The sequence below is a fragment of the Phacochoerus africanus genome, chromosome 1, assembly GCF_016906955.1.
Source record: "Phacochoerus africanus isolate WHEZ1 chromosome 1, ROS_Pafr_v1, whole genome shotgun sequence".
NCBI lineage: Eukaryota > Metazoa > Chordata > Mammalia > Artiodactyla > Suidae > Phacochoerus > Phacochoerus africanus.
This window is the reverse complement of record NC_062544.1, coordinates 80248554-80320484: the sequence shown is the minus strand read 5'-3', so window position 1 is coordinate 80320484 and position 71931 is coordinate 80248554. Positions and strand designations below refer to the sequence as shown.

Below are 71931 nucleotides of genomic sequence, written 5' to 3'. Positions count from 1 at the left end.
TCCAAAACGAGTTAGTGTCCTTGCAGGCAGAGAACACGCAGCTGGAAGGGGAGATTCAGGAGCTTCAGCTCCAACTCACAATGCTGCCTCAATTACATGAAGATCACATCAAGCTGCTCCTGAGAAGATCCATTGAGGAGGAAGCTTGTGGCCTAGCCTTCCAGAAGAAATGCCCACAGGTGCTTAGATGCCTGGGCTCTCTGTGTCAGCAGGGCAGAGTCTACAAAAAGATAGTGGAAGACATGGTCAGAGAGTTGGCCAGGACCAATGTTTCTTACCAGAACGAGATACTCTTCTATAAGATCGGAGCCTGAGAAAGATGCATGGTGGCTCTGTGAGCCTAGACACAGATCCTGAAGTTCAGAATGGAAAACGTTGCCATGAGACAAAGCCTGGCCCACCTCCACCTGGAGATCCTGCCTTCCCAAGCAGGGCTGTTGTGCCTGCTGTTCCACACAGTGACCACAGGCGCCCGAGTCTCAGGGTAGCCCCTCACTCATCCAGTTCCCCAGGAAGCAGTAAGTTCAAAGCGGGAAGTATTGTGTTTCCCAAGTCCCATGCAGGTTGGATTCCCTGATCAGACCAGCTGGGTCTAAACACCCACAGCCACCCCCAAGACATACACCTGTGACCACTCCTAGACAAGGAGATTGGATTTCTCCCTATCCAGTCCAACTGCTCTATTTAACTGAGGCTCTCACACTGGAATTAGAGGGCCTTGTGAGTATTGGCTCAAGTAGGGATTCGTTTAGTATCATTCTCAGGAATACCTGCATTTCAGGTTCCTGTGCCCTCACAATGAAAGTGTATAAGGATTGTATTTTGATTGCAATAAAATGTCCACATTTCATTAAACCATGGTTGCCATCTCACATTACTCCTTTCAAATCATAAAATTTGCTCTATACGAGAGGGATTGTTAGAAATTAATAAAAGTATCTTCATCTATCACCACATGCATTGTCACTCTATTCTTGTTTTGTTTTGTTTCATTGTTTGTTTGTTTCTGTTTTTCTATTTACAGATGAAAAAAAGTCCAAACAAAACCTCCAAAGCCAACACCTTCTGATGCCTTCCACTCCCTTTCTCTTGGCACCAGGGAGGCCTTCTCCCATCTGGCTCTGATCATCCAGGGGCTACTGTGGAGAACTCAAACCCTGGCTTATTCCCTCCTCGGGGCACCTACACTGGCTATTCTGCCACCTTGCCTTTCCCCATGGTGGGTGCTGTATGGTCCAGTCTCAGTTCAAAGGCCAGGTCCTCCAGAAAGCCTTCTCTGGCCACCATGGTGAAAAGGGTGGCCCTCCTCAGAGGCCCTCCTTATCACACAGTGCCTTCAGTGCATGACTGCTTGCCAACATAACCCCCATTGAACTTTTCTGACAACTCTAGTATGTGTTGATACAGGTAACCTCCAACTGGATGGCAGCCAGCAGCTATTTGGGGCTGGGACCTTGTCGGGCTTGGGGGACACTTTATCTAAGCATGCAGGACAGTGGGTATGTGGGTAATCAGCAAGGGTGTAATGGAGGGAGGAAGTCAGTTTTGAAAAATGCTTGGGCCTAGGGACTTCCATCTCTACCTCAGGGCCTAGAGGATGACACCAGGGCACATTGTGCCCAAGGTTGATTGAACAAAACCAGGCCCACCTCAGAGGCCCTCCATAAAGGAGAGATGGACTCTCCAGGGGTGGGTCCCTGAGTCTATTGGGCCATCCCATTCCTTCCCTAGCCCTCACCACAGCCAGAATCCACCTTACTCTAACACCTCTGACTTCTGAGAAGAAATCTCATGACCTGGAATGGAGTGGAATCCTTGGAGGGAAAGGTAGAAGCCTCATGGTTATTCCTCAATGATTAAATGTGCATTTTTCTGGTGAGATGAGGTAAGGCTGTGTCAGATGGGTGATCATATTTGTGTGTGTGTGTGTGTGTGTGTGTGTGTGTGTGTGTGTGTGTGTTTGGGTGTGTGCACACTTATGGATTGGTGTGTCACATCACAGAGGAATATGGATACACACATCCGTGTACATACACTTAAAAGATAATCAATAAAATACATCATATATATGTTACAATGTAATATATATACCTTATCCCAAGAGAAGTTTAGCATCTTTTCAAAGCAAACGACTCTGCAGATTACATAGGAGAGTGACTGGACTAAGCATTATTCTCTTTTTCTGATGTAACTCTGGTATATGGAAGTTTGAGGGCCAGGGATATTGACCAAGCCATATGGGCAAGCTAGGCCAGAGGTTTAGATAGCAATGCTGGGTCATGGATCTTGAGCTCTCATCCAGGTATAGAACCAGCAATGCAACAGAAACACACCAGATCATGAACGCAATCTGCCACAGCAGGAACACCTAATGACCTGTTTTGAGAGGAAGCATATTTGGTCCACCTAAGAAGGGATCCATAAAATTGTCTATGATCACTCCTCAAAGGAGAGTCAAGGAGGAATGACTAAACACAGCAGCTTGTGTCACAGTCACTACCATGGATGCATTAGAGGCTCCAGGTCCTGTGGTCTGGTGTAGAAATGCACACAAACCTACCCAAATCTCATAGCAGCCATCTGTGTATTACAGTGGTTACAAATGGTCATGTTGGGAATCTGTGGCTGGGGAAGTGACCCTGTCCTTGGATCACGTAACCGTTGGTTGGCAAAGCCAGAATGAGATGACAGAAGGACTGAATCTGGACCTCACACTCCAAACCAAATCTCTCAAAGTGGGGTGCTTGAGAAACAGGATCATCCCCCCCACCTCCCAACTTGGGGTTGTCTGTGTTTTGGCCAACCCATGTCATCAGGAAGATCCCAGTCCAGAGGTCTTCCCAACCTGTGCCACAGGAGTTCCCATCATGGGTCAGCAGAAGGGCATCTGACTAGTAACCAGGAGGGCATGGGGTGGCATCGCTCAGTAGGGTGAGGATCACGCATTGCTTTCATCTGTGATTTGGGTCGTGGAGAGGGCTCGGATGTGGCGTTGTGTCCCTGAAGTGTCTGGCAGAAGACAACCTCTGATTCCACCCACAGGCTTGGAACTTACAAGTGCCATGGTTGTGGCCCTAAGATGATGAATAAAACCCCAAAAATCTGCACCACACTAGTAACAAGAGCCATGGCAGTGACCACACCATATCCTGAACCTGCTGAGCCATCAGGGAAAGGATCAGTATTGGTTCAAGGGGCAATGTTTTTGGTCCTATTCCAGATCCACAAAATCAGAAGCCCTGGAGGTGGGTTCCAGCCCTCCAGGGGGAGAGAAGGCCCTCTGTGGGATTCTGACAGATGCTCAAGTTTGGGAAGCATCACGTGAGTCCTTCCTAAGAGACACTGATTTCTGAAGGGAACACATCTTACAGTTTCAGAGCCACAGACATGCTCAGATGTTAACCTGGCTCAATACAGTTCAAAAAGGGCCAGCAACCATCTCCCATCAGGGCACTCTAGCGTGGCCTGAGAGGTCAGTCTGAGAAGCAAGGGAGAGAACTTTGAGACACTGTGAATTCGCCCCTCCCCCCAAGTCTCCCTCTGCCTCTAGGAAGAATGAAGCTAGTTTCAAAAGAGTCGAGTCCAGGACTATTTTCTGGCAAAACGCAAACCACTTTACACTCAACATTGATTTCTCTTTCTTTTGCTGGCCACACCTGTGGCATGTGGAAGGATCCAGGCCACAGCTGGGGCCTAGGCCTAGGCCACACACTCAACCTATCTCACAACTATTGGCAATGCTGGATATGATACCTATTGATTCAGGTCAGGAATTGAACCTGTGTCCTGTGAGAGCATGTCAGCTCCAAGAACCACTGAGCCACAAGTGGTCTCCACTGCTTACCTCTTTCTATCTCACTCTCATTACTGATGGGGACTGCAATGAGCAACACGTCATTCAGTGGGTGTGTCTCAAGGTGAAAACACACATAGGGGAGCATGTTCTCTTGCAATCCACTGGGAGCCTGAGAGTGTTATTGTCGCCATTGTGCAGACAGGGATACTGAGGCTCAGCAAGGTGAACATGCTTGATGTCATACACCAAGGAAGCAAGTGGTGGAGCTTGGATGGGAGCCCAGATCTGACAGGATGAAAAGTCTGGATCTTGCCATTGCCGTTGCCTTTGGAGCTGAGGGGTACACCTAGCCACAGCCCTTTGTCCCCTGGGAGTCCATTGACCAAGGCCACCTTGACTCCAAGCTCCCTCAGCATATACACACAAGTCGGCCTACCAGCGGTTAGCCAGGTTTCCTAAAACCCAAGGATGCTCTTCGCTCTAGGCTTCATCATTCATTTGGCTATGGAACAGTCTTATTCTTTATAGGTCATCAAGGCAAAACCAAAAATCCGGTTGGAACACTAGACTACCATTCATCAGAAAAGAAACAAAAGCATGTATTTATAACACTTCCTCTACCACCGTAAACTTATTACACAAGAATTTCCTTAAATATGCCGACAATACAACTCTATCGAGGAAGATTCAACTAAAAATGGTACCAATGAAACTCAGTTCTGGCAGATAGGGCGTTTTTCTTCAAACTCCGTTTTTGGGCCTTTGAACTACGTGGATCTATTGCTCATGAAAGGAAAAAGGAGAACAAGGTGAAATCATTGGCTCTTCTTTCATGAGTCTTCTGAAGCATCAACGCCACAGCCATGACCACATCCACACAGGATCCAAGATGCATCTGCAACCTAATACACAGCTCAAGTATTCTTAACCAACCGATCAAGGCCAGGGATCAAACCCGCATCCTCATGGATAGAATTTCCGTCCATTACTGCTGAGCTCCAAGGGGCACTCCACTACGACGACATCCCCTTCTGTACTTTTTAAAATTGGAGTGTTCAAATGTACGATCCTCAGGAAAATATGCACCATACAGGTGGACAACTTCTATAGATTACTATCTTGCCTCCACTCGATCAATTTCCAGATTGGAATTCTGACACCCAGAAAACCCTGGGCACTGTCTGACCTTCTAGGTTGGCCCATGGCGACATCCAGCTCCAGGCTGCAAGCAGCCCTTGGCTTGCCCCAAAGACAGTGCTCAGGTGAGATCACTGAGCAAGGAGCACAGCCATCAGAGAGCAGGGTACTCTAGGACCTGGAGGGACTCACCCTCCCCCAGCCCTAAGGGCCATCTGCCATGGTTGCCAGGCACCTGCGTGTTTGGGTGGCAGTGTTCTGTGGGGTCAGTTTTGGCCCATAATGAGAGGGAGAGCTGTGGTGCCTGTGGGGCTGGAGATGGCCTGCTGCAGCAAACAAAATATTTTGGCTGCTGGCACTGGAGTTCCAGGGGAATGCTCTGTTGCTGGTGTCTGACACCTTGAGAGGAGTTCTGGGTCTCCTGGGGCTTCCCTGTGAGACCCCACTCTGGGCCACTCGGCTGGTCTGTGTCATCCAGAGTGGGAGTATTTAAGAGGAAGCAAGATGAGTGGGTTTCTGTCCAGGCTGAAGTCTACAGAATGGTCAGGGGGGAATATTGGACTGATGGCCCAAGGCCTTGAAGCCCTCCAGTCACCCACTGTGGAGGCCAGTGCACCCACATTGCAAAGCCTGTGATTGATGGCACTTCATCAAATCCCCAACAGGTCATCTCCCAACAGGTAAGGCTTCCTTGGAAAAGGTTGGAAGAGTGAGCCCTCTCAGCTTTGCTGTCTCGGGCTGATGTGGGCTCACCTCCAAACAGATCCGGTCCCTTGGATCCACCACCAAAGCCTACAAATCCCAAGGGAGCAAAGCCCAAAACGCCCTGAAAACATCCCAGGAGAAAGTCCACCACCTCCAGGAGAAACTCATGGTTGGGCTGAAGGAAAATATTCATCTTCAGTAACATCTGGAACAGTTCTGCCAGGAAACAGAGGGATGGGAAAAGAGAACGTGAGGCCAGAGGGGATGAAACCATGTGCTGGAACATTTACATGCATAGAGACAGTGGGTCCTGGAGGAGAAAGGAGCCAGCAGATATCTCTGGACAAAACACGCTGAAGACCATCCATTGGCCTGAGCCCTGGGAAGCAGAAGGAAGCAGAGATTCTGATGATGACAATCCTCAGCACAGCCACAGGAAGACCATTTGAAGCATGACATTGACTGGTCATGGCCACGTTTCCCTGCAATTACACGAATTAGAAGTCAAGGCCATCTCCAAAAAACTGTCTGAAGACCATCAAATCAATGGAGAGCTAGCGGGACAAGTGCAAAGTCTCAAAACCATGCGAGCATCCTTGCAGTTGGAGTACAAACAGCTGGAAAGGGAGATTCAGGAGCTTTGGTTCCAACTCAGGATTCTGCCTCAATTACATGAATACCACCTACAGCTGCTCCTGAGAAGATCCATTGAAGAGGAAGCTCATGGCCTTGCATTCCAGAATAATTGCCCCCAGGTGTTTACACGCCTGGGATTTCTGTGTCAGCAGGGAAGTCTGCAAGAAGATAGCGACAGACATGGGCAGAGAATTGGCCAGGACCAATGTCTCTTACCAGAATGAGATCCTCTTGTATGAGACGAGAGCCCAAGAAAGAGGGATGGCAGTTCTGTGCGATGAGAGACAGTTCTTGGAGCTCAGAAGGGAATACGCTTCCATGGGGCAGAGGCTGACCCACCTCCAGTTCGAGCTCCAGGCTTTCCCAGGCAGGGCTGTGGTGCCTGCTGTTCCACAAGGGGCCCAGAGTCACATGCATGTCTAAGGGTACCCCCTTGCTCATCCCATTCCCCAGGAAGCAGGAAGGTCACACTGGGAGGGCTCAGAGATACCAAGTCCCACACAGGTTGGATTCCCTGGTCGGACCTGCTGGGTCTAAACACCCACAGCCACCCCGAGACCTACACCTGTGACCTATCCCTAGACAAGGAGAATGGATTTCTCCATTTCCAGGCCAACTGCTCTATTTAACTGAGGCTCTCACACCTCCCAATTGAGTCTGCTGGCATTAGAATGCCTTGTTAGTATTGGCTCAAGTAGGGATTCGTTTAGTATCATTCTCAGGAATACCTGCATTTCAGGTTACTGAGCCCTCACAATGAAAGTGTATAAGGATTGAATTTTGATTGCAATAAAAGGTCCTATTTTCATTAAACCATGGTTGCCATCTCACATTGATCCTTTCAAATCATAAAATTTGCTCTATACGAGAGGGATTGTTAGAAATTGCTAAAAGTATTGTATTTGCTATGGGATTATCACTCAATGGGAAAAAAAACTGAAAGCCTTCTCACTCAAATCTGGAACAAGACAGGGATGCCCACTCTCACCACTGCTCTTCAACATAGTTTTGGAAGTCCTAGCCACAGCAATTAGACAAACAAAAGAAACAAAAGGCATCCATATAGGAAGGAAGAGATAAAACTGTCACTGTGTGCAGATGACATGATACTATACATAGAAAACCCTCAGGACTCAACCCAAAAACTCCTTGAACTGATTAATACATTCAGCAAAGTAGCAGGATATAAGATTAACATTCAGAAGTCAGTTGCATTTCTCTATACCAGCAATGAACTATTAGAAAAGGAATACAAAAATACGATACCTTTTAAAATTGCACCTCACAAAATCAAATACCTCGGAATACACCTGACCAAGGACATAAAGGACCTATATACCAAGAACTATAAAACTTTAATCAAAGAAATCAGAGAAGATGTAAAGAAATGGAAGGATACTCCATGCTCCTGGGTTGGAAAAATCAATATTGTAAAAATGGCCATACTACCCAAAGCAATCTCCAGATTCAATACAATCCCTATCAAATTACCCAGGACATTTTTTCACAGAAGTAGAACAAACAATCCAAACATTTATATGGAACCACAAAAGACCCAGAATCGCCACAGCAATCCTGAGAAACAAAAACCAAGCAGGAGGCATAACTCTCCCAGAATTCAAGAAATATTGCAAAGCCACAGTCATCAAGACAGTGTGGTACTGGTATCAAAACAGACAGACAGACCAATGGAACAGAATAGAGAACCCAGAAATAAACCCTGACACCTATGGTCAGTTAATCTTTGACAATGGAGGCAAGAACATCAAATGGGAAAAAGAAAGTCTATTCAGCAAGCATTGCTGGGAAACTGGGAGAGCTGCATGCAAAGCAATGAAACTAGAACACACCCTCACACCATGCACAAAAATAAACTCCAAATGGCTGAAAGACTTAAATATACGACAGGACACCATCAAATGCCTAGAAGAGAACATAGGCAAAACACTCTCTGACATCAACCTCAGGAATGTTTTCTCAGGTCAGTCTCCCAAAGCAATAGAAATTAGAGCAAAAATAAACCCATGGGACCTCATCAAACTGAAAAGCTTTTGCACAGCAAAGGAAACCCAACAGAAAACAAAAAGACAACTTACAGAATGGGAGAAAATAGTTTCAAGTGATGCAACCGACAAGGGCTTAATCTCTAGAATATACAAGCAATTTACACAACTCAACAGCAAAAAAGCCAACAACCCAACTGAAAAATGGACAAAAGACCTGAATAGACATTTCTCCAAAGAAGATATACAGATGGCCAACAAACACATGAAAAAATGCTCAACATCGCTGATTATGAGAGAAAGGCAAATCAAAACTACCATGAGATACCACCTCACACCAGTCAGAATGGCCATCATTAATAAATCCACAAATAGCAAGTGCTGGAGGGGCTGTGGAGAAAAGGGAACCCTCCTGCACTGTTGGTGGGAATGTAAACTGGTACAGTCACTATGGAGAACCGTTTGGAGATACCTTAGAAATCTATACATAGAACTTCCATATGACCCCACAATCCCACTCTTGGCCATATATCCAGACAAAACTCTACTTAAAAGAGACACATGCACCCACATGTTCATTGCAGCACTATTCACAATAGCCAAGACATGGAAACAACCCAAATGTCCATCGACAGAGGATTGGATTCGGAAGATGTGGTATATATACACAATGGAATACTCCTCAGCCATAAAAAAGAATGACATAATGCCATTTGCAGCAACATGGATGGAACTAGAGACTCTCATACCGAGTGAAATGAGTCTGAAAGACAGAGACAAATACCATATGATATGACTTATAACTGGAATCTAATATCCAGCCCAAATGAACATCTCCTCAGAAAAGAAAATCATGGACTTGGAGAAAAGACTTGTAGCTGCCTGATGGGAGGGGGAGGAAGTGGGAGGGATCGGGAGCTTGGGCTTATCAGACACAACTTAGAATAGATTTACAAGGAGATCCTGCTGAGTATCATTGAGAACTTTGTCTAGATACTCATGTTGCAACAGAAGAAAGGGTGGGGGAAAAATGTAATTGTAATGTATACATGTAAGGATAACCTGACCCCCTTGCTGTACAGTGGGAAAATAAAAAAAAAAAGATACTCATGTTGCAACAGAACAAAGGGTGGGGGAAAAAATGTAATTGTAATGTATGCATGTAAGGATAAGTTGATCCCCTTGCTGTACAGTGGGAAAATAAAATAAAGTAAAATAAAATAATAATAATAATAAAAGAAATTGCTAAAAGTACCATCATCTTTCACCTCATGCGTTGTCACTGTGTTCTTGTTTTCCTTTGTATTTTTCTTTGTTTGTTCCTGTTTGTGTATTTACAGATGCAAAAGAAGGCAAAATAAAACCCCAAACCCACCACTTTCCGATGCCTTCCCTTCCCTTTCTCTTGGAACCATGGAGGCCTTCTCCCGTCTGGCTCTCATCATCTGGGGCTTCTATGGAGAACTCAAACCCTGGCTTATTCCCTCTTTGGGCCACCTGTACTGGCCTTTCTGCCTGCTGTCCTCTCCCCATGGCTGGTGCCAAATCATCCAGCCTCAGCTCAAAGGTCACATCCTCCATGAAGCCTTCTCTGGTCACCAGGGTGAAAGGGGTGGCACATCCCTGAGGCCCTCCCGATCACACAGTGCCTTCAGTGCATGACTGCTTGCCAACATCACCCCAAAGGCTCTTTGCTGATGGTATTAGTGTCTGTTGATACGTTCACTGCCAACTGGATGGCAGCCTGCAGCTCTGTGGGGCTTGGACCTTGTCAGGATTGGGGAACAATTTAGCTCAGCATGCATGAAAGGGGGTAGGTGGGAAATTGTCAGGGCCCAAATTTACATAGGAAGGCAGTTTTGAAAAATGCTTGGGCCTAGGGACTTCCATCTCTACCCCAGGCCCAGAGGAGGACATCAGGGCACACTGTGGATTGAACACATCCAGGCCCACCTCAGAGGCTCTCCTCATGTGCCAACCAGAAAGGAGAAAAGGGCTCTCCAGGGTGTGGTCCACTGTGTCTATCATGCCATCCCATTCCTTCCCTCACCCCCACAACTGCCAGAATCCACCTTCCTCTCACACCTCTGACTTCTGAAAAGAAAGCTCATGACCTGGATTGGAGTGGAATCCTTGGAGGGTAATGAAGATGGCTCATGGATACTCCTCCATGATAAGATGTGTCATTATCTGCTGAGAAGATATTAGGCTGTGTCAGATGCGTGATTGGACATGTGTGTGTGTGTGTGTGTGTGTGTGTGTGTGTGTGTGTGTGTGTGTGTGTTTGAGTGTGGGGTGAGCGTGTGCACACATGTGGATGGATGTACCACATCACAGAGGAGTATGGGTACATTCATCCCTGTATATACACTTAAAAGATAATAAATACAATACATCCCATATATGTTATGATGTAATACATATTCCCTTTCCCCAGGAGAAGTTTAGCATCCTTTCAAAGCAAACCACACTGCAGTTTACAACAGCAGACTGACTGGACTCTGCATTGTTTTCTTTTTCTGCTGTACCTGTGGTATAAAAAAATTTAGGGGCCAAGGGTAGAGTCCTTGCTGTATGTGCAGCCTAGGCCAGAGGTATAGAGAACAACGTTGGTCCTGGACATCCTGCTCTGTCCAGGGATAGAACCATCAATTCCACAGACACACGCCAGTTCATGAGCCCACTCTTCCACAGCGGGAATACCTAATGACCAGTTTTGTAAGGAAGCATATTGGCCCACCAAGGAAGGGTTCCATTAAATTCTGGCCATGGTTACTCCTCAAAGGAGAGTCAACAAGGCATGTGACTAAACGCCCCAGCTTCTGTCACAGTTACTACCAGGGATGCACCAGAGTCTCCATGTCCTGTGGTCAGGTGCAGAAATGCACACAAACACACCCAACTCTCATAGCACCCATCTGTGTATTACAATGGTTCCCACTGGTCACATGGAGAAACTGAGGCTGGGGGAAGTGACCCTGTCTTGGCATCTTGTAACCAGTGGTCAGCAAGGCCAGAATGCGATGACAGAAGGCCTGTCTCTGGATCCAACACTCCAAAAAAAGTCTCTCAAGTGGGGTACTCGGAATGCAGGATCATACACCCCGTTTTACAACTTGAAGTTGTCTGTGTTTTGGCCAACCCATGTCATCCAGAAGATCCCAGTCCAGAGGTCTTCCAAATCTGTGCCACAGGAGTACCTATCATGATTCAGAAGAAGGGAATCTGAATAGTAACTATGAGGGCATGGTGTCAATCCTTGGTATCACTCAGTAGGCAGTTGATCCACCATTGCCCTGACCTGTGATTTGGGTCGGAGACATGGTTCGGATCTGGCATTGCTGTCCCTGAAGTGTCTGCCAGCAGCCACAGGTCTGATTCCACCAACAGGCTGGGAAATTCCAGGGGCCATTGTTGTGGCCCTGAGAGGATGAAAAAAACCCAAAAATCTGCACCACACTAATAACCAGAGCCACGGCCATGAAAACTTCATATTGTGAACATGCTGAAACATCAGGTAACTTCTTGGTATCAGTTCGAGAGGCAATGCTTTCAGTCCTATTCCAGATCCACAATATCGGAAGCCCTGGATGTGGGTTCCAGCCCTCCATGGGGTGAGAAGGCCCTCTGTGGGTCTGACAGATTTTCAAGTTTGGGAGTCCTTCCTAACAGACAATGATTTCGGAAGGAAACAAATCTTACAGCTTCAGAGCCACAGATATGCTCTGACATTAACCTGGCTCAACACAGTTCACAAAGGGCCAGCAACCATATCCCCCACAGGGCAATCCAGCATTGCCAGAGTGGTCAGTATGAGAAGCAATGAGGAGAAATTTTGGACACTAGGAATTCGCTCCTCCCCCCAAATCACCCTCTGCCTTTAGGGAAAATGAAGCTATTTTCAAAAGAGTCAGGTCCAGGACTACTTTTCTGGCAAAAAGCGAACCGCTTTCCTCTCTCATTGATTTCTCTTTCTTTTGCTGCCCACACATGTGGTATGTGGAAAGTCACAGGCCAGAGTTCTGGCCTAGGACACTGCCACTCCAAGTCACACCTGCAAATTATGACGGAGCTTGTGGCAATGCTGGATACACCACCTACTGTGCTAGGCCAGGGATTCAGCCTGCCTCCTCAGAGACCACGTCAACTCCTTAAGCCACGAGCCACAAGGGAATCTCCATCCCTTTTCTCTTTCTATCTCACTCTTGTCACTTGCAGTGACTGCTCTGAAGGAAGAGTCATTCAGTGGCTGTGTCTCAAGGTGAAGACACGTATAGGACAGCATGTTCTCAGGCAACCCCCTAAGAGTCTGAGAGTGTTATTGTCCCCATTGTGCAGACAGGGATACTGAGGCTAAGCAAGATGAACATGCTTGATGTCATACACTGAGGAAGCAGGTGGTGGAGCTTGGATGGGAACCGAGAACTGACAGGTTGAAAATTCTGGATCTTGGCATTGCAATGCAAGGACTTTTGAGCTGAGGAATACCTCCAGCTGCAGCCTTTCATCACCTGGGATTCCTATGAAAAAGGACACCTCGTGTCCAAGCTCTGTTGGCATATACACACAAGCCAGCCTGACAGCAGTTAGCCAGTTTGCCTAAAAAAAATGTGATTCTCTTGGCTCTGGGGTTCATTATTTATTTTGCTATGGAAGAGTCATTTTCTTTACAGGTCATCAGGCCAAAATGAAAAAGCCAGTTTAAAGACTAAACTACCATTGGTGGGAAAAGAAACAAAAGCATATATTTATACCACTTCCTATACCTAGATAACTAATTACATATATATTTCCTTAAATATTCTGAATATACATCTCTATCTAGGAAGATGCAAATAAAGTTGGTACCCAATGATACTCAGTTCTTGCAGGTAGGGAATTTTCCTTCAAACTCTGTTTTTGGACCTTTGAACTACGTGGATATATTGCCCTTGAAAAGAAAAAGGACAAGAAAGTATAATCATTGTCTATTCTTTCATGAGTCTTCTTCTGAAAAATCAACCAGTTAAATGGTACAACAAGCCTCTCCATCAGTCTTTTTCAGAACAGGCACCAGGGATTTCTTTTATTAAATGGGAAACCATTTACATGCCCACAGTCACTAATTTCCTATGAAAATATTTCCATACCTAATGTCTCTATTCCTTTAACTCCCCGCCTCCCCCCCACGCCAAACCTCAGTGATAATGCTTATGCATGAGTCTATCCTTCTCTCTGTCCACCTCTTTCCCCATCCACACAGAGGTCACAGAGCACCCGTGCAGATTGACACTTCACCTTTCCAGGGGCACTGGTGCTTCCTGTTCCTGGTTGAGGATCTTCCTATTCTTTTGAACATAGTTTTTTGTATGAAACAAATTTTTCAAGAACTAACAAGGAGTGGTTTTCTCTTCATTCTATGATGAGAAGTAAAGGCCACGATGTAGATCCCTGTGTACTCAGTGATAGGATTTCAATGGGTATCATTCTTCTGATAAAATTCATTTACTGACATATGCCCTGGGCAAAGATGCAAAGATTCATTACTTCTACTGCCTCAATACCAACACAAGGGCAGGTGTATCCTTAAAAAAAAAAAAAAAAAGCTTTTATTTTGACTATTGAGGGCCTCAGGCACGGCATGGGGAAGTTCCTAGGCTAGGGGTCTATTTGGAGCTACTCTAGCCAGCCTACCCCACAGTCATTTCCACAGCCACACAGGATCCAAGATGCGTCTGCAAACTAATCCACAGCTCAAGTATCCTTAACCAACAAAGCAAGGCCAGTGTTCAAACCCCCTTCCTAAATGATAGTACTTGGGACCATTACTGCTGAGCCACAAGGGGCACTCATCTTTGATGACTTCCTCTTCTGTACTTTCCACAATTGGAGTGTACAAATGTATGATTTTCAAGAAAATGTGAAAACTACAGGTGGACAACCTCTAAGGTTGACTGTCTTGTCACCAGCCTGATCATTTTCCAGATGGGAAAACTGACACCCAGCAGAACCAGGGCATTGCCTGACCTTCTAGGTGGGCCCATGGCCACTTCAAGCTCCAGGATGCAATCTGCCTTTGGTTCACTCCAAAGGCAGTGCTCAGGTGCAATCAGAGATCAGGGCATTCTAGAATATGGCAGGATTCCACCTCCCCCATCCCTAACAGCCATCTTCCCTGGTTGAAAGGCACCTATGTGTTTGGGTGGCAGAGTTCTGTGGGGTCAGTTGTGGCCCATGGTTAGAGGCATAGCTGTGGTGCCTATGAGGCCGGAGAGGACCTGTTGCCTGCAAACAAAATGTTTTGCCTTCCGTCCTTGGAGCTCCTGAGGAATGCTCTTCTGGTGGTGTGTGACACATTGAGAGGAGTTCTGGGTCTCCTGGGGCTTCCCTGTGAGACCCCACTCTGGGCCACTCGGCTGGTCTGTGTCATCCGTAGTGGGTGTCCTTTAAGAAGAGGAAGAGAGCCAGCCAAGAGGGGTTCTATCCAGGCTGAAGTCTACAGAATGGTCAGGGGGAATATTGGACTGATGGCCCAAGGCCTTGAAGCCCTCCAGTCACCCAGTGGAGGCCAGCACTCCCATGTTGCAAAGCCTGTGATTGTTGGCACTTCATCAAATGCCCAACGCATCATCTCCCAACAGGGAAGGCTTCCTTGGAAAAGAACATAAGAGTGAGCCCTCTCACCTTTGCTCCCTCGGGCTGATGTGGGCTCACCTCCAAGGACAGATCTGGTGCCATGGTACCACCTCAGAAGCCTATGAAACCCAAGGGAGCAAAGCCCAAAACGCCCTGAAAACATCCCAGGAGAAGGTCCACCACCTCCAGGAGAAACTGATGGTTGGGCTGAAGGAAAATATTCATCTTCAGCGAAGTCTGGAATAGCACTGCCAGGAAACAGAGGGCTGGAAGCAGAGAACACGGGTACTGAGGGGATGAAATTATTTGCTGGAATGTTTAAACACATGAAGGCAGTGGGTCCTGGAGGAGAAAGGAAGCCAGCTGCCATCTCTTTTCAAAAGCACCCTGAAGACCAACCATTAGCCTGAGCACTATGAAACATTTGGAACATGAGTTTCTGGCAAGGACCATCCCTGGCACAGCTGGGGAAATCCCATTTGAAGCTTCAAATTGACGCTGGGCATGGCAAATCGTCCCTGCAATGGTGTGAAGGAAAAACCAAGGCCATCCTCAGAGATCTGCCTGAAGACCATCAAATCAATGGAGACCTGGTGGGACAAGTACAAAGTCTCAAAACTGAGCGAGGATCCTTGTAGGAGGAGAAAACACAGGTGGAAAGGGAGATTCAGGAGCTTTGGCTCCAATCAGGATACTGCCTCAATTACAATTACATGGATACCACCTCCAGCTGCTCCTGAGAAAATCCATTGAGGAGGAAGCTTGTGGCCTAGATCTAGAAGATATGTCCCTAGGTGATTAGACTCCTGGGCTCTCTGTGTCAGCAGGGCAGAGTCTACAAGAAGAGAGCAGAAGATATGTGCAGAAAGTTGGCCAGGACCACTGGCTCTTACCAGAACGAGATCCTCTTCTGTGAGATGAGAGCCCAAGGAAGAGGGATGGAAGCTCTGTGTAATGAGGGACAGCTCCTGGAGCTCAGAGAAGAAAACACTGCCATGAGACAAAGGCTGGCCCTCCTCCAGTTCAAGCTCCAGCCTTTCCCAGGCAGGGCTGTGGCACCTGCTATCCCACACAGGGCCCACAGGCACCTGCAAGTCCCAGGGTAACTTCTTGCTCATCTGGTTCCCCAGGAAGCCTGAAGGACACACCCATAGGTCTCATGCTACCCAAGTCCCACATGGGTTGGATTCCCTGGTCAGACCAGCTGGGTCTAAACACACACAGCCACCCAGAGACCTACACCTGTGACCTCTCCATAGACAAGGAGATTGGATTTCTTCTTTCCCAGCCCAACTGTTCTATTTAACTGCTGCTCTCACACCTTCCAGTTAAGACAGATGGCATTAGAGTGCCTCATTAGTATTGGTTCCAATAGGGATTCGTTTAGTATCATTCTCAGGAACACCTTCATTTCAGGTTCCTGGGCCCTCACATTGAACATGTATAAGGATTGTATTTTGATTTTAATAAAAGGACCACCTTTCTTTAAACCATGGTTGCAGTCTCACATTGATCCTTTCAAATCATAAAGCTTCATTGTATAGGAGAGGAATGGTTAGAAATTGGTAAAAGTAACTTCATCTTTCTCCTCATGCAGTGTCACTGTATTATGGTATTGCTTTTTGTTTGTTTGTTTCTTTGTTTGTTTGTTTGTTTCAGTTTTTGTATTTACAGATGCAAAAGAAGGCCCAACAAAACCCCCAAACCCAACACCTCCTGATGCCTTCCCCTCCCTTTCTCTTGGAAAAAGGGAGGCCTTACCCATCTGGCTCTGATCATCCAGGGGGTTCTGTGGAGAATTCCAACCATGGCTTATTCCCTCCTTAGGGCACCTGCACTGGCAGTTCTGCTGCTGGCCTCTCCCTATGGCTGGTGCCATATGATCCAGACACAGCTCAAAGGACAAGTCCTCCAGGAAGACTTCTCTGGCCACCATGGTGAAAGGGGCGGCCCTCCCTGGAGGCCCTCCACATCAAACAGTGCCTTCAGTGCATGACTGCTGGCCAACATAACCCCCATTGCTCTTTGCTGATGGCTTTAGTGTCTATCGATACAGGTCCCCTCCCACTGGATGGCAGTCTGCATCTCTGTGGGGCTGGAACCTTGTTGGGCTTGGGGAACTATTTAGCCCAGCATGCAGGACAGAGGGTAGGTGGGAAATCAGCAGGGCACAAATGGAAAGAAGTAGGCAGTTTGAAAAATGCTTGGGCCTAAAGACTTCCATCTCTACCCCAGGGCCTAGACAAGGACACCTGTGCGCTCTGTGCTCATGGTGGATCAAACACAACCAGAGCCACCTCAGAGGCCCTCCTTAAGTGCAGACCAGAAATGAGAGAAGCACTCTCCAGGTTGTGGTCCCCTGTGTCTATCAGGCCACCCCATTCCTTCAATCACCCCCACCATTGCCAGAATCCACCTTCCTCTCAGAGCTCTGACTTATGAGAAGAAAGCTCATGAACTTGATTGGAGTGGAACCCTTGAAGGGAAATGTAGAAGGCTCATGGTAACTCCACAAAGATAAGATGTGCCTTTTTCTGGTGAGATGAATTAGGCTCTGTCAGTTTTTTGGTCGTGTGTGTGTGTGTGTGTGTGTGTGTGTGTGTGAGAATTTGTGTGTGTGTGAGCATGTACATGCATTTTGATGAATGTATCATTGCAGAAGATTATGGATACACACATACCTGTACACACACTTAAAAGGTAAAAAATTCCATACATCATGCATATGTTATGATGTAATATATATTCCTTTTCCCCAGGAGAAATTTAGCATCCTTTCAAAGCAAACCACTCTACAGTTTACAACAGGAGACTGACTGGATTCTGCCTTTTCTTTTTCTGCTGTACCAGTGGCATTCGGTAGTTTGGGCTCCAGGGGTAGGTTCTGAGCCATATATGCAGCATAGGCCAGAGGTTTAGATAGTAATGCTGGGTCCTGGACCCCCTTCTCTGGTCCAGGGATAGAACCAGCAATGCCACAGAGACATACAATATGGTGAACCCACTCTGCCCCAGAGTGAACTGTATTGAGAGAGAGCATATTTGGCCCACCAAGGAAGGGTTCCATATAATTCTGGATGTGATCACTCCTCAAAGTAGTGTCAAGAAAGCATGTGAGTTAACACCACAGCTTGTTTCACAGTCAATACCAGGGGTGCACCAGAGGCTCCAGGTCCTGTGGTCAGGTGCAGAAATGCACAAAAACCTACCCAACTCTCATAGTATCCATCTGTGTACTGCAATGGTTCCCACTGGTTACATGGGGAAACCGAGGGGGAAGTGACCCTGTCCTGGGATCATGTAACTGATGGTCAGCAAGGCCAGAATAAGATGACAGAAGGCTCGTCTCTGGACCCCACACTCCAAACCATGTCTCTCAATGTGGGGTACCTGAGAAGCAGGATCATTCCACCCACCTCGCAACTTGGGTTTGTCTGTATTTTGGCTGACCCACATCATCCAGAAGATCCAAGTCCAGAGGTCTTCCAAACCTGTGCCACAGGAGTTCTCACCATGGCTCAGCAGAAGGGAATCTGACTAGTAACCATGAGGGCATGGTGTCAATCCTTGGCATCACTCAGTAGGCTGAGGATCCAGCATTGCCATGACCTGTGATTTGGGTCATGGACCCGGCTTGGATCTGGCATTGCTGTCCCCATAGTTTCTGCCGAGGGCTGCAGATCTGATTCCACCCAAAGGTTTGGAACTTCCAGGTGCCATGGGTGTGGCCATAAAAGGATGTAAAAAACCACAAATATCTGCACCACACTAGTAACCAGAGCCACGGCAGTGACAATGCCATATCCTCAACATGCTGAGCCATCAGGGAACTGCTCGGTATCAGTTTGAGGGGCAATGATTACGGTCTTATACCAGATACACAAAATCAGAAGCATGGGAGGTGGGTTCCAGACCTCCAAGGGGTGAGAAGGACCCCTGTGGGATTCTGACAGATGCTCAAGTTTGGGAAGCATTGCTGGTGTCCTTCCTAATTGAAACTGATTTCTGAAGGGAACACATCTTACAGCTTCAGAGCCACAGATATGCTCTGATATTAACCTGGCTCAACACAGTTCACATAAGTTGAGCAACCATCTTCCCCACAGGGCACTGCAGTGTGACCTGAGGGGTCAGTATGAGAAGCAAGGGGGAGAACTTTGGGACACTAGGAATTCACCCCTCCCCCCAAATCACCCTCTGCCTCTAGGAAAAATGAAGATTTTTTCAAATGATTCGGGTCCAGGACTTCTTTGCTGGCAAAAAGCAAACTGCTTTCCTCTCAACATTGATTTCTCTTTCCTTTGCCAACAACACCTGTGGCATGTGGAAGGTCCCAGGGAAGAGCTGGGGCCTAGGCCACAGCCACACCAAGCCACTGCTGTGACCTCTGTTGCTGGATCCACCAGCTATTGAGCCAGGCCAGGGATTGAACATGTCTCCCCAGAGGCCATGTCAGCTCCTCAACCTCTTGAGCCACAAGGGTATCTCCACCACTTTAATCTTTTTATCTTGCTCTGGATGCTGCTAGGGAATGCAGTGTGGGTAGAGTCATTCAGTGGGTGTGTCTCAAGGTGAAGAGACATATAGCAAAGCATGTCCTCATGCACCCCCCTGGGAGGCTGAGAGTGTTATTGTCCCCATTGTGCAGATGGATACTGAGGCTCAGCAAGGTGAACACGCTTGATGTCATAAACCAAGGAAGCAGGTGGTGGAGCTTAGTTGGGAACCGAGAACTGACAGGTTGAAAATTCTGGATCTTGCCTTTGCAATACAAGGCCTTTTGAGCTGAGAGGTACCATCAGCCATAGCATTTCATCACCTGGGAGTCCTCTGAACAAGGGCACTTTGAGTCCAATCTCCCTTGGCATATACACACAAGTCAGCCTGTCAGCATTTAGCCAGGTCTCCTAAAAAACTACAAAGCTCTCAACTCAGGGGTTCATCATTTATTTTGCTATGGAACAGTCCTTTTCTTTATAGGTCATCAGGCAAAAATGAAAAAGCCGGTTGGAAGACTAGACTACCATTGGTGGGAAAAGAAAAGCACATATTTATACCTCTTCCTATTCCTCTGTAAACTTATTACATATGTATTTCCTTAAATATTCTGAATATACATCTCTATCTAGGAAGATGCAAATAAAAATGGTATGAGTGAAACTCAGTTCTGGCAGGTATGGCTTTGTTTTTCAAACTCCGTTTTTGGACCTTTGAACTATGTGGATCTATTGCCCATGAAAAGAAAAAGGACAAGAAAGTACAATCATTGTTTATTCTTTCATGAGTGTTCTTCTGAATAATCAACCAGTTAAAATTTACAACCAGCCTCTCCACCAGTCTTTCACACATCAGGCACCAGGGGTTTCTTTTTTAAAAATGGGAAACCATTGACATGCCCATGGTCACTAATTTCTTACAAAAACATGTCCATACCTAACATCTCTCTTCCTTTAACTACCCCCCTCCAAACATCAGTGATAATGCTTATGCATACGATCATCCATTTCTCTGTCCACCTCTTTCACCATCCACACAGAGGCCACAGAGGACCCGTGCAGATTGACACTTCACCTTTCCAGGGGCACTGGTGCTTCCTGTTCCTGATTGAGGATCTTCCTATTCATTTTTTTTTTTGCCTTTTCTTGGGCCGCTCCTGTGGCATATGGACTTTCCCAGGCTAGGGGTCAAATCGCAGCTGTAGCCGCTGGCCTATGCCAGAGCCACAGCAGCACAGGATCCGAGATGCATCTGCAACCTACACCACAGCTCACAGCAGCACCGGATCATTAACCCATTGAGCAAGGGCAGGGATCAAACCTGCAACCTCATGGTTCCCAGTCAGATTAGTTAACCACTGCGCCACAACAGGAACTCCTTTTTTTTTTCTTCCTATTCTTTTGATCATTGTTTTTTGCATGAAACACAAATTTTTCAAGAACTAAGAGTGAGTGGTTTTTTCTCTTCATTCTATGATGAGAAGTAAAGGACACAAGGTAGATCCTTGTGTACACAGTGATAGGATTTCAATGGATATCATTCTTCTGATAAAATTCAGTTACTGACCTAGGCCCTGGGCAAAGATGCAAAGATTTTTTACTTCATGGCCTCAATACCAACAGGAGGGCAGGTGTATCTTTAAAAAAACTTTTATTTTGACTATTAAGGGACTCACCTAAGGCATGGAGAAGTTACTAATCTATGGGTCACATCAGAGCTACACCTGCCAGGCTATGCCATAGACATGGCCATGACCACGCAGGATCCAAGATGCATCTGCAACCTAATCCACAGCTCAAGTATCCTTAAACCACTGAGCAAGGCCAGGGATAAAACCCACTTCCTCATGGATAGTACTTGGGTCCATTACTGCTAAGACACTGGGGGCACTCTCCTTTGATGACCTCCTCCTCTGTACTTTCCACCATTGGAGTGTACGAATGTATGATTTTCAGGAAAATATGAAACCTACAAGTGGACAACATTAATGGTTGACAGTCTTGTCACCAACCTGATCATTTTACAGATGGGAAAACTGAAGCCAAGAAAATCCAGGGCACTGCCTGACTTTCTAGGTTGGCCCATGGCCATTTTGAACTCCAGGATGCAAACAGCCTTTGGCTCACCCCAAAGTCAGTGCTCAGGTGAGATCACAAAGCAGGGATCAAAGCCATTAGAGCGGGGCATTCTAGAACCTGGTGGGACTCCAACTTCCCCAACCCTAATGGCTATCTGTCATGGTTTCCAGGCACCTGTGTGTTAGGGTGGCAAGTTCCATGGGGTCAGTTGTGTTCCATGGTCAGAGGCAGAGCTGTGATGCCTGTGGGGCCAGGGAGGGCCTTCAGCCTGCCACCAAAATATTTTGGCTTCTTGACGTGGAGTAGCTGTGGGATGTTTTTCTGAGAGGAGCTCTTGCTCTCCTGTATCTTCCCAGGGATACCCCATTCTGGGCCACACTGCTGGTCTGGGTCATCCGGAGCTGGCATCCATTAAGAAGAGGAAGAGAGCCAGAGGACAGGGGTTCTGTCCAGGCTGAGGTCTACATAAAGGTCAGGGGGAAGATCAGACTGATGGCCTGAGGCCTTGAAGCCCTCCAGTCACCCACTGTGGAGGCCAGTGCTCCCACATTTCAAAGCCTGTGCTTGGTGGCATTTCATGGAATCCCCAACAGGTCATCTCCCAACAGGTAAGACTTCCTTGGAGAAGGTTGGAAAAGTGAGCCCTCTCATATTTGCTGTCTTGGGCAGATGTGGGCACACCTCCAAGGACAGATCTGGTCCCTTTCAGGCACATTGGAAGCCTATGAAACACAAGGTACCAAGGCCCCAAAATGCCCTGAAAACATCCCAGGAGAAAGTCCAACACCTGCAGGAGAAACTCATGGTTTGGCTGAATAAAAACACTCATCTTCAGCAATGTCTTGAGTGGCTCTGCCAGGAAACAAAGGCATGAATGCAGAGAAGGTGTGTCCCAAGGGGAAAAAAATATGTGCTGGAACATTTACAAGTATGAACTCAGTGGGTCCTGGAGGAGAAAGGGAGCCAGCTGACATCTCTGGTCAAAAGCATCCTGAAGACCATCCTTTGGCATGATCCCTGGGAGGCAGAGGGAACCAGAGATGTGGACAATGAGAATCCATTGGCATGGCAGCTGGAAAAACATCTGAAGCATTGCATTGATGCTGGGACTAAAAAAGGTCCCTGCAACAGCATGAAGTAGAAACCAAGGCCATCTCCAGAAAACTTTCTGAAGACTATCAAATCAATGGAGAGCTGGCAGGACAAGTACAAAGTCTCCAATCTGAGTGAGCATCCTTGCAAGTGGAGAACACGCAGCTGGAAAGGGAGATTCAGGAGCTTTGGCTCCAACTCAAGATGCAGACTCAATTACATGAATAGCACCTCAAGCTGCCCCTGAGAAGATCCACTGAGGAGGAAGCTCGTGGCCTACCCTTCCAGAAGAAATGCCCCCAGGTATTTAGATGCCTGGGCTTTCAGTGTCAGCAGGGCAGAGCCTACAAGAAGAGAGCATAAGACATGGTCAGAGAGTGGGACAGGACCAGAGTCTCTTACCAGAACGAGATCCTCTACTATGAGATAAGGACCTGAGAAAGAGGGATGGAGGTGCTGGTTGCTGAGAGACAGCTCCTGGAGCTCAGAAAGGAAAAGGCTGCCATGGGACACAGGCTGGCCCACCTCCAGTTCAAGCTCCAGCTTTTCCTGAGCAAGGCTGTGGTGCCTGCTGTTCCACACAGGGCCCACAGTTGCCTGCAAGTCCCAGGGAAACTCCTCACTCACCTGGATCCCAAGGAAGCAGGAAGGTCACACTAGGAGGTCTTGGGCTTCCTAAGTCCCACACAGGTTGGAGTCCCTGGTCAGACAAGATATGTCTAAACACCCACAGCCACCCCGAGATCTACACCTGTGACCTATCCCTAGACAAGGAGATTGGATTTCTCCCTTTCCAGTACAACTGCTCTATTTCACTGATGCTCTCACACATTCCATTTAAGGCAGATGGCATTAGAGTGCCTTGTTAGTATTGGTTCCAATAGGGATTTGTTTAGTATCATTCTCAGGAATACCTGCATTTCAGGTTCCTGTGCCCTCACATTGAAAGTGTATAAGGATTATATTTTTATTTCAATAAAAGGTCCAGGAGTTCCCTTTGTGGCGCAGTGGTTAACGAATCTGACTAGGAACCATGAGGTTGCAGGTTCGGTCCCTGCCCTTGCTCAGTGGGTTAACAATCTGGCATTGCCTTGAGCTGCTTGTGGTGTAGGTTGCAGATGTGGCTTGGATCCCGTGTTGCTGTGGCTCTGGCTTAGGCCCAGTGGCTACAGCTCCAATTCAACCCCTAGCCTGGGAACCTCCATATGCCATGGGAGTGGCCCAAGAAATAGCAAAAAGACAAAAAAAAACAAAAAATCAATAAAAAGTCCACTTTTCGTTTAAACATGGTCGCCATCTCACATAGATCCTTTCAAATCATAAAGCTTCATTGTATAGGAGAGGAATTGTTAGAAATTGGTAAAAGTAACTTTATCTTTTCACCTCATGCATTGTCACTGTATTCATGTTTTGCTTTGTTTATATTTGTTTGTTTGTATATGTTTTTATATTTACAGATGCAAAAGAAGGCCAAACATAACCCCCAAACCCAACATCACCTGATACCTCCCCTCCCTTTCTCTTGGCACCAGGGAGGTCTTCTGCCATCTGGATCTGTTCTTCCTGGGGCTACTTTGGAAAAGTGCTGTCCTGGCTTATTCCCTCCTTGGGACACTTTCACTGGCCATTCTGCCTGCTGGCCTCTCCCCATGGCTGGTGCTGTATCATAGAGTCAAATCTCATACGCCACTTCCTCCAGAAAGCCTTCTCCAGCCACCATGGTGAAAGGGATGGCCCTCCCCAGAGGCCCTGCCTATCACACAGTGACTTCAGTGCATGGCTACTGGCCAATATCACCCCCGAAGCTCTTTGTTGATGGCTCTAGTGTCTGTTGCTACAGGTCACCAACAACTGAAAGGCAGCTAGCAGCTCGGTGGGGCTGGGAACTTGTCGGGCTTGGGAACCATTTAGCCCCAGCATGCAGGGCAGAGTGTCAGTGGGAAATCCGCTGGGCCCAAATGGGTAGAGGAAGGGAGTTTTGAAAAATGCTTGGGCCTAGGGACTTCCATCTCTACCCCAGGGCCTAGAGGAAGACACCAGGGCACACTGTGCTCAAAGTGGGTCGAACACAACCAGGCCCACATCAGAGGCCCTCCTCACATGCAGACCAGAAATGAGAGAAGGGCTGTCCAGGGTGTGGTCCCCTGTGAGTATCAGGCTATCCCATTCCTTCCCTCACCCCCACCACAGCCAGAATCCACCTTCCTCTCAGAGCTCTGACTTATGAGAAGAGAGCTCATGAAGGATATTGGAGTGGAATCCTTGGAGGGAAATGTAGAAGGCTCAAGGTTACTCCTCAATGATAAGATGAGCATTTCTCAAATGAGATGATGTTAGGATGTGTCAGATGGGTGATATTACGTGTGTGTGTGTGTTTGTGTGTGTGTGCATGTATGTACACATGTGGATGGATGTATCACATCACAGAGGAGTATATATACACACATCCCTGCACATATACTGAAAAGTTAATAAATACAATACATCATATATATGTTATGATGTAATATATATTCCTTTTCCCCAGGAGAATTTCAGCAACCTTTCAAAGCAAACCACTCTGCAGTTTACAACAGGAAACTGACTGGACTATGAATTTTTTTTCTGCTGCACCTGTGGCATATGGAAATTTGGGGGCCAGGTATAGAATCTGAACCCTATTGGCAGCCTAGGCCAGTGGTATAAATAGCAATGTTGGTTCCTGGACACCCTGCTCTGGTCCAGGGTTAGAACCAGCAATGCCACATAGACACAGCAGATCATGAACTCACTCTGTCCCAGTGGAAACACCTAATTACCTGTTTTGATAGGAAGCATATTTGGCCCACCAAGGAAGGGTTCCATAAAATTCTGGCTATGATCACTCCTCAAAGGAGAGTCAAGAAGGCACGTGAGTAAACACCCCTGCTTGGGTCACAGTCACTAACAGGGATGAACCAGAGGCTCCAGGCCTTGTGGTCCAGTGCAGAAATGCACACAAACCTACCCAACTCTCATAGCAGCCATCTGTGTATTACAATGGTTCCCACTGGTCATGTGCTGACACTGAGGCTGATGGATGTGACCCTGTCTTCGGGTCATGTAACTGGTGGCCAGCATGGCCAGAATGAGATGAGAGAAGTCCTGTATCTGGACCCCACACTCCAAACCAAGTCTCTCAAAGTGTGTACCTAAGAAACAGGATCATCCCCCCCACCTCCCAACTTGGAATAGTCTGTGTTTTTCCCAACCCATCTCATCCAGAAGATCCCAGTCCAGAGGTCTTCCAAACCTGTGCCACAGGAATTCCCATCCTGGCTCAGCAGAAGGGAATCTGACTAGTAACTATCAGGGCATGGTGTCAATCCTTGGCATCGCTCAGTAGGCTGAGGATCCAACATTGCCATGACCTGTGATTTGGGTCATGGACAAGGCTCAGATCTGACATTGCTGTCTCTGAAGTGTCTGCCCATGGCCGCAGCTCTGATTCCACCTGCAGGCTTTGAACTTCCAGGTGCCATGAGTGTGGCCCTAAGAGGATGAATAAGACCCCCAAAATTGGCATCACACTAGTAACCAGAGCCAAGCTAGTAACAATGCCAGATCCTGGACATGCTGAGCCATTAGGGAATGGATCAGTATCTATTCGAGTAGCAATATTTATGGTCCTATTTAAGATCCATAAAAGCAGAAGCCCTGGAGGTGGGTTCCAGCCCTCCGGCGGCAGGGGAGGGTAAGAAGGCCCTCTGTGGGATTCTGACAGATGCTCAATTTTGGGAAGCTATGCTGAAGTCTTTCCTAAGAGACACTGATTTCTGAAGGGAACATATCTTAAAGTTTCAGAGCCACGGACAAGCTCAGATATTAACCTGGCTCAACACAGTTCAAGCAGGGCCAGCACCCATCTCCCACATAGGGCACTCCAGCAAGGCCTGAGGGGTCAGTCTGAGAAGCAAGGGGGAGAATTTTGTGACACTATTTATTCACCCCTCCCCCCAAATCACCCTCTGCCTCTAGGAAGAATTAATCTAGTTTCAAAAGAGTCAGGTCCAGGACTAATTTGCTGGCAAAAAGTGAAGCACTTTCCTCTAAACATTGATTTCTCTTTCTTTTGCCAGCCACACCTGTGGCATGTGGAAGGTCCCAGGCCACAGCTGGGGCCTAGGCAAAAGCCACACCAAGCCACACATGCACCCTAAGTCACAACAATTTGCAATGCTGGATCCAACACCTACTGAGCCAGGCCAGGGTTTGAACCTGTGTCCTCAGAGACCATGTCAGCTCCTTAACCCCTAAGCCATAAGGGAATCTCCACTGCTTACCTCTTTCTATCTCACTCTGGTTTATGTTAGGGACTGCAGTGAGCAAAGTGTCATTCTGTTGTTTTCTCCAAGGTGAAGAAACGTATAGAACAGCATATTCTCATGAAACCCCCTTGGAGGCTGAGAGTGTTATTGTCCCCATTTGCAGACAGGGATACTGAGGCTCAACAAAGTGAACATGCTTGATTTCATACAATGGGCAATCATGTGGTAGAGCTTGGATGGGAACCAAGACCTGACATTTTGAAAGTCTGCATCTGGCCATTGCAATGAAAGTCCTTTGGAGCTGAGGGGTACCCCCAGGCACAGTTCTTCATCCCCTGGGTGTCCTCTGACCAAGGTAACTGGAGTTTAAGCTCCCTCAGCATATACACACGTCAGCCTACCAGCAGTTAGACAGTTCACCTAAAATGAAAATATACTTTCATTTCTAGGCTCCATCATTCATTTTGCTACAGAACATTCCTTTTCTTTATAGGTCATCAAGCCCAAAGCAAAAAGCCCGTTGGAACACTAGACTACCATTGGTGGGAAAAGAAACAAAAGCATATATTTATACCTCTTCCAAGAACTCTGTAAACTTATTACATAAGTATTTCCTTAAATATGCCAAAAATACACCTCTATCTAGGATGATGCAAATAAAAATGGTACGAGTGAAACTCAGTTCTGGCAGGTAGGGCTTTGTTTTTCAAACTCTGTTTTTGGAACTTTGAACTACGTGTATCTATTGTGGGAAAAGAGAAATGACAAGAATGTACAATCTAGTTGACATCGGAGATGGGATTAGATGGTGGAATAGAAGGACTGGAGCTCAACTTCTCTCCTAAAAACAATGAAATTCACAACTAAAGACTGAGCACACTTCACCAAAATGGACCAGAAACCTTAAAAGATACCCTACTCCAAAAAAAAAAAAAGAGGAGGCCACATCAAGAGGTAGGAGGGGCGATTTTGCGATATAAACAGCCCCATACCTCCTGGGTGGGAAGCTCCACAGACTGGAAACTAACTGGTTCACAGAGACTCACCTACAGGAGTGAGAGTTCTGAGCCACACATCAAACTCTCATGTGTGGGGATCTGGCACAGGGAGAAAGAACCCTGGAGCATCTGGCATTGAAGGCCAGTGGGGCTTGTGCGCAAGAGCTCCATGGGACTGGGGGAAACGGAGACCCCATTCTTAAAAGGTGCACACAGACTTTCACGTGCACTGAGTCCCAGGGCAAAGCAAAGTCTCCAAGGGAATCTGGGTCAAACCTGACTGCAGTTCTTGGAGGACATCCTGGGAAAACAGGGGTGAATGTGACTTGTTGTGAGGGAAGGACATTGAAAGCAAAGCTCATGGGAATATTCAGCAGCCATGCCTTTCTCTGGAGGTGGACATTTTGGGAAAATCTGGCCCCACCCATCAGTCAGCCGCTGAGAAGCCCCAGGGCAAACAACAACCCAGGTGGGATCACAGCCCCACCCCTCAGTAAACGGGCTACCTAAAGACCCCCTCAGGCACACAGCTGCCTCTAATCCCAACCAGAGACTAAGCCCCACCCACCAGAGGGATTAGAATCGGCTCCTCCTACCAGAGGGCAGGCATCAGCCCCTCCCATCAGGAAGCCTACACCAAGCCCCCATACTGACTTCAGCCACAAGGGGGGCAGACACCAGAAGTAAGGGAGGCTACAACCCTATTATCTGTAAAAAGGTCACCACACCAAAAACCTATAAAAATGAAAAAACAGAGAACTATAACTCAGATGAGGGAGAAAGAAAAAAGAAAGAAAAACAGCTAGGCCATGAGGAGATTCTCAGCCTCCAGGAAAAAGACTTTAAACTGTTGATGCTGAAGAAGATACAAAACATTGGAAATAAACTGGAGGCAAAGATGGATAACTTATAGGAAACATTGACCAAAGAGATACAAGATATAAAACTTAAGAAGAGATGCAAAATAAAATAACTGAAATAAAAAATTCACTAGAAGCAGCTAACAGCAGAATACAGGAGGCAGAAGAACGAATAAGTGAGGTAGAGGATAGATTAGTGGAAATTAAAGATGCAGAACGGAAAAGAGAAAAAAGATTGAAAACAAATGAAGAGAGTCTCAGAGAACTCTGGGACAATGTGAAACACACCAACATCTTTATTATAGGGGTGCCAGAAGGAGAAGAGAGAGAGAAGGGGACAGAAAAAATATTCCAAGAGATAATAGCCGAAAACTTCCCTAACATGGGAAAGGAACCACCCACTCAAATCCAGGAAGCACAACGAGTACCATACAAAATAAACCCAAGGAGGAACACCCCGAGACACATACTAATCAAACTGACCAAAATTAAAGACAAAGAGCAAATCTTGAAAGCAGCCATGGAAAAGAAACAAATAACATACAAGGGAACCCTGATAAGGCTATTGGCAAATTTTTCAACAGAAACTCTGAAGGCCAGAAGGGAGTGGCATGATATACTCAACATGATGAAAGGAAAAAACCTCCAACCAAGATTACTCTACCCAGCAAGGCTCTCGTTCAGATTTGAAAGAGAAATCAAAACCTTCACAGATAAGCAAAAGCTGAGAGAATTCAGCAACACTAAACCAGCCTTACAACAAATACTAAAGGAACTTCTATAGGCAGAAAAGAACAAGAGAAGAAGGAAAGGAAAAATAGCAGCAAAAACAAATCCAAAGGAATTAATAAAATGGCAATAAGAACATACATATCAATAATTACCTTAAATGTGAATGGACTAAACGCCCCAACCAAAAGACATAGACTGGCTGAATGGATACAAAAACAAGACCTATATATATGCTGTCTTCAAGAGACCCACTTCACTTCTAGGGACACACACAAATTGAAAGTGAGAGGATGGAAGAAAATATTTCATGCAAACAGGGATCAAAAGAAAGCTGGAGTAGCAATACTCATATCAGACAAAATAGACTTTAAAATGAAGAATATTTTCAGGGACAAAGAAAGACATTACATAATGATCAAAGGATCAATCCAAGAAGATGTTATAACAATTTTAAATATCTATGCTCCCAACACAGATTCACCACAATATATAAGGCAACTGCTAACAACCTCAAAAGGAGAAATCGACAATAACACAATGATAGTGGGGGACTTTAACACCCCACTTACAGCAATGGACAGATCAACCAGACAGAAAATCAATAAGGAAACACAGGCCCTGAATGAAGCATTAAACCAGATGGACTTAATAGATATTTATAGGACATTTCATCCAAAAGCAACAGAATACACATTCTTCTCAAGTGCACATGGAACATTCTCTAAGATTGACCATATCCTGGGCTATAAATCCAACCTCAGTAATTTTAAGAAAATTGAAATCATATCAAGCATCTTTTCTGACCACAATCTATACGACTGGAAATCAACAACAAGAAAAAAACTGCAAAAAACACAAACACGTGGAGACTCAACAACATGCTACTAAATAACCAATGGATCACTGAAGAAATCAAAGAGGAAATTAAAAAATACCTAGCAGCAAATGACAATGAAGATACGACACTCCAAAACCTATGGGATGCAGCAAAAGCCGTTCTAAGAGGAAAGTTTATAGCAATACAAGCCCACCTCAGGAAACAAGAAAAAGCCCAAATAAACAAGCTAACTTTACATCTAAAGCAGCTTGAGAGAGAAGAACAGACAAGACCTAAAGTTAGTAGAAGGAGAGAAATCATAAAGATCAGAGCAGAAATCAATGAAATAGAAACAAGGAAAACCATAGAAAAGATCAATGAAACAAAAAGCTGGTTCTTTGAAAAGATCAACAAAATTGATAAACCCCTAGCCAGACTTATCAAGCAAAAAAGAGAGAGGACTCAAATCAACATAATTAGAAATGAAAAAGGAGAAGTAACAACGGACACCACAGAAATACAAAGGATCATAAGAGACTACTACATACAACTATATGCCAATAAAATGGAAAACCTAGAAGAAATGGACAAATTCTTAGAAAAGTACAATCTTCCAAGACTAAACCAAGATGAAATAGAAAAGACGAATGGACCCATCACAAGAACTGAAATTGAAACTGTGATTAAAAAACTTCCAACAAACAAAAGTCCAGGACCAGATGGCTTCACAGGTGAATTCTATCAAACATTTAGAGAAGAGCTAACACCTCTCCTTCTGAAACTATTTCAAAAAATTGCAGAGGAAGGGATACTCCCAAACTCATTCTATGAGGCCACCATCACCCTGGTACCAAAACCAGACAAAGACTCCACAAAAAAAAGAAAACCACAGGCCAATATCACTGTTGAACATCAATGCAAAAATTCTCAACAAAATACTAGCAAACCACATCCAACAATACATTAAAAGGATTATACATCATGATCAAGTGGGATTTATCCCAGGGATGCAAGGGTTCTTCAATATTCGCAAATCCATCAGTGTGATACACCACATTAACACACTGAAGAATCAAAACCATGGGATCCTCTCAATAGATGCGGAAAAAGCTTTTGACAAAATCCAACACCCATTTCTGATAAAAACCCTTCAGAAAGTGGGCATAATGGGAACCTACCGCCACAAGATAAAAGCCATATATGACAAACCCACAGCGAACATCATTCTCAATGGTGAAAAGCTGAAAGAATTCCTGCTGAGATCAGGAACAAGACAAGGATGTCTGCTCTCCCCACTACTATTCAATATAGTTCTGGAAGTCCTAGCCACAGCAATCAGAGAAGTAAAAAAATAAAAGGAATCCAAATTGGGAAGGAAGAAGTCAAACTATCGCTATTTGCAGATGACGTGATACTTTACCTAGAGAATGCTAAAGACTCTACCAGAAAACTGTTAGAGCTTATCCACGAATTTGGCAAAGTTGCAGGATACAAAATCAATACACAGAAATCGATAGCGTTTCTATATACTAACAATGAAAAAGCAGAAAAGGAAATTAGGGAAGCAATCCCGTTTACCATCACATCCAAAAGAATAAAATACCTAGGAGTAAACCTACCTAAAGAAACAAAAGACCTGTACTCTGAAAACTACAAGCCACTGATGAAAGAAATCAAAGATGAAACAAATAGATGGAAAGATATATCATGCTCATGGATTGGAAGACTTAATATTATCAAAATGACTATGCTACCCAAGGCAATCTACAGATTCAATGCAATCCCTATCAAATTATCAAGGACATTTTTCACAGAACAGGAACAAAATATTTTCAAGTTTTTTTGGAAGCACAAAAGACCCAGAATAGCCAAAGACATCCTGAAAAAGAAAAATGGAGCTGGAGGAATCAGGCTCCCGGACTTCAGACTATACTACAAAGCAACAGTCATCAAAACTGCATGGTACTGGCACAAACACAGACATATAGATCAGTGGAACAGGATAGGAAGCCCAGAATTAAACCCACACACCTACAGCCAACTAATCTATGACAAAGGAGGAAAGACTATACAATGGAGAAAAGACAGCTTGTTCAAGAAGTGGTGCTGCAAAAACTGGACAGCCACATGGAAAAGAATGAAATTGGAACACTCCCAACACAAGACAGAAAAATAAACTCCAAATGGATTAAAGACCTAGATATAAGACCAGACACTATAAAACTCCTAGAGGAAAACATAGGCCAAACATTCTCTGACATAAACAACAGCAACATCTTATCAGATCCACCTCTTGGAGTATTGACAATAAAAAGAAAAATAAACAAATGGGACCTAAGCAAACTTCAAAGTTTCTGCACAGCAAAGGAAACCCTAAACAACACAAAAAGACATCCCACAGAATGGAAGAAAATCTTTCAAATGAATCAACTGACAAGAGATTCATCTCTAAAATTTATAAACACCTTCCGCAGCTCAATACCAAAAAAACTAACAACCCCATCAAAAAATAGGCAGAAGATCTAAACAGACAGTTCTCCAAAGAAGACATACGGATGGCTGAGAAACATGAAGAGATGTTCAACATCACTCATTATTAGAGACACGCAAATCAAAACCACTCTGAGGTACCACCTTACACCAGCCAGAATGGCCATCATCCAAAAGTCTACAAACAAGAAGTGCTGGAGAGGGGGTGGAGAATAAGGAACCCGATTACACTGTTGGTGGGATTGTAAATTGGTGCAACCACTGTGGAAAGCAGTATGGAGATTCCTCAGAAAACTAAACATAGAGCTCCCATTGGATCCAGCAATCCCACTCCTGGGCATCTATCCAGAGAAAACCACGACTTGCAAAGACACATGTACTCTGATGTTCATTGCAGCACTATTTACAATAGCCAAGACATGGAAACAACCTAAATGTCCATCGACAGAGGAGTGGATCCAGAAGATGTGGTACATATACACAATGGAATATTACTCAGCCATGAAAAGGAAGGAAATACTGGCATTTTTAGCAACATGGATGGACCTAGAAACTATCATGCTAAGTGAAGTCAGCCATACAATGAGACACCAACACCCAATGCTTTCACTGACATGTGGAATCTGAAGAAAGGACAGACAGAACTTCTTTGCAGAACAGATGCTGACTCATAGACATTGAAAAACTTATGGTATCTGGAGGAGACAGTTTGGGGGGTGGGGGGATGTGCTTGGGCTGTGGGATGGAAATCCTGTGAAATCAGATTTTTATGATCATTATACAACTACAGATGTGATAAGTTCATTTGAGTAATAAAAAAAAATTAAGACAAAAAGAGATGCAACGAGAACCTGCTGTGTAGCAGAAGAAAATCTACTCAGTAGTTTATAAGAACCTATATGGGAAAAAAGAATGGATATATTTATATGCATGACTGTATCATTTTACCATACACCTAAAACTAATACACCATTGTAAGTCAACTTTACTCCAATAAAATTAAATTAATCAAAAGGAAAAAAAAAAGTCCTTTTCAAGTGAAACGTTCTGCTCCCACAGCGAGGTAAACTAAGGCACTGCGAAACCAGACTGCGCAAGCGCATTGCTCCACCATATGTGCGCGTGCGCGGCTCCAGGGGGTGGAGCCCGCATGTGTTTTGGTTGCTTGGATACCGCTGCGAAACAATAGCGGTGGCTTGCTGCCCAGTTGCTGGGTCTGCGCTAGAACCAGCGGTTGGCCCTCATTTTCTGAGGAACCGGAGGAGCGGGTAAGAGCCTTCGCCGGCTGCCGGCGCCTCAGGAAGCCAGCCTCTTGGCCTGCCCTCAAACCCAAAACTGCCGCCCAGCCCCGGTCCCCGGCCCCTCCGAACCCGAGGAAAGGCGGGCAGCCTGCCCTGGCCCGGTTTAAACGCACCACCCCCGGCCTGGTTCAAGATCCCGGACCCCGCCCAGTCCCGCCCCAGACCCTTTTCCCCCACTAGGCTTCAAACTGGGGACCCTGGACTCCGTGCTCTGGCCCGGCCCCTGGGTCCCCTGGCCGTCGCGTCTCTCCGAGTGTCCTAGGCTGACCTACCAGCCTTTTCTCCCTCCGCAGCACACCTTGATTCTTTCCAGCCTGGTCCTGGTCTGCGGAGAGCGATGCCGCTTCCCGACACCATGTTCTGCGCACAGCAGATCCACATTCCCCCGGAACTGCCAGACATCCTGAAGCGGTTCACCAAGGCTGCGATCCGCACCCAGCCCGCGGACGTGCTGCAGTGGTCCGCGGGGTAAGTTCCACCGGACTGGGACCTTGGAGAGCCCCCTGGTCCCCTTTGCCCAGTCGTGCCTAGTGAGTCCTCCTTCCTGGACAATGCTCAGTACCCTGAGTACCGGCAAAACCTTTTTTAGCTTTGGTATCTACACCTAATATAGTATTGTAGATACCATACACCTAATGTAGGTACCAGTGGGTTTGGTATTTACACCTAAGTATCTATTTAGGAAGCGTCGTGGTTTATTGACCACGAGACCAGAAATTACTGCAAAATGCCCATTTATCTACAAAGCAATGGCAGCTCTATTGTTGGAGAGTGATATTTATGCAGGTAGACTAAAATTTATAAACCAGTTACATTGGGTAATAAGTTTCTGCCTTGTGTTATCAACTCGAACTATCACAGTCCCTTTATTTGTGAAATGATTTTTACAAGGAAGAATCTTATGGTTATATTCCTTGTCTTCAGAAAATCCTCCAGGATTGAGTACCTTTTGAGGTTATTGGAACCAGAAAGACTAGTTTATGTCAGGTAACCATCCCAAGGCTGCTATAAAGTTAAACTTTGCCCAGCTTAGTTCAAGCATATGAGCGTCACAGTTTATTGCAACAAACATTCTGCTTCCAGGAACAGACATTAAGTTAACAAAATATGACTGAACTTGTCCTAAGAGCGTGAAAGTTGAATTTGAGGGGGTGGAGAGAGAAAAAGGGGATGAGATATAAAATTTCTTTTAGCCCATCAAATATCTATTGATCTACATTTTGTTACATGTTCAGAGATGTTTTCTAACTACTTGTATCTTTGAAATTATTACTGGTAGCCCTGGATGATTTAGTGCTTTATTTTCCTGGATATGGCATTTCTCTGACAGTGGTAAGGTTGTGAGGGCAGCAAATGATGTGGCTTCAGCAGCCATTCTCAGCTGCATGCACCCACAGAGAGTGAGCTTCCAGAAGACCCTGCCTGGCACCCCTCACCCTCCAGCCAGACCCCCCGGGGTCCTGTCCCCCTCCTGTCGTGTTGCCCCAGACTCTCTCTGTGTCCCAGCTTCTTCCTAGTATTAGCACCAATATCCATGTCCCAGAAAGGAATGATTGAGTGGGAAAATACTGAAGAAAAAAAAAAAAATACCAGGCAGGAAAGGTGAAGAGTAGGGGAGGTTGGCCCTGAGTTGGCCAAACAGGTGACTTCCCTGTTCTGAGTGCCTGAGACCCGAATAGGCAGAGATGCTTGAAATCAAGCCCCTCAAGAAGCAGGGCCAAGTCCCCAGCTGTCAAAATGATACTACTGGACCATGCCCTTGCACTTGGGTCACATGGGGCCCTGACCTCCACCTCCTCTAGCAACATCTCAGGACCTCTAGTGGCATCTACTTGATGAGATTAGCATGTGTCGTGAGAGCCCCAGGAGTGCAGATGGGGGCCTTGAGACAGGGGCCACCATTCTCCCCACTGTGCAGACAGAGAAACAGAGGCATGTGGAGAATGTTAAGTCAGTTGAGTAGAGGGCCTGGGCCAGGGACCTAGCACAGTCCTCCCTCATCACTGTCTCCCTCTGAGGTCATTGATGAAAGTGCATAAAGTCAGCTGGATGCACAGATGAGCCTTCAGCAATGCATGTCGTTGTCAGGTATTTTTCAGCTTTGTCAAGAGGAGATCCACTTCCTGTAAAGGACAGAATTGAAATGCCCATGGCCACTCAGAAAACAGACACAGGCCTGACTCAAGGACTCCTTAAAGTTTTGCACAAGCAGGTATAAGATTGTCTTTGTCATCAGTCAGATGAACTTGAGATAAAGCTTGGCAGAAACCTCCGCATCATCCATACAAGCCCTGCTTCCCTTTGGGAAACCTCCAAGTTTATTCAAAGAAGGAATCTTGTATTCAGTGACGTTTCTCTGGTTTAAAGAATCCCAAATAGGAGTTCCCATTGTGGCTCAGTGGGTTATGAACCTGACTAGCATCCGTGAGGATGTGTTTCTTTCTTTCTTTCTTTCTTTTGCTTTTTCAGGGCCAAACCTGCGGTATCCTCATGGATATTAGTTGGGTTTGTAACCCACTTAGCCACAATGGGAACTCCAAGGATGCTGGTTTAATCCTTGGCCTTGCTCAGTGGGATAAGGATCTGGCATTGCCATGAGCTGTGGTGTAGATCACAGACTCAGCTCAGACCTGGCGTTGCTGTGGCTGTGGTGTAGGCCGGCAGCTGTAGCTCCAATTAGACCCCTCGCCTGGGAACTTCCATATGCCATGGGTGCGGTCCTAAAAAGAAAAAAAAAAAATGCTATTCATGATTATATTGAAATAGAATTTCTTTTAAATACCAAATTAAGGATTTCCCATCATGGCTCAGCGGAAATGAATCCAACTAGGAACCATGAGGTGGCAGGTTCTATCCCTGGCCTCAGTCAGTGGGTTAAGGAGCTGGTGTTGCCATGTGAGCTGTGGTGTAGATGCTGCTCAAATCTGGTGTTGCTGTGACTGTGGCATAGGCCGGCAGCTGTAACTCCGATTAACCCCTAGCCTGGGGATCTCCATATGCCACAGGAGCGCCCTGAAAAAAAAAAAGCTAATAAATAAATAGCAAATTAATACATATGATGCTGCTGGACCAAAAAAAGTATCTGAAAATATGAAATTCCAGATATGGGGGTTGCAAAGATCCTTTTGAAAAGTATGCTAACATGATAATCCACTGCCTTCTTCATCTGAAATACTGCTCTTGGGCATCTGATTTCCAGCCCTCCTAAGAGCCCTCTCGACCCACCATCTCTCAGAGAGTTAAGAGGAAGTGTAATTTATCAGGTGAATTGCTAGAAATCGGTGGTATAACCCTGATTTTTGTTTGTCTTTAACCCTGATTTGATTTGATATCATTATTAGTATTTTGGGCTGTGCCCAGGGGATGCAGAAGTTTCCTGGCCAGGGATTAAATCTGCACAACAGCAGTGACAATGTCGGCTCCTTAACCACTAGGACACCAGGGGAAATGCCTTTAACCCTAATTTTGAAAGTGACTCCTCCCCATTATAGATTTGAAAATCCTGTGTTCCCGTCCAGGGTCCAATGAATTCTGAAAGCAGGATTTTCCCATTTCTCTCTTAAGAGAAAACAAATAACACTAAAAGGAAAAGACTCACTAAGATGGCTCAAAGCTCTTCCACACAGAATACTGCTAGCGGATCGTAGAAGTTACCAATTTCATAGATTGTCTAAAATAGTAGAAGAAATGCATTGATTTTCAGTTTTTAGATTTCTCCCATTTAACTGTTAACATGCGTGGGGTGGGATTTAATTTGATTTATTGAAATTATTTTTATTGTTAAGTATTTCAGACAACAGAGAACGGTGTGCCCATGGTGTCTGTGTGCCCATTTTATTATCATGACATTATGCCATTATGCCTTTTTCCTTTTTTTTTTTTGTCTTTTGTCTTTTGTTGTTGTTGTTGTTGTTGTTGTTGTTGCTATTTCTTTGGGCCGCTCCTGTGGCATATGGAGGTTCCCAGGCTAGGGGTCGAATCGGAGCTGCAGCCCCCGGCCTACGCCAGAGCCACAGCAACGCGGGATCCGAGCCGCGTCTGCAACCTACATCGCAGCTCACGGCAATGCCAGATAGTTAACCCACTGAGCAAGGGCAGGGACCGAACCCGCAACCTCATGGTTCCTAGTTGGATTCATTAACCACTGCGCCACGACGGGAACTCCTTTTTCCTTTTTTTTAATTTTCACAGCTCCACCAGCAGCATGTGAAAGTTTCCAGGCCAGGGGTTGAATTGGACCTGCGGCTGCTGGCCTGTGTCATAGCCACAGCAACACTGCCCTGAACTGAGCCACATCTGTGACCTGCACCACAGCTTACGGCAACACTAGATCCTTAGCCAAGTGAGCGAGGCCAGGGATCAAACCTGCATCCTTATGGACACTATGTCGTGAGCCATAGTGGGAACTCCTTTTTTTCTAAGAAATAACTTCTCCCCCTTCCCTGCCCTTTCACCCCCTACCCCTCCACAAAGCCCCCTCCTCTCCCCTCCCCTCCCCAGGGCGAACAGATGTAGTGAATTCAGATTTCATCTTTGAACCGGGATGGGTACTTGGGATCTGTTTAAGTACAAGTGTTATATTATTTTTGGGGACTTTTAAACTTACACAGATTGTGTCATGCTGTGTTTTTAAACAGTGTAGCCACAAGGAGTATGTGGAATTAGCAGATCTTGAGCAGAAATGGAAAAATTTGTGCCTGCCAATAGAAAAATTCAAAGTGCTCTTGCAGTTGGATCCTTGTGAAAACAAAATCGAATGGATAAAATTTTTAGCACTTGGATGTAGTATGCTTGGTGGGGTACGTACCTATTAATAGCATATTAATAATTCTGAGTAATCATAGGCCTGGGTTAAAAATAATTTAGATGTCTCGGTAACTGAAGGAACACTTTCATTACTTTGTAATTTTGTCTTAGAAAGGCAATTTTTTCCAGATACCTATAGTATTTTAGGTTCATAGTTAATTTACAGAAGTTAAATTCTTATGAATGCCTCAATTTAAAAATGGTAACAGTAGACAAAATATATAGATATTGTTAAATGTGTTTTAAGTTTTAAAAGAGAATGCGTCAATGACTTTATTAAATATACCTCATTTGGTAAACTAATAATTTCTATTTTCCTCATCTGTGCAAAGAGGCATACAATTTTCTATTTTAGTTAAAATCTGTTATTAGTAACTAATAGATACCTTGCTGATGTTAAAAAGTATAACCCATAAGACTTGAGAATAAAGACAAAACAGCTCTCCAGCTTGTGATCTGAGGAGGTACCTGTGGTGGGGAGGGAGTAGAAATCTAGAATCTCTCTTTGACTTAAGTATTTGGGTCAAGTGCAAGGAGGGTTACCACTTTGTTCATGAAGAAAGGGCTTGAGAAAAGAGAACTAGCTCTCTTTATTACAGAGATGAGCAAAGTTTGCTCACATGCTCGCTTCAGTCTTTGGACCTCAGAGCAGATAACTGGCTAATTCATGGCCATTGTTACCTGGGGTGCCCTCATCACCTGGGGTGCCCTCATCTCGGGTCCATGCATAAGCCTCCTTAATTCCGCTTTAACTTATAAGAATTATTTTATGTCATACCACCTTGCACGACCACAAACACAGCTAACTCCCTACAATGAACTTCTAACCCATCCCCTTGGCACCCGCACAGGAAGATTTGGCCCCCTGACCTCATGCTTCCCATTGATCACACACGCACAGGAGAAATATAAATATGTGTATGTGTATATTTTTTTCTTTTTTTTTTTTTTTTTGCTTTCTCAGGGCCACACGTGGCATATGGAAGTTCCCATGCTAGGGGTCAAATCAGAGCTACAGCTGCTGGCCTACTCCACAGCCACAGCAACACCAGATCTAAGCCACATCTAGGACCTACACCACAGCTCATAGCAATGCCAGATCCTTAACCCACTGAGCAAGGCCAGGGATCGAGCCCGCATCCTCCCGGATACTTAGGCTTGTTACTGTGGAGCCACAGCAGGAACTTCTACCCCGAGAAATGCATCATTTAATTGTAGCTGATTTTACCTTTATGGAAAGATAATTATGTTGTTGCTAATCTTCTGGAACTTTGCTTCATTCCCAATTAGATTTCTGTCTCTATTCATCTGTTGCATTACAGATGCTGTAATTCATTCATCTCCTCTACTGTGAATATATATCCACTGAATGAATATACTGCAGTTTACTGGTTCTCCCAATGGCCCCAGCGAGAAACTCTGAAACCCTAATAAAGTCGGGTGTTGGGCTGGTTACTGTCAAGTGTTGCTCACCTTTGTTGCCTGCAGGCAGTGTTTCTGATCTGCCACAGAGAAGGCAGTCGGCCTTGGGCTAGACCCCTCAGAAATAAGTACCATTCTCCTAAGCCCTGAAATCACTGGGGAGAATCCCAGTGGAGCGTTGTTGAGAAGGACAAAGACAAATTCAGTTATTGGAAGAAATTTTATGTTGCTTTGCTCATCTAGAACCCTGTGAAAGCCAGATTTTAATAATATAAAATTAATATTTGATTTTATGGTTTGTGCCTCTAAACTTAGTTGTGAAGTTTAAATTTTTATAATGATGAGAAATTGGAACACTTCCTATTTGGGGGATCCACCTTTGTAATTTATTTAAAAACTACCTTTAAAAACCAAACCAACTCTGTTTTGCAAGGCCTCTCTCCATGCAACACTAGGGTGTGACACTAGATGGAGACATTTGTTAAGGATGGAGCTAAACCAAATACTGGGGAAGGGACTGGAAAACAGCACACACACACACACACACACACACACACACACACACTCAGCTCTTCTTTTCTTCCTATAACTTGAGCCAGTCCCCTAACTAAGGAATCTTTGATGTCATCCTTTGACTCTCTTCCAGCACCAGTGCCCCTTCCCACTGGCCTGGGTAGGAGATTCACGGTGACACTTGCTTTGATGCCCATGTTGGTGGGGCAGCTTGGAGGCACCCCAGTAACACAGCACTGTGATTCCCAGGAGAGTGGCTCTTGGAATTGTCATGAGAGCAGCTGAAATTCTGAAACTGGAAGAACCATAAAACTGGCCCTTTAGAGGCTCCAGAAGCAGCAGTGCCTCTACGCCAAGCTTTCCATGTGTCTGCACTTCAGTCTGCGATGCAGCTTAGGTGCACCTGCTTGGTTGACAACAGCACAGTCACCTCTGCCTGGAGGAATAGGAACCGGAGAATAGAGGGGCCACAGGCAGGAGCTTGAGGGGAGGGGGGCGCCTGCCAGGACAGGGGTCCTTGTGGCTGGTGACATTAGCCTTACCACCCACAACCCTTAGAAAGGGAGAAATCTGTTGTAGGAAAACAAACTCTCCACACCAAGCAGATTTACCCTATGAATCCTTCTGGCTATAAAAATTGCTGAAAATCTTTTTGTCAGAAATGTTAACACTGGTAATGTCATGGCGCCTTTGCAAAGAGAAGTGATGCCAGAATGTTTTGATGTATTTTTCCTTAAAAACCTCTTCCTCAGAAGTGTTTGAACATCACATCACGCAGACGCAGCCGCTGGCTCCTCGCCAGCTGCTTCCTCCCTCCACATCCTCATTGAGGCCCTGAGGTTCCACACTCATGATGACTTTCCTCCGCAGTGTTGGATAAAACAGCAGAATCTAACATAGCAACACGTCTCTGGAATGTTTCAAGCAAGGAACCTGTAAAACATACAACTTAGTTCACCAAGTCCTCCCTCAGGACAGCCTTTCCAGGGGCTGGTGTGTGCAGTGGTCCTTGGAGAAATGAATGCTGTCATTTTTGTAATCAGAGCATCATTTTGCCCCCTGAGTTGGGCTAATGTCAGAACTGTGCCACTACCCTTGCCTTCTGTCACCACAGGGCCATCAGTCAGGGCGGGGATGGGTAGTGTCTTTGCAGATGCCCCGAGTCCCAGCCTATGGGGAGAAATGGACTCATCTCCTCCAGCCAAGCACCAGGTATCCAGGCACCTGCCCCTGTCACTGGCTCCCTGGGCCAACCCAGTGGCTGTTATCAGTGGTGGAATATGGTGGTCACAGGCAGAGCTCAGGAGGCCAACTCCCTGTGTTCTGGTCCCAGCTGGCTTACCTGGGGCAAGTTACTCAGCCTCTCTGGGCCCCACTGACCCCATCACACAAGGTGAAGAGTAAAAGAGATGCCAAATCAAGCTCTCAGAGGAGTCAAGTAAAAGAGATGCCAAGTCAAGCTCTCAGAGGGTACCAGCCACTGAAAACTTCGGGCAAGAACCTCATATCAGTCCACTGCCTTTCCCTCCTGCTGCTGGAAGCACAGGTGATTTTTCTCTGATATTTACCGTGATAACCCAGTCCAGTCCCTGGAGCTTTGAAGAAACAAAGTTGCTGTGTTGTAAGAGGACCTTAGAGAGGCTCACGTATCAGGAAGCTGCATGTGGCCTTTAAGATCTCAGAGGGGCCTCTAACCAACAGCCGGCAGGGAGCCAGGCCCCATTACAGTCTTCCAATTGCGAAGAGTTCCTCCAACATCCTAAGGGTAGTTGGAAATGGACCCACCATCAATCGAGCCTCTGTATGAGAACCAATCCCTGGCCACCACCTGATTGGGGCCTCACAGTGGACCCGGCTAAGCAGTGCCCAAGCTCCTGACCCACAGAAGCTACAAGATAATGAATGTATTGTTTAAAAAAAACAAAACTCTTGTGTCCCTAAGGACATGGGACTCACCTCCTCCCAGTCACCTTTCTTGTCAAGCAAGCAGGGCTGGCTGTGACTGGCCATAAATCTGCAGCTTTCCTCTGGAGATGGTCCTCTGTAGCCATCCCACCGTTTTTGTTTTTGTTTTTGTTTTTGTTTTTTTCCTTGCTCTTTCTTCCTTGTAAATGCAGCCCAGATTCATTTCTGCAGGAGTTTTACAGGCTTGCTGTCTGCACTCTCTACTCTCTTCTGGAGAATGTTAGCACCCTGCTCTCTGCGGGCCAGACAAAGGCTCATGAATTTGGTGACAGCATGCTCTCCAGGGCTGATTTCCTACCTGAGATCAACCATCTGGCAAAAATCCTGGAAATTTAAGCCTAGTACCAAGACTACCCCTCGCTGACCTTTGTGGGCCTTCCCATGGAGGGTGTTTAACACAAGCCATGCCTCCCCCCACCCCGATCGCAAGTCTGCACGCCTTCTTGGTTTGAAGGGGTGGGGGTGGGGGATGGTCAGCATGCTCTGGAATTCTCTGGAAGCTTGTGCTACCTGGGGGTGGGAAGGCCTTCTGACTGAAAGTCAAGGATGTCGGCGGGTGGTAGTGGCCTGGGTGACTGGCCCAGGCCTGTTGCTTTCCTGACCTGTGACAAAGCCCAGAGTGAGGGGTGAGCCTTGCCCAAAGCCAACTTGGAGTCTGGCAAGCACGTGTGCCATGCCCTGCCAGCCCCCACCCTCTGCAGGTGGCCTCTGCCTGGGGACAGTTTGTTCCTTCCCTAGGAATCTCTTGGGGCCAAGGTCTGGCGGGTCCTGCTTTGTCTCAGGAGGTCTGTCGTCAACAAGATCAATACTTCCTCTTCTCTTTAAAAGTCATTCCCATGTAACATAAAATAAAATCTGGATACTAAAAAAGTTTTCAGGCCAATTGCATCCTAATCAAACCTTTTCTTATTTCTTTCTTTATAGCAATATTAAATTCCCCTCGTTCTCAATTTAGAACATATTTTGGGGGAGTTCCCGTTGTGGTGCAGTGGTTAACAAATCCGACTAGGAACCATGAGGTCGCGGGTTCGGTCCCTGCCCTTGCTCAGTGGGTTAACGATCCGGCGTTGCCATGAGCTGTGGTGTAGGTTGCAGACGCGGCTCGGATCCCGCGTTGCTGTGGCTGTGGCGTAGGCCGGGGGCTGCAGCTCCGATTCGACCCCTAGCCTGGGAACCTCCATATGCCACAGGAGCGGCCCAAAGAAATAGCAAAAAAGACAAAAAAAAAAAAAGAACATATTTTGGGGAGAATTTCTGTAAGATGTACTCCAGTGTTTATTCTGCTGCTGTCTTTGCTTCTGGTTTTAGCCAGTCCCAGTAGTAATTGTTTCTCCACCTGCTTTGCGCTGTTTCTAGTCATTAAACACCGCAATGAAGCACTTGTGTGAGATACTGACCTCTGACCCCGAGGGCGGGCCTGCTCGCATCCCCTTCGAGATTTTCTCCTATGTCTACTGTTACCTGTCTGGACTCGACAAGGAGATACCTGCGTCGGACACAGAGTCCTACCTCTCCTCTTTGAAAGACAGAGTGTAAGTGCATTCGTACAGGTGTTTGGAGGACTTCCTCTCACTCTGCTCCCAGAGGGCATTGTTCCAGCCTTTCCCACCTTTGGGAGAAGGGGAGGGGGACACATGCTGTGCCCCCTGGTGTTGCCTGTGGGAAGCGGTGCCATTCTCTGCACACTTTGCAGGGAGAAAATTTATCCTATCATTAAGAAATTAGTATCCAGGAATTCCCATCGTGGTGCAGTGGTTAACGAATCCGACTAGAAACCATGAGGTTGCGGGTTCGGTCCCTGCCCTTGCTGAGTGGGTTAAGGATCCGGCATTGCTGTGACTGTGGTGTAGGTCACAGACGCGGCTCAGATCCCGCGTTGCTATGTCTCTGGCGTAGGCTGGCAGCTACAGCTATGATCAGACCCCTAGCCTGGGAACCTCCCATATGCCGCAGGAGCGGCCCAAGAAATGGCAAAAAGACAAAAAAAAAAAGAAAAAGAAAGAAAAAAAAGAAATGAGTGTCCAAAATGTGTTGATGCTTTTTTTTTTCTTTTCTTTTTAGGGCCACACCCACAACACATGGAAGTTCCCAGGCTAAGGGTCCATTCGGAGCTGTAGCCTCTGGCCCGCCTACAGCCACAGCAACGAGGGATCAGAGCCTCATCTGCGACCTACACCACAGCCACAGCAACGTGGGATCCTTAACCCACTCAGCAAGGCCGGGAATTGACCCTGCATCCTCATGGATACTAGTCGGGTTCATTACCACTGAGCCACAATGGGAACTCTGTGTCTAGATTCTTAATTACGGGATGTCAAATGGTTTAAAACCAGGGCATGTTCAAAAGAAAAAATTCATTTATCAACAATGAAACACGGAAATGGGTCACTGCAGCTGGAGGGTGTGAGTGTGGAGCATGCTGTGCCCCTGCCCCCAGGTTGTGCTGCTAGGGTGTGGTGGGGGGGACAAGAAGAAAGAGCAGCCCTGGCAGAGGGTAGTGGTGACCCCTCTGAGGCTGGTGACTGGGCCATCCAGGCAGTGGGAGCCTTGTGATTAGAGGGGTGGCCCCCCCCAAGCTCCCAGGCCTGGCAGTGTCCCCCACCCTGACCCCTGCAACCTGCCCTCACAGCCACTGCCCCCAGGTGCTGTGCCCAGGGTTGTCTGAGCCCCAACACCTTTCGCCTTGAGACAAAGATATGCTTATGGAGCATTGCCTCTGGGCCAGGATGTAGTGCTGGGTCAGATTATAATAGAGCCAGGGTTCAAGAGATGGGGATGGTGACAGTGACGGCAGCACTGTGTCAGCCCTGCCTGCCTCACCACTGAGAAGCCGGAGCCCAGCAGACCAGTCACCACCTCCCAGGCTGTTGTCCCCTCCCACTGTCCCCAGCCATCCTGTCTGGGATGCCAGAGTTGAACCTGGGCCTGGCTCCCACCTCACTTCCTCCCTGTGGGGACCCAGGCTGCCCCACAGCCCATGCCTCTGTCATCATCTCCCCTTGTTCAGCCCTCCCCATCCCTCCAAACTAATTTCCATTCTCCCTTCTTCACACCGCACCCCTTTGAGGCTCCAGACTCTGGTGTCCCATCCTTCTTCCCTCTTGTCCCCTCTGCCTGGGCTCCTCCCTCGGGGTCCTAGTCCCATCATCGCATGCAGGTTCAGGCCATGCCTTGGCCTTGCTTCCCAAACCTGACCACTCCACGGGGATGTCTGGTGCACAGGTCAGGCTTAAAACATCCCAACAGAAACGCATGTCCACCCAAAACTCCCCTCTTCAGTTCTTCTCCCCCCTCTCGTAAATCGTGTCACTGTCTCTCCACTAGGTCAAGAGAAGACATTGGGGACCCTCAACCAATGCCCCTCCCCTCCCTAACCCTCTCCATCCCTACCTGCCATGAGCACTCTGCTCTCTCCACCAGCACCTGCTGCTGCCTGCCCCCCTCCACTCCCTCCCCATTCCCCCCACTCCCCCTTTCCACTCCCTCCCCACTCCCCCCACTCCCCTCCTCCAGTCCCTCCACTCCCCTCCCACTCCCCCCCCCCCAGCTACACGCACAAATTCTGGCCTCACCACTTTCCCAAGGCCGTATCTCCTGCCTGGTCTTGTCCATTCTCTAGACAGGCCACTGTCCTTTAAAATGATCACTCAGGTCACTTCCCATCCACGCCTTCGCAGCTCACAGTGTCTGACCCCTGCCTGGTTAGTGCAGTGAGGATTTGGAGACAGCAAAGCCTGTCCTAACTTCAGGCCTTTGTGCTTGTCTCAGACACCCTGCCCCTCTGTACCGCTGCCGAGTGTCGCCTGCTCAGGGAGGGCCCCTCTAAAGTTCTCTGCCCATAAGGCAGCACCTCTGCCCTTCTCTCCCTCTGTGAGGGCATCTTCCATCTGTATAGGGGCACAGCACAGCCATGTGAGCGAGTTTACCAGTTGGCGTGGCGCCTATGGGCAGATCAGTGCTGGGGGCATGAGTGGTGGAGGTGGAGGGGCATGGGAACCTCTGAGGAGTTCAGATTATGCCTGATGGCACTAGGGAGCCATATAAGGTCTTAGAGAAGGAACATTGTGTAATTCTTGGTCAGAAGACCCCTTGAGGGGCAGCTGTAAGGAGACTAGTTATGAGACTTTTGTGAAGGTCCAGACAAGAGCTGATGGAGAAGGAAGAGGCTCTTTAGAGCGGCTTGGATTTGGGTGGCTGGTTGTCTATGCGGAGTGAGGAGAGAGGGACTTCCGGGATGGCCCTAAATGGCTCTGAGGGAATAAACATCCCACATGCTGCCCAGGAAGGCCCTGGGTGTGGCAGGACTTGTGAGTTGATAGGCTGTGGGGCAGGCCAGAGCGTGTCAGGGAGCACAGATCTGGGCTGGAGTCCTCCAGGAGGACGTCCCAGTGTGATCAGACTGCTAGGGGGCATGGAGGGACAGCGGAGTCCAGCCTTGGAGGAGGGGGCAGTGAGTGAGGAGGAGAGCTGGGTAGAGCAAGGGACGGGGGAGGGTAGCGAGGGGCCTTGTCCAGTGTGGCAGGCCCCAGAGCTGTCCTTTATGCTGGCCACAGAGGGCCCTGTGCCCCTGGCACTGGTGATTTCAGGGGAGTAGTGACGATGGAGGAGATGGAATATGGGCTCAAGCTGCCCTGGAAAAGGCTCCAACCCCAGGGAAGGGGGAGGTAGGCAGTACCTCTGCAGGGAGGAGCAGGGCACCTAACTGCTAGGTGGGAGGTCAGGGTTTACAGCCTGGTGCCTCGTGCACCCTGACCATGAACAGCACCCCACAGGAAATACCTGGATGGACCTGAGCACTCAAGTAACTGGTCCTTAGAGCCAGGCACAGAGCTGGGCTTTCTTAGTTGTCCACGATAGCAAAACCATCCCCAGTTGTCACCTAGATGGAGGCGGCAGGCTGCATGGCGAGCACCCGGCCCTGTGGCCCCAGGCCTGGATCAGAAACCGATCCCCCACTCCTCCATCACAAACTTGATAGCTAGGCTGCTGTTTACAGTGAGAGTGATTTCTTTTTTGTCTCTAGCTATTTCGCAATCATTTATTCATTCCTGATTCGTTTGTTCATTCATTCATTCACTCACTCCTTGCTTGATCCCCAAAGTGTTGCAGAGCCCTCAGTATCTCCTTGGCAAGTGATGCTGGACTTTGCCCTGCACTGCCTTTCATGGCCGCTCAGGCGGTGATGGCCATGGGGGTTGCCTATAGAGAGACAAACCAGGCTGGGCAGATGAAGCTGGGGAACCGCCCTGGCCTGACCTTGCCAGGGAGGCCTGGGATGCCCTGGCAGGTTAGAGCTCCCCACCCATTGCCAGGAGGACCCTGGTGTGGTTGTTCGAGTGAGATATGTTCTTAAGCCACAGGTTCTGCCTGAAATGAAGAATCACTGTATTTTACAAAGAAAACCCAATTAAATTCCACTGCATTTTTCTTTCACCCATCCCATGGTTAATGATTCCTCCCCGCCTGTGGGAATAAGCTCCAGGAGTCATTGCTTTGGTATCAGCAGGACAAAGACAATTAGGATGCTCTTGCTGTCTGAGCAGAGGTCAGGTGCCCTGCAGTGGGAGGTCTCCCCACAGCCAGGAGGGCAGGTGCTCAGGGAGACCAGCCTGGTCCCCCATCAGCCCCCCCATGGGCCAGTGGCCACAATGGGAGACTATTTAGCAGATGTAACTCCCTCCCCTGGGCCTCTAAGAGGTGGTTGAATTGTTGGCAGAATGTATTTTAGAACCCCTAACTTGTGTTCCTTTTACTTTTTTACTTTTACTTTTAAATACTTTTTAACTTACTTTTAAATACCTTTTCTTTTCCTTTTTTAACTTTTCCTTTTTTTAACTTTTACTTTTAAATATGAGCCCTCAACACAGCTCTCATTTTCTCACTGACATTGAAAATGAACCTTGTTGTAGTTCAGAATTTTTACACTTACTAAATGATGTCAGTAGAAATTTACTAATATTAACTTTTTTTTTTTTTTGGCTGTGCCCGTGGTATGTGGAAGTTCCTGGGCCAGGGATTGAACCTGTGCCACAGCAGCAACCCAAGCTGCTGCAGTGACAATGCCAGATCCTTAATCTGCTGTACCACAAGAGAACTCCCTATCTTTTAAGAAATAATACTATCTGTAGATAAAAAGAAAAATCAAAAGATATACTGTTGTCAATGCCAAAGCTTCATAGACTTAAGACAGTCATTTGAGTTTTACTGGACCAACTTTTTAAATAGGATACTTTTGTTTTACTAGTGACTGAAATTTGAGTTGTCAATAAAGAAAAATCTGTAAACATAGTACCTATTATTTCACCTAGAAATAAATGCCCATTTTTTTGTATAAGAAAGTAGAATGCTTTATTTTTAGAGGTAGGAATTACTGTTTTGAGACTGTAAATAATCAATTTTAAGGTAAAACTTACCTATTATACTGTGTTCCATAAAAATTGTATTGTGTGCTATAAGCAATCACTAATAAGGCTATCTGTTTCCAATTTAGAGACTCTAGAAAGAATGGCATGGTAGGACTTTCAGATTTCTTCACTCTAAAGAAGAAAATTTAGAAAACCTGGAAAATTTAGAAAACCTGGAAAAGAAAACTCAGAAGACATAGACCACTTACACAGAGAAGAACACATTTTAATGTCAAAACAGTGCTTTTGAAAACCTTGGCACCAAATACAACTTGTCATTAACCACACACATATGTAGTGTGAGTCTTGTTTAAATGGAGGGTGGCCAGTGCCTCATGGGGCCTATTGATTACTTTTCACTGTGTTCATAAGGACCTTAAAAGCAAAACATTCACAGGAGTGAAATGACCTCTTCGAATCAAACAGGCTATTAGGATGCTGCAGAGAAGGGAGGGGGATGGGCAGTTCCTGAACTGCCTGTTGCTCTTCTTGTGCAAAGCCTGAGCAGTAGGAAGGCCTTTGCTTCCTGGGAAGAGAGGCTTCAGTTGAAGCTGGATCATCTCTGTGACAGGAGGGCCTGGGGTCTTCCTGGCTGGGAGAGCGACCATGGCCGGGAAGCAAATTGAAGAAACAACTGGGGCCAGCACTTGGTCCACTGGACAAAGAACAGCATCTGAGATCCTTTATTTGCTTTCTTTGTATAGATTCTTCAGAATGCCAGTGCCAATTAATGTATCTCAGATTATTGTTCTGAGAACTTGGGAATGGTTTAACCTGTTGGGTCTGCAGATTTGTTACCCACCCTAATACGTGTTTTTTTGTTCGTTTGTTTGTTTTGGTCTTTTTAGGGCCACACCTTCAGCATATGGCAGTTCCCAGGCTAGGGGTTCAATTGGAGCTGTAGCTACCAGCCTACACCACAGCCACAGCAACACGGGATCCAAGCCGCATCTGTGACCTACACCACACCGGCTCCTTAACCCACTAAGGCCAAGGATCAAACCCATGTCCTCATGGATGCTAGTCAGGTTCATTAACTGCTGAGCCACAATGGGAACTCCCACCCTAGTACGTGTTATCGGGTGTTCAAAGACTTGTGAAGGCTCAAAGTTAGGAGGTAACAAATTAATCAAAGTTAATTTGTTGTTATCTAAAAAAGTGTGTCATTTTTTGCACTGAAAAGTGTAAAGTATATCATTCATCTGGACACTGGACATTTGAGATGATCATCTGCCTGGACTTATGGTCAGCCTCCCAGTGAACAGACACTATAGCAAGACTATTTGTAAGATTACCAGGAACTTTTCAGAGCTGGAGTTTTAAAAGCTTTTTACAGTTTTTGAGTTGCTTTAAATCTTCTCAAAATTCGGACTTCCCCAAAGAATGTACGTATTTTTTCTTTCAACTATAATGCCTCCATACACAGGAATAAGAAGAAAGATAGCTTAGGTTTTGTGTAAGTACAGTGGTAAGTTGTGTGGTGTGATTAGGTGTGTGCAGGGGAAGTACTATAGCAGAAGTGCCATAGCAGTAAGGCGTGTGCAAAGGAAACGGGTGTGCAAAGTAAGGGATGTGCGAAGGAACACACCCAAACGGCACTCGGATGTCCCTGCGCCCCTGACACAGACCTCGTGCAGGGTACAGAGGGTTTTGTGTTTTAAGCCAGGCAATCAGCCACCTCAGGAGGCACACATGGTAGAGAGCACAGGACGTTTGCATGTGACAAAGAGAAGAGATGCTGGCTTGCCATCAGTCAGGAGACAGAAAAGGGACAACTTAATACAACCAATTCACAGCTGCTCCTCAGAGGGAACAATGAAGAAACAGCACTGGGGAGACCCCCTCTGTCCGAGGTTATGGATGCAGCTCTGGAGAATGACTTGGAGGGTTTGCAAGGGTTGAGCTGCCCAGAGTATCACTGGGCCCATTGGAGATCAGCTGGGTACCTGGGTGAACAAACTGCTAGACTCTTGTCAAAGTTGGGTGTGGAACAAGCTGACAAGGAATTTTGAGGAATGAAGGCCACAAAGAAGCATCCTCAGGGAATGTTTTCCAATGAACCCTTCCCAAGGCAACTGCTGGAGGGTTTCAGACCACCACAGAGATTGGAGGGGTCAGCACAAGGACCAGTAGGAAGCATTGAATGTACATTTATCCATAGAACTGAGATGAAATGCTGGTGATAAGGGATTTGCTGTTGCGGGTCATGGCTGCACATTCTGACAACCTAGGTCCCTAACATCTCAAACAAGGTGCCCGCCTGAATTGGCCATTCCCAAGCTTATAGGGACAGAGGCCGTGACTGCCCTGAGGCCTGCTTGCCAACAAGGGTCTGTCCATTCGGCAGAACTCGGGAGGAAACTTGATTTCATTGCAGCTGTCCTGTGGGGAGGTTGTGGGGGAGGGACATGGAGCCCCAACCACATCTTGTCCCCAGAGGCCAAACTCACATTTACCAAAAGAACCTCATCAAATTTCTGACCAGCCAAACTGACTTAGGTCAAAATGATATATTTGGATGGAGTTTTATAAGACTGTGAGTGGATGAATCTTGTCATAAATAAACTTGTTAATGTGGACATCTGAACTCACAAAACGTAAATCAGGGGACACTCTCTCACTCTCAAAAAATCATGTTTCAGTAATGAAAGAGAATGAAGTAGTGAATGGATAAATTGTGGTCTATCTAAACAATGGAATATTATTCAGCTCTAGAAAGAAATGAGCTATCAAGCCATGAAAAGACATGGAGGAATGTTAAACGCATATCACAAAGTGAAAGAAGCCAATCTGAAAAGGTTACACACTGTTACACATTCTAGAAAAGGCATACTGTAGAGATACTAAAAATATCGGTGGTTTCTGGGCAAAGGGGCAGGTGATGAATAAGTGGAGGCCACAGGATGTTTAGGGCAGTAAAAATACGCTGTATGATTCTATGATGTCCAAACCCAGAGACAGTACCCAGTCCCAAGAGGAACTCCATGGTAAGCTATGGCCACAGGCTGATAATGATGCATTGGTGTAACAAATGGACCTTCTGGTGGGGATATTGATGGTTGGAGGCTATGTGTGCATCTGTGCAGTGGGCACATGGAATGAAGTATCGATGCCGGCTGCAATATGGATACCTGTTAACCATCCTGCTGGAGGACATGCTCTGGGGTTTGTTCCTGGTCTTAAAAGGTGGCTCTTCCTCAAGAATGACTTTGTCATGAACTGGAAATGACATTCCTTTAACAATTTCCAGGCCCCCAAATCATTTTGGTCTGATTGAAGGCTCTGTCAGGGCCCTAAAGTTAAAGCAAAAAGAGCTTGACCCAGAAACAGGAACTCACTTTTGTCTAGTTGATGCCACCAGAACACATATGTCATCCATCTGTGGGGGCCCTGAGGTGGGGTGAGCAGTCTTGTGACCAAAATGCAAATTCTGTTTCGGAGGGGAAAAGGCACATCTCAATAGTCAGGTCCAAGCTAGGTTTCCAGAGCATTCTTTTAGAGTTGACTCTGGATCAGCAGAGTTCCGTAAGGGGACATAAGGTGGCTGTCCCCTTAATGATGGGCCATAGGATGTCCCAAGAAAGAATACCGAATTTGCCCCTTAGGTCTGACCCCACACCCAGACCTTCAGGCACGGTGCTCTGTCCCTGTCCACACCACTACCCTGCACTGTGAGGTCTTCCTCTGGGTCACTCCCAGCTCAGCTTAAGCCCAGAGGCCATAGCCCTGAGTTGACCACCACCACTGGGTCACCACTGTGCCTTCAGAGGCTGGCCCCATGGAAGTGGACCATGAACTAACTGTGATTAACGAACCATAAAGGGAAATCCCTTTTCTGTCCCATTTTGCTGAGATCCAGGGGCACCCTGTTCCAACACCGACTCAGGCCCTGTGCTGCTCTGTGCCCATACTGGCTGGTATGCTCTTCAGTGACCAGCTGTTAACTTCCCAACCTTGGGCCTTATCTCATTCAAGTGAGCACTTCTGTTCTCCTGCTGATTTGGGCTCTTCAGGCGACACCGACCCTGCTGAATCACCATCATTCCCATTAATGCCCTGCAGTATTTTTTTTTAAATAGCCGTAGGAAGGTTGGCTTTCAATCAGATTGCTAACTGTCTCTGGAGGGCTCACTCAGATGGTTTAATAACTACAAGCTTTGTTGCAAGTACCATTAATTAATCAGCATGTTGGATAAAATAAACTGTTCAAGCAGCTGGAACTTTTTTTTTTTTTAGGGCCGTACTCGTGGCACATGGATGTTCCCGGGCTAGGGTTCGAATGGAGCTATAGCAACACAGGATCCGAGCCTCATCTGCAACCTACGCCACAGCTCACTGCAATGCTGGATTCTTAACCCACTGAGCAAGGCCAGGGATCAAACCCACATCCTCATGGATCCTAGTCGGGTTTGTTAACCGCTGAGATGCAAAGGGAACTCCCATGGCTGGAACTTTTGAATAAAGGAGCCCTAGATGGAGACCAGCACAAAACCCCTTTCCTGCAGGACCCTGCGATGGGGTCCAAGAAGGCCTGAACCATGAGTAGCCGAGGGATGAGGAACCCCCTTAGCTTGAGGACAGAGGTGGCAGATGGCCACCTCTGGACTTAGCTCCTCCAGAGACCAATAAGGTATTTCCAATTAAAATCAATTAAAAAAGAGGCTTTGACATTAATGGGGACTCAGGATTAGAAAAAACATTCCTGGAGTTCCCGTCGTGGCGCAGTGATTAACAAATCTGACTAGGAACCATGAGATTGCAGGTTTGATCCCTGGCCTTGCTCAATGGGTTAAGGATCTGGTGTTGCTGTGAGGTGTGGTGTAGGTCACAGACGCAGCTTGGATCCCGCATTGCTGTGGCTCTGGTGTAGGCCGGCAGCTACAGCTCCGATTGGACCCCTAGCCTGAGAACCTCCATGTGCAACGGGAGCGGCCCTAGAAAAGGCAAAAAGACCAAAAAAAAAAAAAAAAACTATTCCTGGCACTTCTGAGCTGTGGGTTTGGAAAATATTGGCTCTCCTTTGATTCGGGGGGTGGGTGGGCGGGTGGAGTGGGGAAAAGGCTTGGAAAAGACACAAGATGCAAAACAGCCAAAGGTGACTTTGACTTTAGGACTTAGGAAATGTCTGTCCTGTTGAAACACAGGTCCCTGCAGCACAACCAGCTAAATACTTGGTTTTGGTTTTCAACCTACTTGTCAACTTTAAAGAAACTAGTTTTTGTTTTGTTTTGCTTTTGTTTTGTTTTTTTGGTGTTCATGATGTGTAAGAAAGAGAAAAGGCAGAAGTAGCAATGATTTTGGAAATATGCCATCACCTGGCAGGATGGAGTTCCCAGGCCATTGGGCAGGGCCAGTGAGTTTGTTCTTAAAATGATTTGGCTCCAAGTCACTCATTTAACTTTTAATTAGCTGTTATTTCCTGGCAGTCACTGGCATACTTATAAATTCTTATAACAGGAGAAAATCAAGCTTTATAAATGGCTTTCAAATGCAGTGAGATTTTATGTATGCTCAATTTAACAATTAATGAACAGTAAATATATAAATTAATCATTGTTGATTCTGCTATTTCTGTAATTTGCAGCCCATAATTTTTTTCAAGACTTAAACATTTTCAAAGGTCCTCGAAACACTTGTAAGGCCTGAGGCTCTGTGCCTAAGCTCTTCAGGAAATTCCCAACTCTTATTTTCTTGCAGAATTCATTCTTCTTGGTTATCAAAGTAGATTCTCTCCAGAAGCCCTTGGGGTGGGCTGCAGAAGTATAATTAACCCCTTTTCTAGGGGACTGAACCCTAGAAGTCAGAGCCCCAGGGCATCCAGGTCCTCCTCTTGCACCAGGGTGCAGGCCCACCCACCTAACCTAACTCATCTGCTCCTCTAGACTTTTCCAGTATCTGCGAGCATTTCCAGTATCTGCCCCATTTCCCTGGGGCTGGCTTTCCTTGAGGTCAGAAGACTCAACATGTCAAGGAAACTGAATGGGTGTTGATGTGTTCAAGTGCAGTTTTCCCCAAAATGGCTAGATCCTTCCAGAAGACTTGCGTACAGCTGGTATGTATCCCCACCAAAATGGGGCAGGGGTCTATACTTTCCTGTGCTGAGATGAAGCTATTGGCAGAGGATGGAGAATGCTTCCCTTTTGGGCACATGTTGTACTCAGTCACCACCCCAAACCCCACCCCGTGTTTGAATCTAATGTGATGAGGAGTTAGAAGGGACATGACCAGGATGGCTGGACAGACTGGGGCCCCAGGGATATTTGGGTTGGGATAACAGCCAGCTTAGACCTACTAAGGTCTAGGCCCTGTGCTAAGGGTTTGTTTTTGTTTTTTTTTTTACAGCTCACATTACCTGTGTTTTACAGGTGAGGACACTAGGTTGCCCAGGGTGATTCAGGTAGAAAGGGATGGGGCTATGACAAAACCTTGGGTACCCCTCAGAGCCTGGGTACCCCTACTATAAATAAAAGGGGAAGGGGAAGGTGGCTCTAGGGGAAGGGACAGTGATGGAAGAATTCATTTCTTGGTTTTCTATTGGAAAAGTGCGTAGATTGGGCCAAGTAATAGGGACACACAAACAGGGTTTGAGAGGAAGGCTTTGTAGAAGACTGTTTACCAAAGTGCAGGGCAGGTTAAGGGGGACCCTCAGAGGAGAGCGCAGGGCCCTAGGCGAGCTGTAGAGGGGGCTTTATGTGGTAGTGTTGCCAGAACTCAGCCTCTGTTATCAGTGCCAAATGGAAACGCGGAGACAAAATTTGGGGCAGAGGAAAAAAAATAGCTTTATTTCTTTGGCCAGGAGGGTCACAGCAGGCTAATGCCTTAAAGACTGTGCCCCCCTTAGGAGAGGAAAAACAGGGCTGCAGATAAAAGGATTCAGGGTAGAGGCAAGCTTACACTGTTTTCTTTTTTCTTCTTTTTCTTTCTTCCTTTTTTTTTTTTTTGCTTTTGAGGACCACACCTGCACCATATGGAAGTTCCCAGGCTAGGGGTCAAATCAGAGCTATAGCTGCCATCCTATATCACAGCCACAGTAACATGGGATCCAAGATGCATGTGTGACCTACACCACAGCTCAGGGTAATGCTGGATCCCCAACCCCCTTAGCGAGACCAGGGGTTGAACCTGTATCCTCATGGATACTAGTAAGATTCATTTCCATTGTGCCACAACAGGAACTCCTTTTTTTTTTTCTTTTTTTCTGCATTGTTTTCAAAGCTGGTATTCAGTGGTCTGTCTAGTGGTCTTCTTTCTGGAATAAAAAATGCTTCATTAACCCCTTCCATTCATTGGGGGGTTTATTTCTGTAGAAGAACTCAAAGATATTGCTATCCATATTCCTTGAAGAGGGACCAAGACCCTGCCCCCAAAGCTGCACTATTGTTTCTTGATTGTTCCCCTCCCTTCCCTAAATAGCAACTGTTGGAACCTGACCTTTGGAACCCAGGGAAGATCATGGAGGCTGAAGTTTATTCCATAAACACAAGCAATGGGGGACATGGAAAGGCTTATGTGCCTAGGAGCCCCAGAGGGCACTAGCTCAGTTACTGCTGCGCCACTGGGGTTCAGAGAGATAGCTGGAGCTGGGGAGAAGTCTCCCAATAGAAGCTGTGGATTTAGTGGGGGGCAGTGGTGGCCATGCCTTGGGACCCACAGAGAGGCAGCTGGAGGAATAAATACCCCCATCTGGTGTGCCTCCCACTCTCTGATCTTCTGCCAGCATCTTAAGCTGACCAAGAACAACCAGAAACAATCAGGGAAGCCCCAGGCAACAGAGGTCATCGCCTCTGGCTCTGGAGAAGGGAAAAGCAAGGAGAGAAATGCTCAGGGTCAAAGAAGTGGAAAGTATCCAGCACACAATTATTCATGTGAAAAACAGGTGGGGAAGAAGAGGAGTTGTGTCTCTACTTATTCATGTGTATGTCTGTAGATGCATAATCATTTTTGTAATGATAACACAAAAAGACACAGTAGAAACTTCTGAAAAGAAGTGACCTACTTTCCATGGTGTAACTTTTTTATCTAATGTTTGATTTTTATCTTGTGCATTTATTATATATTCAAACCATCCCTCCATCAATCATTAACAAGAATTGGTGTTTTTGTGCCAAATATGGGCTTGGAATGCAGCCAATGGGGGCATGCAGGTGATCTAAGCTAGGCCAATCATAACACTCCCCTCCTGGCCACAGGGATTGGTCAAAAGTTTGGCACATGATTCACACTCAACCAATCAGAGCCTCCCTTGAGTTTTTCATCCTAGAGCTGGGAGGGCGAGGTCCTTCTTTCCTGTGGTTGAGGCCTCATCAGCATGTGGGTCTAGAGATGTCCGTGGTAATAGTAGCTGACAGTTACAGGATTTTTACATTCTATTGAAACCTGTGAGTTGCAGATACACTGTTTTTTACCCTCAAATGGCAGTTTCATCTAGTTTAACAGAATATACACCAGGTCCTCAAGGAGAGGGGCCTATGCAAGGCAGTTTCACCATCACAGTGGGAATTTTGCAGCCAATTAGGATTCTGCCTACTTTACCTACATTAACTCATTTAATTTTCAAACAGCATCTCATAAAGTGGGTATCATTGTTATTAACCTCATACTAGGGCTGTGACGACTGAGGAAGAGAGGGACTGAGCATTTTGTGGGGGAATGCAGAGGCCTTGGTGCTCTCTTGCCTCCCCCTCTGCTGGGGCCCCCATGTGGAGGGGCCTCCCTGCAGTGCAGGGGCTGCAGTACAGAGGACAGGCAGAGCGGCAGCATCCTGAGGGGTTAGGATCCTAGCCCTATGCCTCTCCAGGGGCGCACCACCTCAGCTGGGCTCTCAATTGTATTATACTCACCAATCAAGGCCCCTGCAAGATCAAGGGGAGTATCTGGTATTTGCAATAGACTGGACTTTTAAATCAGTTTCCCCATGCAATCAATTGAACTGCATCCCTCCAAAAACTATGACCATGTCTTTTTTATTTTTTTTGTCTATTAGGGTCGCACCCACAGCATATGGAAGGTCTCAGGCTAGGGGGTGAATCGGAGCTGCAGCTGCCAGCCTACACCACAGCCAGATCTGAGCTTCATCTGCGATCTACACCACAGCTCATGGCAACACTGGATCCTTAACCCACTGAACAATGTAAGGGATCAAACTCACGTCTTTATGAGTAATAGTTGGGTTCTTAACCTGATGAGCTACGATGAGAACTCCAATATGTCCACGTGTTAACCCTGGAAGATGTGAATGTGGCTTTGTCTGGAAACAGGGCCTTTGCACATGTAATTAAGAATCTCAAGCTCATCCCTGATTTAGGGTGGGCCCTAAATCCAATGACTGGGGTTTTTATGAGAAAGACAGAAGGACACTTGAGACCCAGACATAGGGGAGGAGGCCATGTGAAGATGGAGGCAGAGACTGGAGTGATGCTGCCAAAAGCCAAGGATGCCTAAAACCTCTGGGAGCTGGAAGAGGCAGGAAGGGTCCTACCCGAGAGTCTTCAGATGGAGCATGGGCCCGTTGACTTAGACCTCTGGCCTCCAGAAATGTGAGAGAGTATATTATTGTTGCCTTAAGCCCCCCAGGTGGTGGTTATTTGGTACCAGAGATTTGGGAAAGTAATACACCCCACTACCTCTTTTCTTGCCAGCTGTGTTCAGAGAGGGCATCAGAAATGGAGTCAAGTTCTGAGATGGTGCAGAGTAAGATCTGGATTTGGTTTTCTGCTGATCCCTGAAAAGAAATCCCTTTAAGGGAGTTACCATTGTAGCTCAGTGGTAATGAATCCCACTAGTATTCATGAGAATGTAAGTTCAATCCATGGCCTCACTCATTGGGTTAAGGATCTGTCATTGCCATGAGCTGTAGTGTAGGTTGCAGATGTGGCTTGGATCCCACATTGCTGTGGCTGTGGTATAGGCTGGCAGCTGCAGTTCTGATTCCACCCCTAGCCTGGGAACTTCAAACATGCTGCAGGTGTAGCCCTTTTTAAAGCAGGAGAAAAAAAAAAAAAAAAGTCCTTTAAGTATTTCAGAGGTGGGGAGGGGATATGGAGAGTGGAAGCTGAAGAATAGTGAGAGAATCTTGGCTCATTTAGAAGATCCGAGCAATTTCTAGAATGGGGCATAGCTAGACTTGCTCGAGATAATTTTCTAATTTTTATAGACTTTCTATGAGTTTCTGTGGTGGGCAGGATTCTGAATGGGCTCCAAAATTCCACCCTTGGTCTGTACATCCTATATAATTTTGTGTCCTTGAGTGGGTAGACCTGAAAATAAAAAGGGACAGTGACTCCCTTGGTTATGTCATATTATATAAGACGCAGAGGTAGCTGAACTAGAGCGAGAGTCTCCTGCTGGCTTTGAGAGCTAAGCTGTCATCATGAGTGAGCCAGGTGTTGAGGACCTGAGAGCGACCTACAGCTGACAGCCAACAAAGAACAGAGGACCTCAGTCTGCTGACCTCAAGGAACTGAATTGTGTCAATGACCCAGATGGTTTAGAAGCAAGCCCGCACATCAGAGGAGTGAGCAGCCTCAGCCCCCACCTGGACACAGTGCCTCTGCCAGGTAAGCTGAGGACTCAGCCAGCCCATGCTGGGACTCCCCACACATCGAAATGGTGAGACAATGAATGTGGATAGTTTGAAGCTGCTAAGTTTGTGACCATGGGTAACAGAAAACAAATGCCCTTTCTGAACAAAGTGCCTCCCATATTGTAAATGAATGGACACTGCCAAGCATGAGCCTTGATTTTACATTTTTAAACGATCTCATGTTAAAAACAGATGTATATTTCTAAGTCATATTTTTAGATGAATCACACATTAGTTAAAAAATGAGAGTCTCTAAAGAAAATAGAAAAAAAATGAGCAGAAGTTGATCACCGCTTACTCATAAAAGTGCCCTAAATGTCCATAGCAGTTGTGTGCTCACCGTCTTCTGTGTGGCCAGCAGCTTCCCCCAAACCCTCTCAGGTGGTTTCAGAACAGTGTCTCCAGTGAGGTGTCTCCCACAAACAGCTTTCCCAGATTCCCTGGAGGGCCAGTTTCTGGCAAGTTCCTCCAGCATAGAACCGTAGCCTCTTCTCTGCCATTCTATCAGCCACAACTGATGAGATCTGGGTCTTGGCCTGGGGGTGGGGTGGAGGTGTCCTTGAGTGCACCATCCCAGTCCTGCTGCTCCTCACACCTGCTATTCATATATGCCTTAGAGTTCTCTTTACTTCTTTCCAACCAGTTCTGTTACAGCGATGGATTTTGTTTTTAGGGCCATACCCGAGGCATGTGGAAGTTCCCAGGCTAGGGGTAGAATTGGAGCTGCAGCTGCCAGCCTACACCACAGTCACAGTAATGCCAGATCTGAGCCACTTCTACAACCTACACCATAGCTCATGGCAATGAGGGATCCTTAGCCCACTGAGCAAGGCCAGGGATCAAATCTGCATCATGGATATAGCCAAATTCTTAACCTGCTCAGCCACAACAAGAAATTCACAGTCTTATAATGCCCTTTACCTGTTTGACTTCCCTGTGTTTCTCTCTCCTGACTGGACCCAGACTGACACACTATTACTTAGCAGCAAGTGGATATTGTGTACTAAGCACTGGGTAGATTATTTCAGAGATCTGAAGTGATACAGGCCTGTCCCCAAAGACCAAGCATAATGTCTGTGTTAAGTGGACAGAGGACAGGGCTATACATTTAAAGACTGGTTCCAGACCTAGTTCTGCACCCAAGTGTGGGATTGGTGGGGGTGAGGGGGTGGGGAACACCCAATCAGTCAGTTCCCTCCTCTGCCTCTGCAGCCTGAAGGTGGTGAGCTACAAGGCCTTTGTGTTAGATTAAAAGTTAAGCTGCTGTCACAGAGTGACTTGAAGAGCACAAACATTTACTATCTCTCAAATAAGTCTTTCTGTTAGGGGTCCAAGGTGAGAGGGCTGCTCTGCTCCATGTGGTCACTCAGGGACCCAGGTTCTGTCCATCCTGTTGCTTGGCTGTCACTTAGGGATCCATCCTCATCTGCATGCTTGGTTCCTGGGATGATGGAGAATGTTGAGGAACAGACTCAGAAGTGAGCCCATCACCTCCGTTTGCATCCCAGCGCAATGCACTTGGTCACATGAACATGCTGACATACACCAGCAGGCAGCTGGGAAATGGAGTTTCCAATAGAGCAACCATGCGTCCAGCCACAACCCAATTATATGAAAGGAGTGAGGGGATGGTGGGGGATGACCATCCAGCCCTTCCACCTCTGTTCCAGCTCTTCCAAAGTCTTCTGCATGTCACCCAGCCACTGACAGTGAAAGAGAGAAAACATACTGTCCACGCAGAAAATCCATGCCTCATCATCCTGCTGTTGCTTTTAATGTCAAGATTTGTAGAGCTTGTAAGAAGGTCCATTAATGCTGAAGAGTAAGGAGGTGGCAGGTGTGACAAACAATACCCATGTGCATCTGCTGGGAATACAGATATCTTTTTTCCTCCAATATAACAAATTGGAACCCATCTGGGATTTGAGAAGTCTGAGCTAAGGTTTCCTGGATCTGTTTGCACGTGGAGTAATAATGAAAAGTGAAGGAAATGAAGAAAAGGGAAAATGAGTTTAAAGAACCCTTGTGTGTTAAGTCAAACAAAGCCTTGGGAGTTTTTATTCATTTTATTCTCTGTGTGGGATGGTATAGGAATTAGGGAGACTGAGGATTAAAATGAAGACCTGAAAATAGTTTAACCCATCTATAGCACTTCTCTCTGCCAGGCACCATTCTAAGAATTAGAATGGTGATTCATCTAATCCTCACAATTGTGGATTTGTTTTGTTTTGTTTTTGTTTTTAATGGCTGCACCTGTGAATCTTAAATCACTGTTCCATGCTGGGGGTCGAAGCCATTCCTCCACAACAACTTTGTCTGCTGAGGTTAGGTTCTTAAGCCACTGTGCCACAGCGGGAACTCCCTCACAATAATGTTTTTTATTTATTATTATTTTTTTAATGGCCACATCTGAGGCATATGGAAGTTTCTGGGCCAGGGACTGAACCTGAGCCACCACTATGATCTACACCCCAGATGCAGCAATGACAGATCCTGAATCCACTGCGCCAGGCCGGAGATTGAACCCGCACTTTTGCAGCAAACTGAGCCACTGCAGTTGGATTCTTCAGCCACTGAGCCACAGAGGGAACTGCCTCACAATACTGTTTTGAAGAACTTTTATGCCCATTTTAGAGAGGTGGACATGAGAACAGAGAGAGGAGAAATGACTTGCCCCAAATCACATAACTAGTAAATAGTGGAGCTAGGATTTGAAGTCAGATAATTTGGCTCCGGCAAACTTTTTTTGTAAAGCTAAATCAGCTAGTAAATAGTTTAGGCCCTGAGGGTCACCTGTCTCTGTCACAGCTATTCAAGCCTACTGCTGACAGCAAAGGCAGTCACAGACCACGCAGAGACCCTGGAGAGAGTGCAGCCATGTTCCAATCAGTCTTCCCCTGTGGACACTATTGAATTTCATAACATTTTCACATGTCACAAAATATTCCTCTTCTCTAATTTGTTTTCAGCTATTTATAAATGTAAAAACGATTCTTAGCTCTCAGGCTGTTGGCCAAGCCCTGGTCTGTGCAATTGACCTTGACCCTCTACTGGGTATTAAAGCTGTAAAGCATTTCCCAAGGGCTGGTGGCACCAGGAGCTGTGCAGGGCTTCCTATGCCCTGTCCCCTGGCCTGCTGCCTTTGTCTAGGAGGAAGGACCCAGTCCCATCATTGAAAAAAGCAATGGGTCCCTAGATAAGGCAGGACAAGGACATGCAGCCGCTGAAGCCCCATGTTGAGACCTGATGATGGAGCAGCAGGAAGTACCTGGCTGGCCATCAAGGCCTTCACAGGCTCTGAGAAACATGATAGCATGTTCTCTCTCTCTCTCTCTCTCTTTTTTTCCCCCTCTCTTTTTGTCTTTTTAGGGCCGAACCTGAGGCATGTAGAGGTTCCCAGGCTAGGGGCAGAATCAGAGCTGTAGCTGTCAGCCACAGCAATGCAGGATCAGCGCCACATCTGCAACCTACACCACAACTCATGGCAACGCCAGACCCTTAACCCACTGAGCAAGGCCAGGGATTGATACTAGTCGAGTTCATTAACCTTTGAGCTACAACGGGAACTCAGGTAACACATTCTCTTGATCAGAGAAGATCTGAACAAGAAGGAGAGGAAAGGGGTGTGTACGTGCAGAAAAAAGGGAGAGAAGTATACATGCCTAACTGTCTTGATCATTTCCTGCAGCAAGAAAGCACAGCTGAAGGAAGCCTTGGTCCTAATTGAGCATAGGAAGTACACAGGCCTTTCATCCACTGGTCAGAGAATGCTTCTTCTCCCACAGGTACAAGCAGACATGTGGGGGTGGGGGTGGAGGCTGAGGGCTGGCTGGTCGGGATGGACAGGCAGAGGGAACTGCATTTTCTTGGTCCCCATAGTGTTTGGTTCCTGGGATGGATCAGGTGGAATCAGAGGGGACTTCTCCAGATGCCTGAGTGTTATCCCCAGAACTTCTGGAAGCTTCTACGACGCCTTTCTTGGCCTTCAGGCTCCAGGGCCTTTGTTCCCCTTCTGTATTAGTTTCCTAGGGCTGACATTAAAAAATACCCCTCACTGGAGGTCTTAAAACAGCAGAAGTGTATTGTTTTACAGTTCTGGAGGTAGAAAGTCCTAATCAAGGTGTCTGCAGGCTGGATTCCCAAGACTCTAAGGCAGAATCTTTATCTGCCGAGGGGCCACAGTGGCTGCCAGCAAACCTTAGGTTCACCAGCTTGTGACTGTGTCACTCCTGTCTCTGCCTCCCTCTGCACTTGGCCTTCTCCTCATCTCAGAAGGACAGCAGTCATTGGACTTAGGGCCCACCCTACTCCACAGTGACCTCATCTTCACTAATCATATCTGCAAAGACCCTATTGCTAAATAAGGTCACATCCAGAGGTTCTGGTGGGACATACATTTTGGGAGGGGACGTTATTCGACTCACTACATCTTTTTACACAAATCTTGCTGGATCCTCATGTCTAAAAAAGGGATTAATTGGAGACTATAAATGTAGGTTTTCTCCTTTTCGCAGGAGTGAAGACAGAAGGTAGAATGATCGTCAGTTTTGGAAAGAATATGCAATGAACTGAAAAGATGCATTGATGATGGCAATGATGTTTTCATATATTAGCCCCCTCCTGTCCTCACACAGGCATGAGGAAGATTAATGCCCTGGAAATCTTCTATTGTCTAACACTGTATTATTATTGTTATTATGAAGATTATCCTAGAGTTTCCACTTTTGGAGGTGGCTGCTATAATGAGGGTAACTGGTGTGGATATTTCAGAAAGATTTCACAAATGATGAAGCTATAATTAGCCACTTAGACTGGGCAGTAGCTTTTCCAAATGCCAGGTGGTGGTGGGAATCTATAGTTATCATTCCTGCACCATTGACAGAGAAACTGAGACCCAGAGAATTCAAAGACCCACTCAAGTCCTTGGCGTGAGTGAGCATTAGACAGCTCTGGAGCCCAGCACCCCAGCTGAAATGACTGTCCTCAAATATGTTAACAGGATTAGAATGGGGGGTTCAGGGAGTTCCCAGGGGGCATGGGTTAAGGATGGGCTCAGCTCACTGCTGCAGCTCAGGTTTGATCCCTGGCCCAGGAACTTCCACATGCCACAAGTGTGGCCAAAAATAAATAAACACATTTATTAATTCAATAAAACAGAATGGGCGTTCATGCACAGCTCACCTGTGCCACATTTTTCAGTGAGTGGCTTGCACACTACCATTTGGTCCAATGCGCTTGGCAGATGCAAACGCAAGGAAAAGGCTCCAGAATGTATGCTTTTTTTCTGGAAGTGGAAAGAGAATGGGTGAGTGAAGGCAGCCCTTGGTACCTGGCTGCCTGGAGGGCAGAGAAGGTCCACAAAGGCTGGAGCAGCTGGTATTTTCGCTGGAAGGCTGCTTCCAGGACAGCCCTATGATGCTTCCCAGCCACTCTTGTCTGCCTTTCCTGCCTTGTGAATATTAAAAGAAAAATTTTTTAATTGAATGAAAGATTCTTCAAATTCTGTAGTGCTTTACAATTTTCTAATGCCTTGTGAGTATTTCCTACAATTTTCAAATGCCTCGTTGAGTATTTCCTGGAGACTGGGAGGCCTCGTCTGAGCTGCTGCTCCCACGGTCTCCCCCCTGTTGAATGCATGACATGACTCAGCAGTTTATAGGCTGGGAAATGTCAACTTTTTAAAAAGAGCTTGAGGGAAAAAGAAAAATCCACGCTTGAGCCTGGGAGGTGCTAAAAATAGGAACTTCCTAGCTTCCTAAAGAGCAGATCAATGAATAAATAGGCCATAAACAAATGTGGTTATTTCTGCCAGGAGTTTTCTTTCTGCTGTCCCTGGAACTACAATACACACAAATACAAACTGATAGGTTTTTAATTAATTGAAAAAACATTTCTGGGATTCCATCTTTGTGTGGGGCAGTGGATGCAACAGGCAGATTCCTGAGAGGGTGGAGGTAACCTGAAGCAAATCTTCCTTGGATGTTAGGACAGGGATGAAGGTCAGGGCCATTCTGAGAACCTCATCTTCTGCTCCAGAAAATTCCCAAGATCCCTTGGGAGTCACAGCCTCTAGTGTCCCATTTGGGCTGCTCAATCCGTCCACATTTGGACTTGAGGTTGTGTATGCTGGGGTGGGCTGGGAGACGGTGGGGGTGGAGGGGATTTAACATGGGCCTGGCTGGTGCAGGGGGCAGGCCTGAGAAGTCCTCTGGGCCCCGTCCTCCAGTGGCCTCTGTAAATGTGGGTCTTGTGTTGAGTGTCCTAGACCCCCATCAGCATCCCTCAGCAGCTTGCAGAATCTCAGGCTGGATCTCAGACCTCTGGGACCAACCTTTCCACAAGCTCCCTGGAGGATTAAAGTCTGAGAAGACTTGCCCTAGAACTCCAAATCTGTGACTGACAGATGCTCTCTGGCCTTAAACCTCCCTCCACATTTTGGAGAAGCTGGAGAGGTTGTCTTTTTTGCCTCCTTTCTTCTATTTCTTCCTTCCAACACAGCAGCGCCTATGAGACTTCCTGCAGTACAGCCTGGGTCCTGTCAGAACTGTGAAGGGTGGAGACTTTGCCTACTTCTAGGCTCACCAGGTAGCCTGTCAGTTTCATGGAGGCTTCCAGATGACAGAGGCCAGATGACAAAGACTCCTGGATTGGGAGGGAACAGAGGACTTTATTACTCATAGCACAGCAAGTAAGATGAGATTTTAAAATATAGTGTATGAATAGAAAATCTGAGGTAGAGTAAAGGCCAACAGATGGGGAAACCACTGCCACTTAAAAGATGGTTCATTGCTCACAGTTTCCAAGAAGAAGGGGCACAGCACACCATGGGGGCCACATAGGGAAGCACCAGGGTCGTTCAGAGTGGAGGGAGTGTGGAGCCTTTGCTCCACAGGAAGGAAAGAGCGAGAGCAAGGCAGGGTAGCAGGCTTAGGATTGGCTGGTCTGAATAATTTCCATGGGCTCTGGGGGTAGGGGTGACCCTAGTTATCTGGTGATTAGGGCAAGGCACAGTGACCTGGTGTGTGAGGGCCCCCTAAAAGAGGTGATTGGGGGTGTAGGCTCTGGATTGGTTGGTTTGTAGTTGAAGAGCATGTTCACAGGAGAGTCACTCACCATGTCTAGGAATTAGCTCTGCCTGGAGGGGGCAGTATCTCCAGGATCAGCAAGGCCCCAGGTGTCAAAGCATCTGAATCCTGAAAACACAAGACATGGTTGGCACTAGCTTGGTGTTTGCACAGGTTCCTCTCGTCCCCAAACCCCACAGGGGATAAGACAGAGGGCCCAGGTGGATGCTGCCATGCAGTGGGTTTGTACCACAGCCAGGGACCTGGGCTCTGGGAACCTGCATGTTTTATATCAGCATGTTTTATAATCACCCAGCCTGTGCACCAGGGGTGACATTACTTTTATTTTCTTGGGCAATAACTAAGCCACACTCCTCTGCTGGGAGACACCTAATTCTCCTTCTTCTCTTCCTCCTCTTCCTTCCCCAAGGCAGTTTGCTATACAAACATCTTTGACAGATAGTCTGGAACAAAAGGGAGTTCCCTGATGGTGCAGTGGGTTAAGGATCCAGTGTTGTCACTGCTGTGGTGGAGGTTCGATCCCTGGCCCGGGAACTTCTACATGCTGCAGGTGTGGTTAAAAATAAAAATAAAAATAAAAAAGTCAGTTAGTGGTTAGTGCCTCTGCTCACAAGCTGCAGATATGTGAGAAATGCCCACTACCAGCTTATACACTCACTCTCATTCCACTCATTTCTTGTCAAGAAATACCCACTGAGCACCTACTGTATACATCACACTTTCTTACTGTTGGAAACATTGTTAAGAAGCTGGTCTCTGTTCTCAGGGGTTTCCATCCAGTGAAGGAAGATGAGGAAAGAGAGGAATGGACAGGAGACCTAGATCATTCAGAGTGATATGATCTGTGACGGAAATGGGGCAGGTGATGTGACAGGGTGGAGGGGGTACAATCCAGGCTGGATGCTGGGGCAGTACTTGCTGGTGACTGCCAGCTTTCCTGAAATCCAGTGATTCTCAGTGTGGTCCCCAGACCTATGGAATCAGAAGCTCTGGGGGCAAGGCCAGAGATCTGCAGTTTTATGTGCCCTCCAGGTATTCTGATGGGACTCAAGTTGAGAACCACTGGCATAAGCCTGTCTCTATGCAGTGGCCTGGTGATGTTTTAAAGTCTTCCTCAAGCCCGCTGGCCCGGCCTGCCCCTCCTCTGGCTCCTGCTCGCCCTTCAGGCCACTTTCTTGGTGGGCTGGTCCTTGCCGCTGGCTGTGCTCCAAGGACTACTCCTTAGCCTCAGCCTCCCACTATCACTCTCCTCCCAGGGATGCTCCCCCACTGTGGCCAGACCTCTCCCACCTTTTGGGCCAAAGCCCAAATATTTCTCTGAGAGCTCCACCCCCACCTGGTCTACCATGGACCCTTCCAGACACTCTTCGCCTCATCGGCCTGTTCTCTGCATGTAACATGCTCGGCTTCCCACCCGCCTAGTTTACTTTCCAAGTACTGTCTTATTGGTCATCTCTCACATGGCAAGCTAGATGTTTCCAGTATGGAATTCAGCCCCTGAGACTTGTCAAAGAAATAAAGGAATGATGTGATCAGTTCAGACACTGAGTCTCCAGGTGAACACCACGCACATGGGTGAGTTGAGGGTCAGGACCAAATTCTGCCCATCACCTGAATGTTTTAAATAAAGTTTTATTGACACAGTCACAGCCTCTCATTCACATCCTCTATGGTGGCTTTCCTGCAGTGGCTCTGACAAAAACGGCTTTGGAAGCCAAAAATTTTTGCTATCTTTACATAAAAAGTTCGCTGCTCCCATCCTGGACCTCAGAGTCCTCCTGGGAAGGAAGAGTGGGGGCTGGGAGAGCAAGGATACCCACTCCTTTCCCACCTGGGCATCTAGGGTACCCCGTCACTTCCACCCACATTGCACAGACCTCACCCCCCGCCCGCAAAAGTTGCTGGGAAATGTAGCACCTGGCAGGAAAGCGCAGTCCAGCAGCATCCATGCTCCATTGATGAGGATGTATGAGTGTTGGAGTCACCCCTCCTCATTGCATTTCTGGCCCCTCCTTCCAAGACTAAAGGAACAGCAGTTCTGAGACCTCAGACTAGACCTCACCCGCAAAGCGAGCTGGATGCATATCCACACCCACCTCGGGCTGTAGAGATGAAGATGCAGAGGCTCAGCAGTGAAGGGGGTCAAGAGCAAGGTAGGAGGGTGCTGGGGGAGGGGAACAGACATGCCTGTGATGAAAGTTCTGTTATTCATCCTTGTGGTAAATTGATACAAATCTGAGATTTTGCTTAATATTTGAACAGTTTTGAAAAGGTGTGGTTGCCGGAAATGTTTTGTTTGCTAATCCAACAATTCTTGGGTTCTGCTTGGGGGGCCAGGGCCTTCCTTCCCTTCAAAAACATGGGCTTCATGGAAGCGCAGGGGCAGGGATGGCTGGACTGTCCAGCCTGCTGTGGTTCTGGCCGGGAGCCACTAAGACAATGAGGCATCCACAGATTACTCATGTGGAACAAGCCTGCCATGGAAACAAGCCCTGCTTTTAGCTGTCAAATATTCTGTGTCAAAAAAGGCTTAAGAACTCTTCTTAAGCCTGTTCCTTCTGAAGTCAATCAAAGCCTTGTATTTTCAGCATCTCCTTGATTGCTTTTGCCAGTAATTCTGTAAACTGTACATTTGCAATATGAAGGTTTTCTTTCTTTTGTAAAGGTTTGAAACCGATGTTTCACCATTCCTTTAGTAAGAATTTAAAAAAAAAAAAAAAAACCTCTTTAAAAAAAAAAACAACCTCTTTTTTTTAAAAAAAAAAGAAAAAAGGCTAACACAGATGCTCAGGCAAAGGTTTGGTTGGACCTTGCGCTTGGATCCTAGGGAAGAGGAAGGAAGGGCAAGGGGGAGGGTTGTAGTCAGGGTCTCCTTGTTGCAAAATCAGGAATCCCAGACTAACCGGTTGTGCCAAAAGAGACGATTTATTGGTTTCGGTATGAAACCGCCATCAGGTGTTGGCCTCAGAAGCACCTGGATTGGGTCATTTAGAATAAGGCACCTAGACCCTTCCTTTCTCCATCTCTTGACACAGCTAGAGATTTTCGTAAGCTCAGGATCCACTCTGGGGACTTGCCCACCAGCTGATCATAGTGGCAGGGAGGTGGCCTTCTGAATATCCAGGCCTCTGTGCTACTCACACCCCTGGACCAGCACAGGGACCGGAGGCCTCCCCAAGGAAATCAAGGTGTGGACAGGTGAAAATGACCAAAGCATGTCACCTGGAAGTCCTATCCATCTCTGCCATTGTGTCCCTTCCAATGGCAGCACTTTTATCCATGAGGGACAAGGCAGAGTGTGGTGTTGAGGGGTCATTGTGGCAGGATTCAGGCTGAGTGATCCAGCTGGGAAGAAGCAACGTTTCAGGTGTGCTGTCTGTTCCTGGTCGTGGGCCGTCCACCAGGAGCCCCCCCACCTCCCGCCCTGGTGCTGGGGTCCAGGGCTGTCCGCTCAGATGACAATTTAATGACCTGCCTGGCCTCTCAGAGATTAAATCTACATAGTTGGCACTGATTACTCAGATGTTACATTTACCAAATGAATCCGGCTGGGGGAACACAGTCATCGGAGGGAAAAGTTATTGTGCAGAAGAAAATGCATCTTTTCGCCTTTCAAGGGATCCTCCTCTGAGGCCAGGAGAGCGTCCTGTAGCCTGTGCTGATGGCCTTGAGAATCAGGGCTGTGAGTGGCTGCTGCAGGTCTTAGGCCTGCAAGCCCAGGGGATAAACCCAGGATTATGTGGAGAGGATGAAGACATGGGCACCCTGGGTCACCTGGCTGGAAATAGGCTCTAAATTGGGGGCAGTGGGTGGGGATGGGATAAAGCAAACAGAATGGAGTCACAAGGTTACCTTTTTTTATTTAGGGGACATCTCAGCAGATCTCAGCTGCTGGAGAGCCAGCCTTAAGCATTTCCCTGCAGCAGGGGCAGTGCTCATGGTACCCAGGAAGCCCTCTGCTGAGAGACTGGGAAGGGGTGGTAAAGATGACAGGAGAAGATGAGGAGAAGGTGAGAGGAAGGAGGAGGAAGTGGGGCAGGGAGAAAATGTAAATAATACAAGTCAATCTTCTGAGATGCTTCCTAGAGGCCAGATACCAACTGAAATGCTTCATAGGCACCAGGATACAGGAGCCCCTGACAAGCCCATGATAGAGTTTAATTTATAAATTAGGCACAGTAAGAAGTTAACAACAATAACTACTAATAAAATAGAACAATTTTAAGAATGTGCTGTAGGAGTTCCCTGGTGGCTCAGTGGGTTAAGGATCTGGCATAATCACTGCTGTGGCTCTGGTTACTGCTGTGATGAGAGTTCGATCCCTGGTTTGGGAACTTCTGCATGCCCTGGGCGTGGCCAAAAAGAAATAGTGTGCTGTAATGGAAGCTGTGTGAAGGCGGTCTCTCTCTCCCTCTCTCTCAAAATATCTTATTGTACAAATTTAATGTTTTTTCCATCGTAACTACATCTCTAACATGCACTGTGGCTTTAACTTTTGCAGTTTGAGATTCCACAGCAAAACCAGCAGGAATTTTTTTTTCTTCTTCACAGTTTCGTGAGTGAAAGGTGCATTCTAACTGTAGATTTTAGCAACCTCAGCATATATTTTTTTCTTTCCTAATTAGGTCAAGATCTTTTAGCTTTTCACTTGCAGGAAGCACTTTATGGCTTCTCTTTGGCATATCCAAACTGCCAGCATCACTACCCTTGCACTCTGGGGCCATTATGAGGTGAAATAAAGAGTTTTTGTTTGTTTTTTATGGCTGCACTTGTGACATGTGGAAGTTCCTGGGCCAGGTATTGAATCCAAGTGACAGCTGAGACCTATGCCACAGTTATTGCAACTCAGGATCTTTTAACTCACTGTGCTGGGCCAGGAGTCAAACCAATGCCTCTGCAGCAACCCGAGTTACTTCAATTGGATGTGCACCCACTGTGCCACAGCAGGAACTCCAGTAAAGGTTATTTTGGACACTCTGATACCATGACAGTTGATTTGAAAATCATGTCGGCTACTAAGTGACTAACGGGCAGGACACTGAACAAAGGGTGATTTATGTCTTGTACATGACAGCATGGGACAGGACTTCATCATGCTACTCAGAATGGCG

The 71931-nt window shown here is 46.7% G+C and overlaps 1 protein-coding gene and 1 long non-coding RNA gene across 5 annotated transcripts; both read left to right on the top strand.

The window, feature by feature from the left end:
• Positions 1-33891: 33891 nt before the first annotated feature.
• On the top strand, positions 33892-55205 carry ROPN1L (rhophilin associated tail protein 1 like). 4 transcript variants are annotated; one of them, XM_047768179.1, is made up of 6 exons: positions 33892-34010; positions 34357-34511; positions 36132-36255; positions 38681-38842; positions 44106-44281; positions 55036-55205. In XM_047768179.1, the coding sequence occupies exons 2-6, from the start codon at positions 34381-34383 to the stop codon at positions 55130-55132; spliced, it is 690 nt and encodes a 229-aa protein (XP_047624135.1). In that variant the 5' UTR covers positions 33892-34010; positions 34357-34380; the 3' UTR covers positions 55133-55205. The 4 variants fall into 4 exon arrangements, with proteins under 4 accessions (XP_047624135.1, XP_047624128.1, XP_047624150.1 ...); XM_047768172.1 differs by having other exon boundaries at positions 34337-34511; XM_047768187.1 differs by lacking the exon at positions 55036-55205 and adding an exon at positions 49240-49442 and having other exon boundaries at positions 33894-34010; positions 34337-34511.
• A 3956-nt stretch (positions 55206-59161) lies between these two features.
• On the top strand, positions 59162-64775 carry LOC125111948 (uncharacterized). The gene is made up of 3 exons (XR_007130988.1): positions 59162-59709; positions 63424-63520; positions 64250-64775. It is a non-coding gene; the product is annotated as an uncharacterized LOC125111948 (long non-coding RNA).
• Positions 64776-71931: the final 7156 nt, after the last annotated feature.

Bases quoted from the DNA above. Each gene is read 5' to 3' on its own strand.
- ROPN1L (XM_047768179.1), top strand. From the start codon at position 34,381: ATGCCGCTTCCCGACACCATGTTCTGCGCACAGCAGATCCACATTCCC. The intron at 34,512-36,131 runs GTAAGTTCCACC...TGTCGTTGTCAG, and splicing joins GTGCTGCAGTGGTCCGCGGG to GTATTTTTCAGCTTTGTCAA. The intron at 38,843-44,105 runs GTACGTACCTAT...CGCTGTTTCTAG, and splicing joins GATGTAGTATGCTTGGTGGG to TCATTAAACACCGCAATGAA.